The sequence below is a fragment of the Euprymna scolopes genome, chromosome 45 (genome assembly GCF_053919585.1).
Source record: "Euprymna scolopes isolate OS-2025 chromosome 45, ASM5391958v1, whole genome shotgun sequence".
Classification (NCBI taxonomy): Eukaryota; Metazoa; Mollusca; class Cephalopoda; order Sepiida; family Sepiolidae; genus Euprymna; species Euprymna scolopes.
The window spans coordinates 28,608,664-28,680,752 of record NC_136526.1 but is presented as its reverse complement, the minus strand read 5'-3'; the positions used below and the strand labels follow the sequence as shown (position 1 = coordinate 28,680,752).

The window sequence follows — 72,089 nt, the reverse complement described above, 5'->3', positions numbered from 1 at the left end:
TCTTTAACACGGTAAGTTCGAGAAAAGGTGTTATAAATAATAAACTAGACAAAGTACTGTTAGAAATTCGCTCAATATATGTTATCGTGACATAAGTTGACATACATTCGGTGTTTTTTTTTAATAGTTTATCTAGTTTATTATTTATAACACCTTTTCCCAAATTTACCGTGTTAAAGAGAGTCGGGCGCCATTTTGAATTTTCCAATACATCGGTAAACACTGCATGTTTTTCGAGCTGAATAAACATGTTACATTGAATAAAAACACAAAAAATATATCCAGTTTGGTAGAAAAGTAACTTATCATGCCTTTGATAATATTTATTTGTTATATATTTGTTTTTTGACAACTTTTTCGAATCTATGTGTACAGTAATATAAACCCAATAAAAGATATTTAAATAGATCAGGGTCTTTCTGGGTGCGTTTTTAATATATTTACAGAACTTTTTAATAACTGTTTTATTCTTTTTATCAAACAAAAATAGAACTTTTATAATGACATGGACTGTTTCGAAATTTTAAAATTAAAGTTAGTTTTATTAAAAAAAAAAGACGAGGTATTTTGTTTTCAATTAACTTATAAACTTTATTTGAACTTTAAACAAACTTTTATAGACATAAAAAATAAACTTTATAGATATTTTATAATATTTTTTTTTAAATATATTTAACAAAAAGTGTTTTTTATCATTTCATTGTTGAATAAAATTTAAAAGTGATAAATGGCGAAAAAAAAAATATCTCGAAAAACAAAACACCTCGTCTTTTTTTAAATTTTTTTTTAAATAAAACTTTAATTTTAAAATTTCGATGTTTGAAAAAACAGTCCATAATATATATTTCATTATAAAAGTTCTATTTTTGTTTGATAAAAAGAATAAAACAGTCAATAAATACAAAAATAAATTAAAAAAAAAAACCCAGTCCATTAAGTTCAAATAAAGACTGAATAAAACTTATTAAAAAAAAGGTTCATTCTATACGGGTTTGGACATTTTTTTTTTCTGTGTACGTTTTTAATACAATTCGGTAAATGTTTCGTTTAGGTCCACCTCCACAATTTTCTTTAAAATGACGACATATCTCGGTTTTCGATTATGCTGAATACGAAAATCGCATTGAAATGTTGCAGAGATAAGTAGTTATCAAGATAGAAAAAAAATGCATTATGCACGGTAATTTTGGCGGCCATTTTGGTTTTTTTCCTTCGTGTCGTCATTTTAAAGAAAATTGTGGAGGTGGGCCTAAACGAAACATTTACCTACAATTCAATATTCAATATTTATTTAAAGTGCGACGTAAAACAACCGAATATATGTCAACTTATGTTACGGTAATATATATTGAGCGAATTTCTAACAGTATTTTGTCTAGTTTATTATTTATAATACCTTTTCCCAAACTTACCCTCTCCGAGAGAGCGTCGGCCGCCATTTTGAATTTTCCAATACATCATCGGTAAACACTGCATGTTTTTCGAGCTAAATAAACATGTTACACTGAATAAAAACACAAAAAATATATCCAGTTAGGTAGAAAAGTAACTTATCTTGCTTTTGATAACATTTATTTGTCATATATTTGTTTTTTGACAACTTTTTCGAATCTATGTGTACAGTAATACAAACCCGCATTTTCTTTTTAAATGACGAATTTTTTACTGTTTATGAATATTTAAAGAAAAATAATTACTAAACATTATTGGTACTTGTGCATTTAACGAACCAGACGTAACTCAGCATTTGCTCGGATTTGTCCGGCGCATGACGTCAACAGCCGGATAAAACCGAGCGTTGCTAACGCTACAACAAAATAACTGTACAATGAAATTGTAAAATGTAGAAACATAAAAAAAAATTAAATAAGTAAAAAAAAAAAGCAAAAACCTACCGTTCATTTATGTTTTTTTTATTAATATTGTTTGAAATTGTTTTCTGTTTTCAAAATAAATACATATAAAACAAGTTTTTTTTTTGTTAAATAATAGGAAACTTTTTTTTTGTTAAATAATAGGAAACATTTTTTTTTGTCTGAACTGTTTTTTTTTTTCAATTTTTAACGCAAAAAGACATTGTCTATGTCTTAAACACGTAAAAGTTAATTTTTTTTTTTTGCAACTCTTTATGTCAAATGGAAAAAGCCTAAAAAAAGGGGCAATAAAAAGCATTTGGGGGGGGCAGGAACAAGGATTATTTGTACATTTTTTTCGCCAAAAACAAGGAATTTTTTTTTAATTATTATTTATTAGTGGAAGGAGGGTTTCAGCGTTCCTATTTGGTACATTGACCAAGAAACCCTCCTTTTCGGCGGGGGTCGTATCCACCGAAGACCCAGTACCACCAGCACCAGCACCAGCACCACCAGTGTCAAAAGTCTGCCGACGTTGTGTTTCTGCGGTTAAAAACGGACTCGCCGGTTTCTACCGTATGGCCTGGGCCTCCAATCTGCCGGGGATTCCTGAGAAAAAAATCCCTGCATATATCACGCAGGAAAAATTTCCAATCCACAATTGTGTGGCGAGAACGTAACCCACATTCGCGATGGAGATTTTTTTTGTAGATGCCATCTCGAACGCCCATAAGTATATTATTTTTATGATACATGCAATGGTTAGTCGGGATTTTGAGAAGAAGGTCCCAATCCTAATGGAGGTCCATCGACGACATGTTACACTTCTACACCTCCAACCGTAAACGTTGGAAAGGCTTGTTCTCTTTGCAAGTACACAATCCTGGTCAAAATGTAAACACCTTTTCTCTTCTGCCAACAATTTCCGTTGCTGGCAAAAGTTTAGTGCAGCCTCTGGGGTCTGGAACTGGTGGTCCGCAAGGTTTGTAATATTCATTATTTCGTCAGTTATCTTTTTAAAACAAATTTTTTTTTAACTCTCTTACAATAAGCGTCTCTTGAGTTGTGACACTCTTCCAATTGATAGTGAAATTCTCGTCTGCTTAACCGGCAACGCTCGGTGTTATCCGGCTGTTGACGTCATGCGTCGGACAAAGCCGAGCAAATGCTGAGTTACGTCTGGTTCGTTAAATGTATATACACATTTGTATATATATATATACATACATATATATATATACACATTTGTATATATATATATACACATATATATACACATTTGTATATATATATACATATATATACACATTTGTATATATATATATACACATATATATACACATTTGTATATATATATATATATATACATATATATACACATTTGTATATATATATATACATATATATACACATTTGTATATATATATATACATATATATACACATTTGTATATATATATATATACATATATATACACATTTGTATATATATATATATACATATATATACACATTTGTATATATATATATACATATATATACACATTTGTATATATATATATACATATATATACACATTTGTATATATATATATACATATATATACACATTTGTATATATATATATACATATATATACACATTTGTATATATATATACATATATAAACACATTTGTATATATATATATACACATATATATACACATTTGTATATATATATACATATATATACACATTTGTATATATATACATACACATATATATACACATTTGTATATATATATACACATATATATACACATTTGTATATATATACATATATATACACATTTGTATATATATATATACACATATATATACACATTTGTATATATATATACACATATATATACACATTTGTAATTATATATATACATATATATACACATTTGTAATTATATATATACATATATATACACATTTGTATATATATATATACATATATATACACATTTGTATATATATATATACATATATATACACATTTGTATATATATATATATACATATATATACACATTTGTATATATATATATACACATAAATACACATTTGTATATATATATATATACATATATATACACATTTGTATATATATATATATACATATATATACACATTTGTATATATATATATACATATAAATACACATTTGTATATATATATATACATATAAATACACATTTGTATATATATATACATATAAATACACATTTGTATATATATATACATATATATACACATTTGTATATATATATACATATATATACACATTTGTATATATATAACTATATATATATACACATTTGTATATATATAACTATATATATACATACACATTTGTATATATATACATATATATACACATTTGTATATATATACATACACATTTGTATATATTTACATATATATACATATTTGTATATATATACATACACATTTGTATATATATACATATATATACATATTTGTATATATATACATATATATACACATTTGTGTATATATACATATATATACACATTTGTGTATATATACATATATATACACCTTTGTGTATATATACATATATATATTCATATATATACACATTTGTATATATATATACATATATATATACACATTTGTATATATATATACACACACATTTGTATATATACATATATATACACATTTGTATATATATACATATATACACATTTGTATATATACATATATATACACATTTGTATATATACATATATATACACATTTGTATATATATACATATATATACACATTTGTATATATATATATATACACATTTGTATATATATATATACACATTTGTATATATACATATATATACACATTTGTATATATATATACATATATATACACATTTGTATATATATACATATATATACACATTTATATTATATACACATTTGTATATATACATATATATACACATTTGTATATATATATATATACATATATATATACACATTTGTATATATATATACACATTTGTATATATATATACACATTTGTATGTATATATACACATTTGTATGTATATATACACATTTGTATATATATATACACATTTGTATACATATATACACATTTGTATACATATATACACATTTGTATATATATATACACATTTGTATATATATATACACATTTGTATATATATATACACACATTTGTGTATATATATATATACACACATTTGTGTATATATATATACACATTTGTATATATATATATACACATTTGTATATATATATATACACATTTGTACATATATACACATTTGTATATAATTATACACACATTTGTATATATATATATATACACATTTGTATATATATACACATTTGTATATATATACACATTAATATATATATATATATATAAATACACAGTTGTATATATATATATACATTTGTATATATATACATACACATTTGTATATATATACAGATTTGTATATATACATACACATTTGTATATATATATATATTTACACATTTGTATATATATACACATTTGTATATATATATACAGATGTGTATATATATCTATATACACACATGTGTATATATATATACACACACATTTGTATATATATATATACACACACATTTGTATATATATATACAGACACATTTGTATATATATATATATATATATATATATATATGAAATAAAATTGAGGTGGAAGGACCTAGATACTGAACGTATATACATATATAAATATATATATATATATATATATACACTTTGTGTGTATATATATACACACATTTGTATATATATATATACACACATTTGTATATATATATACACACACATTGTGTGTATATATATATAAATATATACAAACGTGTATATATGTATAAATGTGTATATATATATATATATATATATATACAAATGTGTGTATATATATACACATTTGTATATATATATATCTACAAATGTGTATATATATATATACACATTTATATATATATACACACATCTGTATATATATACACACATTTGTATATATATACACACATTTGTATATATTTATATACACACATTTGTATATATATATATATAAACACATTTGTATATATATATATATATACAAATATGTAACTATATATATATACACACATTTGTATATATATATATATAATATACACATTTGTATATATATACATATAATATACACATTTGTATATACATATATACATATAATATACACATTTGTATATATATATATATCCATGTAATATACACATTTGTATATATATATATATATATATACATGTAATATACACATTTGTATATATATATATATATACATGTAATATACACATTTGTATATATATATACATGTAATATACACATTTGTATACATATATACATGTAATATACACATTTGTATACATATATATACATATAATATACACATTTGTATATATATACATATAATATACACATTTGTATATATATACATATAATATACACATTTGTATATATATATATATACATATAATATACACATTTGTATATATATACATATAATATACACATTTGTATATATATATACATATAATATACACATTTGTATATATATATACATATAATATACACATTTGTATATATATACATATAATATACACATTTGTATATATATATACATATAATATACACATTTGTATATATATATATGCATATAATATACACATTTGTATATATATATATACATATAATATACACATTTGTATATATATATACATATAATATACACATTTGTATATATATATATATATATATATATATACACATATAATATACATATTTGTATATATATATATACATATAATATACACATTTGTATATATATATATATATACATATAATATACACATCTGTATATATATACATATATATATACAATATACACATCTGTATATATATACATATATATATACACATTTGTATATATATACATATATATATACACATTTGTATATATATATACACATTTGCATATATATACATATATATACACATTTGAATATATATATATACATATATATACACATTTGTATATATATATACGTATATATATACACACATTTGTATATATATATACGTATATATATACACACATTTGTATATATATATACGTATATATATACACACATTTGTATATATATATACATATATATACACACATTTGTATATATATATACATATATATACACACATTTGTATATATATACATATATATACACACATTTGTATATATATACATATATATACACACATTTGTATATATATACATATATATACACACATTTGTATATATATACATATATATATACACACATTTGTATATATATACATATATATACACACATTTGTATATACATATATATACATATATACACATTTGTATATACATATATATACATATATATACACATTTGTATATACATATATATATACACATTTGTATATACATATATATATACACATTTGTATATACATATATATATACACATTTATATATACATATACATATATATATACACATTTATATATATATACATATATATTTACACATTTGTATATATATATATACATATATATATATACACATTTGTATATATATATACATATATATATATACACATTTGTATATATATATATACATATATATATACACATTTGTATATATATACATATATATATACACATTTGTATATATATATATACATATATATACACATTTGTATACATATATATACATATATATACACATTTGTATACATATATATACATATATATGTACACATTTGTATATATATACATATATATATATACACATTTGTATATATATACATATATATATACACATTTGTATATATATACATATATATATACACATTTGTATATATATATACATATATATATACACATTGGTATATATATATACATATATATATACACATTTGTATATATATATACATATATATACACATTTGTATATATACACATATATATACACATTTGTATATATATATACATATATATATACACATTTGTATATATATATACATATATATATACACATTTGTATATATATATACATATATATATACACATTTGTATATATATATACATATATATATACACATTTGTATATATATATACATATATATATACACATTTGTATATATATACATATATATATACACATTTGTATATATATACAGATATATACACATTTGTATATATATACATATATATATACACATTTGTATAAATATATATACATATATATATACACATTTGTATAAATATATATACATATATATATACACATTTGTATATATATATATATACATATATATATACACATTTGTATATATATATATACATATATATATACACATTTGTATATATATATATATACATATATATATACACATTTGTATATATATATACATATATATATACATATATACACATTTGTATATATATACATATATACACATTTGTATATATATATATACATACATATATACACATTTGTATATATATACATATATACACATTTGTATATATATACATATATACACATTTGTATATATATACATATATACACATTTGTATATATATACATATATACACATTTGTATATATATACATATATACACATTTGTATGTATATACATATATACACATTTGTATATATATATACATATATACACATTTGTATATATATATACATATATACACATTTGTATATATATATACATATATACACATTTGTATATATATACATATATACACATTTGTATATATATATACATATATACACATTTGTATATATATACATATATACACATTTGTATATATACATATATACACATTTGTATATATATACAGATATACACATTTGTATATATATACATATATACACATTTGTATATATATACATATATACACATTTGTATATATACATATATACACATTTGTATATATATACATATATACACATTTGTATATATATATACATATATACACATTTGTATATATATATATACATATATACACATTTGTATATATATATACATATATACACATTTGTATATATATATACATATATACACATTTGTATATATATACATATATACACATTTGTATATATATATATACATATATACACATTTTTATATATATATATATACATATATACACATTTGTATATATATATATATACATATATACACATTTGTATATATATATATATACATATATACACATTTGTATATATATATATATACATATATACACATTTGTATATATATATATATACATATATATATATACGCATTGATATATATATATACATATATATACATATATACACACATTTGTATATATCTACATATATATACACACATTTGTATATATATACATATATATATACACACATTTGTATATATATACATATATATATACACACATTTGTATATATATACATATATATACACACACTTGTATATATATATACACACATTTGTATATAAATACATATATATATACACATTTGTATATATATATACATATATATACACATTTGTATATATATAACTATATATATATACACATTTGTATATATATATACACATTTGTGTATATATACATATATATACACATTTGTATATATATACATATATATACACATTTGTATATATATACATATATATACACATTTGTGTATATATACATATATATACACATTTGTATATGTATATATACATATATATACACATTTGTATATGTATATATACATATATATACACATTTGTATATATATATATACACATTTGTATATATATACATATATATACACATTTGTATATATACATATATATACACATTTGTGTATATATACATATATATACACATTTGTGTATATATACATATATATACACATTTGTATATATATACATATATATACACATTTGTATTAATATATACATATATATACACATTTGTATATATATATACATATATATACACATTTGTATATATATATACATATATATACACATTTGTATATATATGTATATATATATACACATTTGTATATATATGTATATATATATACACATTTGTATATATATATACATATATATACACATTTGTATATACATATAAATATAAATACACATTTGTATATACATATACATATATATACACATTTGTATATACATATACATATATATACACATTTGTATATATATACATATATATACACATTTGTATATATATACATATATATACACATTTGTATATATATACATATATATACACATTTGTATATATACATACATATATATACACATTTGTATATATATAACTATATATATTTACACATTTGTATATATATACACATTTGTATATATATATACAGATGTGTATATATATCTATATACACACATGTGTATATATATATACACACACACATTTGTATATATATATACACACATTTGTATATATATATACACACATTTGTATATATATATACACATCATTTGTATACATATATATATATATATATATATATATATATGAAATAAAATTGAGGTGGAAGGACCTGGATACTGAACGTATATACATATATAATTATATATATATATATATACACTTTGTGTGTATATATATAAACACATTTGTATATATATATACACACATTTGTATATATATATATATACACACACATTGTGTGTATATATATATATACAAACGTGTATATATATATATACACATTTGTATATATATATATATATATCTACAAATGTGTATATATACACACATTTATATATATATATACACACATCTGTATATATATACACACATTTGTATATATATACACCCATTTGTATATATTTATATACACACATTTGTATATATATATATATATAAACACATTTGTATATATATATATATACAAATGTGTAACTAGATATATACACATTTGTATATATATATATATATATATAATATACACATTTGTATATATATATATCCATGTAATATACAAATTTGTATATATATATACATGTAATATACACATTTATATATATATATATACATGTAATATACACATTTGTATATATATATATATGTAATATACACATTTGTATACATATATACATATAATATACACATTTGTATACATATATATACATATAATATACACATTTGTATATATATACATATAATATACACATTTGTATATATATATACATATAATATACACATTTGTATATATATATATATACATATAATATACACATTTGTATATATATATATATACATATAATATACACATTTGTATATATATACATATAATATACACATTTGTATATATATATACATATAATATACACATTTGTATATATATATACATATAATATACACATTTGTATATATATACATATAATATACACATTTGTATATATATATACATATAATATACACATTTGTATATATATATATGCATATAATATACACATTTGTATATATATATATACATATAATATACACATTTGTATATATATATATATACATATAATATACACATTTGTATATATATATATATATATATACACATATAATATACATATTTTTATATATATATATACATATAATATACACATTTGTATATATATATATATACATATAATATACACATTTGTATATATATATATATATAATATACACATCTGTATATATATACATATATATATACAATATACACATCTGTATATATATACATATATATATACACATTTGTATATATATACATATATATATACACATTTGTATATATATATACACATTTGCATATATATACATATATATACACATTTGAATATATATATATACATATATATACACATTTGTATATATATATACGTATATATATACACACATTTGTATATATATATACGTATATATATACACACATTTGTATATATATATATACGTATATATATACACACATCTGTATATATATATACATATATATACACACATCTGTATATATATATACATATATATACACACATTTGTATATATATATACATATATATACACACATTTGTATATATATACATATATATACACACATTTGTATATATATATACATATATATACACACATTTGTATATATATACATATATATATACACATTTGTATATATATACATATATATACACACATTTGTATATATATACATATATACACATTTGTATATACATATATATACATATATACACATTTGTATATACATATATATACATATATACACATTTGTATATACATATATATACACATTTGTATATACATATATATATACACATTTGTATATACATATATATATACACATTTATATATACATATACATATATATATATACACATTTATATATATATACATATATATTTACACATTTGTATATATATATATACATATATATATATACACATTTGTATATATATATATACATATATATATATACACATTTGTATATATATATATACATATATATATATACACATTTGTATATATATATATACATATATATATACACATTTGTATATATATACATATATATATACACATTTGTATATATATATATACATATATATACACATTTGTATACATATATATACATATATATACACATTTGTATACATATATATACATATATATGTACACATTTGTATATATATACATATATATATACACATTTGTATATATATACATATATATATACACATTTGTATATATATACATATATATATATACACATTTGTATATATATACATATATATATACACATTTGTATATATATATACATATATATATACACATTGGTATATATATATACATATATATATACACATTTGTATATATATATACATATATATACACATTTGTATATATACACATATATATACACATTTGTATATATACACATATATATACACATTTGTATATATATATACATATATATATATACACATTTGTATATATATATACATATATATATACACATTTGTATATATATATACATATATATATACACATTTGTATATATATATACATATATATATACACATTTGTATATATATATACATATATATATACACATTTGTATATATATACATATATATATACACATTTGTATATATATACAGATATATACACATTTGTATATATATACATATATATATACACATTTGTATATATATATATACATATATATATACACATTTGTATATATATATACATATATATATACACATTTGTATATATATATATATACATATATATATACACATTTGTATATATATATATATACATATATATATACACATTTGTATATATATATATACATATATATATACACATTTGTATATATATATATACATATATATATACACATTTGTATATATATATATATACATATATATATACACATTTGTATATATATATACATATATATATACATATATACACATTTGTATATATATACATATATACACATTTGTATATATATACATATATACACATTTGTATATATATACATATATACACATTTGTATATATATATACATATATACACATTTGTATATATATATACATATATACACATTTGTATATATATATACATATATACACATTTGTATATATATATACATATATACACATTTGTATATATATATACATATATACACATTTGTATATATATACATATATACACATTTGTATATATACATATATACACATTTGTATATATATACAGATATACACATTTGTATATCTATACATATATACACATTTGTATATATACATATATACACATTTGTATATATATACATATATACACATTTGTATATATATATACATATATACACATTTGTATATATATATATACATATATACACATTTGTATATATATATACATATATACACATTTGTATATATATATACATATATACACATTTGTATATATATATACATATATACACATTTGTATATATATATACATATATACACATTTGTATATATATACATATATACACATTTGTATATATATATATACATATATACACATTTTTATATATATATATATACATATATACACATTTGTATATATATATATATATACATATATACACATTTGTATATATATATATATACATATATACACATTTGTATATATATATATATACATATATACACATTTGTATATATATATATATATACATATATACACATTTGTATATATATATATATACATATATACACATTTGTATATATATATATACATATATATATATACGCATTGATATATATATATACATATATATACATATATACACACATTTGTATATATCTACATATATATACACACATTTGTATATATATACATATATATATACACACATTTGTATATATATACATATATATATACACACATTTGTATATATATACATATATATACACACACTTGTATATATATATACACACATTTGTATATAAATACATATATATATACACATTTGTATATATATATACATATATATACACATTTGTATATATATAACTATATATATATACACATTTGTATATATATATACACATTTGTGTATATATACATATATATACACATTTGTATATATATACATATATATACACATTTGTATATATATACATATATATACACATTTGTGTATATATACATATATATACACATTTGTATATGTATATATACATATATATACACATTTGTATATATATATATACACATTTGTATATATATACATATATATACACATTTGTATATATACATATATATACACATTTGTGTATATATACATATATATACACATTTGTGTATATATACATATATATACACATTTGTATATATATATACATATATATACACATTTGTATTAATATATACATATATATACACATTTGTATTAATATATACATATATATACATTTGTATATATATATACATATATATACACATTTGTATATATATATACATATATATACACATTTGTATATATATGTATATATATATACACATTTGTATATATATGTATATATATATACACATTTGTATATATATATACATATATATACACATTTGTATATACATATAAATATAAATACACATTTGTATATACATATACATATATATACACATTTGTATATACATATACATATATATACACATTTGTATATATATACATATATATACACATTTGTATATATATACATATATATACACATTTGTATATATACATACATATATATACACATTTGTATATATATAACTATATATATTTACACATTTGTATATATATACACATTTGTATATATATATACAGATGTGTATATATATCTATATACACACATGTGTATATATATATACACACACATTTGTATATATATATATACACACACATTTGTATATATATATACACACATTTGTATATATATATACACACATTTGTATATATATATATACACACATTTGTATATATATATACACATCATTTGTATACATATATATATATATATATATATGAAATAAAATTGAGGTGGAAGGACCTGGATACTGAACGTATATACATATATAATTATATATATATATATATATACACTTTGTGTGTATATATATAAACACATTTGTATATATATATACACACATTTGTATATATATATATACACACACATTGTGTGTATATATATATATACAAACGTGTATATATATATACACATTTGTATATATATATATCTACAAATGTGTATATATACACACATTTATATATATATATACACACATCTGTATATATATACACACATTTGTATATATATACACCCATTTGTATATATTTATATACACACATTTGTATATATATATATATAAACACATTTGTATATATATATATATACAAATGTGTAACTAGATATATACACATTTGTATATATATATATATAATATACACATTTGTATATATATATATCCATGTAATATACAAATTTGTATATATATATATACATGTAATATACACATTTATATATATATATATACATGTAATATACACATTTGTATATATATATATACATGTAATATACACATTTGTATACATATATACATATAATATACACATTTGTATACATATATATACATATAATATACACATTTGTATATATATACATATAATATACACATTTGTATATATATATACATATAATATACACATTTGTATATATATATATACATATAATATACACATTTGTATATATATATATATACATATAATATACACATATGTATATATATATATATGCATATAATATACACATTTGTATATATATATATATGCATATAATATACACATTTGTATATATATATACACATATAATATACACATTTGTATATATATATACATATCTGTATATATATACACATATAATATACACATTTGTATATATATATACATATAATATACACATCTGTATATATATACATATATATATACACATTTGTATATATATACATATATATATACACATTTGTATATATATACATATATATATACACATTTGTATATATATACATATATATATACACATTTGTATATATATACATATATATATACACATTTGTATATATATACATATATATATACACATTTGTATATATATACATATATATATACACATTTGTATATATATACATATATATATACACATTTGTATATATATACATATATATATACACATTTGTAAATATATATATATATACACATTTGTATATATATACATATATATATACACATTTGTATATATATATACACATTTGCATATATATACATATATATATACACATTTGTATATATATATATATATACACACATATACACACATTTGTATATATATATATACGTATATATATACACACATTTGTATATATATATATACATATATACCCACACATTTGTATATATATACATATATATACACACATTTGTATATATATACATATATATACACACATTTGTATATATATACATATATATACACATTTGTATATATATATATACACATTTGTATATATATATATACACATTTGTATATACAAATATATATACATATATATATACACATTTTAATATACATATATATACATATTTGTATATACATATATATACATATTTGTATATACATATATATACACATTTGTATATACATATATATATACACACATTTGTATATACATATATAAATACACATTTGTATATACATATATATATATACATATATATATACACATTTATATATATATATATATACATATATATATACACATTTATATATACATATATATATACACACATTTGTATATACATATATATATACACACATTTGTATATACATATATACATATATATACACATTTGTATATATATATATACATATATATACACATTTGTATATATATATATACATATATATACACATTTGTATATATATATACATATATATACACATTTGTATATATATATATACATATATATACACATTTGTATATATATATACATATATATACACATTTGTATATATATATACATATATATACATATTTGTATATATATACATATATATAAACACATTTGTATATATATACATATATATAAACACATTTGTATATATATACATATATATACACATTTGTGTATATATATATATACATATATATACACATTTGTATATATATACACATATATATACACATTTGTATATATATACACCTTTGTATATATATAGACATATATATATACACATTTGTATATATATACATTTATATACACATGTGTATATGTATACATATATATATACACATTTGTATATATATACATCTATATATATACACATTTGTATATATACATATATATATATACACACATTTGTATATATATACATAAATATAGGTACATTTGTATATATATACATATATATATACACATTTGTATATATATATATACACATTTGTATATATACACACATATATATATACACACATTTGTATATATACACATATATATATATACACATTTGTATAGATATATATACATATATATATACACATTTGTATATATATACATATACACATTTGTATATATATACATATATATATATACACATTTGTATATATATACATATATATATATACACATTTGTATATATATACATATATATATATACACATTTGTATATATATACATATATATATACACATTTGTATATATATACATATATATATATACACATTTGTATATATATACATATATATATATACACATTTGTATATATATACATATATATATACACATTTGTGTATATATACATATATATATACACATTTGTGTATATATACATATATATATACACATTTGTGTATATATACATATATATACACATTTGTATATATACATATATATACACATTTGTATATATACATATATATACACATTTACATATATATACACATTTGTATATATACATATATATACGCATTTGTATATATACATATATACACATTTGTATATATACATATATATACACATTTGTATATATACATATATATACACATTTGTATATATACATATATATACACATTTGTATATATACATATATATACACATCTGTATATATACATATATATACACATTTGTATATATACATATATATACACATCTGTATATATACATATATATACACATCTGTATATATACATATATATACACATTTGCATATATATATACACATTTGTATATATATATATACACATTTCTATATATATACATATATATACACATTTCTATATATATACATATATATACACATTTCTATGTATATATACCTATATATACACATTTCTTTAAATATATACATATATATACACATTTCTATGTATATATACCTATATATACACATTTCTATATATATATACATATATATACACATTTCTATATATATATACATATATATACATATATCTATATATATACATATATATACATATATCTATATATATACATATATATACATATATATACACATTTGTATATACATATATATACACATTTGTATATATATACATATATATACACATTTGTATATATAGATATATATACACATTTGTATATATAGATATATATACACATTTGTATATATATACATATATACACATTTGTATATATATACATATATATACACATTTGTATATATATACATATATATACACATTTGTATATATATACATATATATACACATTTGTATATATATACATATATATACACATTTGTATATATATACACATATATACACATTTGTATATATATATATATATATACATATATATACAAATTTGTATATATATACATATATACACATTTGTATATATATATATATATACACACATTTGTATATATATACATATATATATACATGTATATATATACACATTTATATATATATACATATATATGTATATATACACATTTGTATATATATATACACATATATGTATATATGCACATTTGTATATATATATACACATATATATATACACATTTGTATATATATACATATATATACACATTTGTATATATATACATATATATACACATTTGTATATATATATACATATATATACACATTTGTATATATACATACATATATATACACATTTGTATATATACATACATATATATATACACATTTGTATATATATACATACATATATATATACACATTTGTATATATATACATATATACACATTTGTATATATATACATACATATATGTATACACATTTGTATATATATACGTATATACACATTAGTATATATATACATATATACACATTTGTATATATATACATGTATACACATTTTTATATATATACATGTATACACATTTGTATATATATACATGTATACACATTTGTATATATATACATGTATACACATTTGTATATATATATACATGTATACACATTTGTATATATATACATGTATACACATTTGTATATATATACATGTATACACATTTGTATATATATACATATATACACATTTGTATATATATATACATATATACACATTTGTATATATACATATATACACATTTGTGTATATATACATATATATACACATTTGTGTATATATACATATATATACACATTTGTGTATATATACATATATATACACATTTGTATATATATATACATATATATACACATTTGTATATATATATACATATATATACACATTTGTATATATATATACATATATATACACATTTGTATATATATATACATATATATACACATTTGTATATATATATACATATATATACACATTTGTATATATATATACATATATATACACATTTGTATATATATACATATATATACACATTTGTATATATATATATACATATATATACACATTTGTATATATATATACATATAAATACACATTTGTATATATATATACATATAAATACACATTTGTATATATATATACATATAAATACACATTTGTATATATATATACATATAAATACACATTTGTATATATATATACATATATATACACATTTGTATATATATATATATACATATATATACACATTTGTATATATATATATACATATATATACACATTTGTATATATATATATACATATATATACACATTTGTATATATATATATACATATATATACACATTTGTATATATATATATACATATATATAAACATTTGTATATATATATATACATATATATAAACATTTGTATATATATATACATATATATACACATTTGTATATATATACATATATATACACATTTGTATATATATATACATATATATACACATTTGTATATATATATACATATATATACACATTTGTATATATATATACATATATATACACATTTGTATATATATATACATATATATACACATTTGTATATATATATACATATATATACACATTTGTATATATATATACATATATATACACATTTGTATATATATATACATATATATACACATTTGTATATATATATACATATATATACACATTTGTATATATATATACGTATATATACACATTTGTATATATATATACGTATATATACACATTTGTATATATATATACGTATATATACACATTTGTATATATATATATACGTATATATACACATTTGTATATATATATACATATATATACACATTTGTATATATATACATATATATACACATTTGTATATATGTATATACATATATATACACATTTGTATATATATATACATATAAATACACATTTATATATACATATACATATATATACACATTTGTATATATATACATATATATACACATTTGTATATATATATAACTATATATATATACACATTTGTATATATATACATATATATACACATTTGTATATATATACATACACATTTGTATATATATACATATATATACACATTTGTATATATATACATATATATACACATTTGTGTATATATACATATATATACACATTTGTGTATATATACATATATATACACATTTGTGTATATATACATATATATACACATTTGTGTATGTATACATATATATACACATTTGTGTATGTATACATATATATACACCTTTGTGTATATATACATATATATATTCATATATATACACATTTGTATATATATGTATACACACATTTGTATATATACATATATATACACATTTGTATATATATACATATATACACATTTGTATATATACATATATATACACATTTGTATATATACATATATATACACATTTGTATATATACTTACATATATATACACATTTGTATATATATATATACACATTTGTATATATACATATATATACACATTTGTATATATATATACATATATACACACATTTGTATATATATATACATATATACACATTTGTATATATATATACATATATACTGATTTGTATATATATATACATATATATACACATTTGTATATATATACATATATACACATTTGTATATATATATACATATATATACACATTTGTATATATATACATATATACACATTTGTATATATACATATTTGTATATATATACATATATATACACATTTGTATATATATATACAGATTTGTGTATATACATATATATACACATTTGTATATATATATACATATATACACATTTGTATATATATATACATATATATACACATTTGTATATATATACATATATATACACATTTATATTATATACACATTTGTATATATACATATATATACACATTTGTATATATATATACATATATATATACACATTTCTATATATATATACACATTTGTATATATATACACATTTTTATATATATATACATTTGTATATATATATACATTTGTATATATATATACATTTGTATATATATACATTTGTATATATATACATTTGTATATATATACAGATTTGTATATATATACATTTGTATATATATATACATTTGTATATATATATACAGATTTGTATATATATATACATTTGTATATATATATACAGATTTGTATATATATACATTTGTATATATATACATTTGTATATATATATACATTTGTATATATATACATACACATTTGTATATATATATACACATTTGTATATATATACATTAACATTTGTATATATATACATACACATTTGTATATATATATATATATATATATACATTTGTGTATATATATACACATTTGTATATATATACACATGTGTATATATATATCTATATACACACATGTGTATATATATATACACACACAAATTTATATATATATATACACACACATTTGTATGTATATATATATATATATATATATATATATATAAATATATATATATATATGAAATAAAATTGAGGTGGAAGGACCTGGATACTGAACGTATGTATGTATATATATATATGTATATATATATACACTTTGTGTGTATATATATACACACATTTTTATATATATACACATTTGTATATATATATACATTTGTATATATATATACATTTGTATATATATACATTTGTATATATATACATTTGTATATATATACACATTTGTATATATATATACAGATTTGTATATATATACACATTTATACATATATATATACACATTTGTACATATATACATATATATATATACACATTTGTATATATATATACACATTTGTATATATACACACATATATATACACACATTTGTATATATACACATATATATACACATTTGTATATATACACATATATATATATATACACATTTGTATAGATATATATATATATACACATTTGGATATATATACATATACATATACACATTTGTATATATATACATATATATATACACATTTTTATGTATATACATATATATATATACACATTTGTATATATATACATATATATATATACACATTTGTATATATATACATATATATATATACACATTTGTATATATATACATATATATATATACACACATTTGTATATATATACATATATATATACACACATTTGTATATATATACATATATATATACACATTTGTATATATATACATATATATATACACATTTGTATATATATACATATATATATATACACATTTGTGTATATATACATATATATATATACACATTTGTGTATATATACATATATATATATACACATTTGTGGATATATACATATATATATATACACATTTGTGTATATATACATATATATATATACACATTTGTGTATATATACATATATATATACACATTTGTGTATATATACATATATATATACACATTTGTGTATATATACATATATATACACATTTGTATATATACATATATATACACATTTGTATATATACATATATATACACATTTGTATATATACATATATATACACATTTGTATATATACATATATATACACATCTGTATATATACATATATATACACATTTGTATATATACATATATATACACATCTGTATATATACATATATATACACATTTGCATATATATATACACATTTGTATATATATATACACACATTTGTATATATATATGTATATATATACACATTTGTATATATATACATATATATACACATTTCTGTATATATACATATATATACACATTTCTATATATATACATATATATACACATTTCTATATATATACATATATATATACACATTTCTATGTATATATACCTATATATACACATTTCTATATATATATACATATATATACACATTTCTATGTATATATACCTATATATACACATTTCTATATATATATACATATATATACACATATCTATATATATACACATATCTATATATATATATACATATATATACATATATCTACATATATATACACATTTGTATATACATATATATACACATTTGTATATATATACATATATATACACATTTGTATATATATACATATATATACACATTTGTATATATAGATATATATACACATTTGTATATATATACATATATATACACATTTGTATATATATACATATATATACACATTTGTATATATATACACATATATACACATTTGTATATGTATAAATATATATACACATTTGTATATGTATACATATATATACACATTTGTATATGTATACATATATATACACATTTGTATATGTATACATATATATACACATTTGTATATATATATACAAATATATACAAATTTGTATATATATACATATATACACATTTGTATATATATATATATACATATATATACTTATATATACACATTTGTATATATATATATATATATATACTTATATATACAGATTTGTATATATATATATGCATATATATACACATTTGTATATATATACATATATATATACATGTATATATATACACATTTATATATATACATATATATGTATATATACACATTTGTATATATATACACATATATGTATATATGCACATTTGTATATATATATACACATATATGTATATATGCACATTTGTATATATATATACACATATATATATACACATTTGTATATATATACATATATATATACACATTTGTATATATATACATATATATACACATTTGTATATATATATACATATATATACACATTTGTATATATATATACATATATATACACATTTGTATTTATATACATATATATACACATTTGTATTTATATACATATATATACACATTTGTATATATATACATATATATACACATTTGTATATATATACATATATATACACATTTGTATATATACATAAATATATATACACATTTGTATATATATACATATATATATACACATTTGTATATATATATATACATATATATACACATTTGTATATATACATAAATATATATACACATTTGTATATATATACATACATATATATATACACATTTGTATATATATACATACATATATATATACACATTTGTATATATATACATATATACACATTTGTATATATATACATATATACACATTTGTATATATATACATATATACACATTTGTATATATATACATATATACACATTTGTATATATATACATATATACACATTTGTATATATATACATATATACACATTTGTATATATATACATATATACACATTTGTATATATATACATATATACACATTTGTATATATATAAACATATATACACATTTGTATATATATATATACATATATATATATACGCATTGATATATATATATATACATATATATACATATATACACACATTTGTATATATCTACATATATATACACACATTTGTATATATATACATATATATATACACACATTTGTATATATATACATATATATATATACACACATTTGTATATATATACATATATATATACACACACTTGTATATATATACATATATATATAGACACACTTGTATATATATACATATATATATACACACACTTGTATATATATACATATATATATACACACACTTGTATATATATACATATATATATACACACACTTGTATATAAATATACACATTTGTATATATATATACATATATATACACATTTGTATATATATACATATATATACACATTTGTATATATATAACTATATATATATACACATTTGTATATGTATAACTATATATGTACACATTTGTATATATATATACATATATATACACATTTGTGTATATACATATATATACACATTTGTGTATATACATATATATACACATTTGTGTATATACATATATATACACATTTGTATATATATAACTATATATATATACACATTTGTATATGTATAACTATATATGTACACATTTGTATATATATATACATATATATACACATTTGTGTATATACATATATATACACATTTGTGTATATACATATATATACACATTTGTGTATATACATATATATACACATTTGTATATATATACATATATATACACATTTGTATATATATACACATTTGTATATATATATACATATATATACACATTTGTATATATATATACGTGTATATACACATTTGTATATATATACGTGTATATACACATTTGTATATATATACGTGTATATACACATTTGGATATATATACGTGGTTATACACATTTGTATATATATACATTTATATACACATTTGTATATATATATACATGTATATACACATTTGTATATATATATACATGTATATACACATTTGTATATATATATACATGTATATACACATTTCTATATATATATACATGTATATACACATTTCTATATATATATACATGTATATACACATTTCTATATATATATACATGTATATACACATTTCTATATATATATACATGTATATACACATTTCTATATATATATACATGTATATACACATTTGTATATATATATACATGTATATACACATTTGTATATATATATACATGTATATACACATTTGTATATATATATACATGTATATACACATTTGTATATATATATACATCTATATACACATTTGTATATATATATACATGTATATACACATTTGTATATATATATACATGTATATACACATTTGTATATATATATACATGTATATACACATTTGTATATATATATACATGTATATACACATTTGTATATATATATACATGTATATACACATTTGTATATATATACATGTATATACACATTTGTATATATATATACATGTATATACACATTTGTATATATATATACATGTATATACACATTTGTATATATATATACATGTATATACACATTTGTATATATATATACATGTATATACACATTTGTATATATATATACATGTATATACACATTTGTATATATATATACATGTATATACACATTTGTATATATATATACATGTATATACACATTTGTATATATATATACATGTATATACACATTTGTATATATATATACATGTATATACACATTTGTATATATATATACATGTATATACACATTTGTATATATATATACATGTATATACACATTTGTATATATATATACATGTATATACACATTTGTATATATATATACATGTATATACACATTTGTATATATATATACATGTATATACACATTTGTATATATATATACATGTATATACACATTTGTATATATATATACATGTATATACACATTTGTATATATATACATGTATATACACATTTGTATATATATATACATGTATATACACATTTGTATATATATATACATGTATATACACATTTGTATATATATATATACATGTATATACACATTTGTATATATATATATACATGTATATACACATTTGTATATATATATACATATATATACACATTTGTATATATATATACATATATATACACATTTGTATATATATATACATATATACACATTTGTATATATATATGTATACATATATATACCCATTTGTATATATATATGTATACATATATATACCCATTTGTATATATATATGTATACATATATATACCCATTTGTATATATATATGTATTCATATATATACACATTTGTATATATATGTATGCATATATATACACATTTGTATATATATATGTATACATATATATACACATTTGTATATATATGTATACATATATATACACATTTGTATATATATGTATACATATTTATACACATTTGTATATATATATGTATACATATATATACACATTTTATATATATACATATATATACACATTTGTATGTATATACATATATATACACATTTGTATGTATATACATATATATACACATTTGTATGTATATACATATATATACACATTTGTATGTATATACATATATATACACATTTGTATGTATATACATATATATACACATTTGTATGTATATACATATATATACACATTTATATGTATATACATATATATATACAGATTTATATGTATATACATATATATACACATTTATATTATATACACATTTGTATATATATACATATATATACACATTTGTATATATATACATATATATACACATTTGTATATATATACACATATATATACACATTTGTATATATACATACACATTTGTATATATATACATATTTGTATATATATATACATTTGTATATATATATACACATTTGTATATATATATATACACACATTTGTATATATATATATATACACACATTTGTATATATATATAAATATACACATTTGTATATATATATATATATACACATTTGTATATATATATATATATATATACACATTTGTATATATATATATACACATTTGTATATATATATACACATTTGTATATATATATACACAGTTGTATATATATATATATACACATTTGTATATATATACATACACATTTGTATATATATACATACACATTTGTATATATATATATACACATTTGTATATATATACATACACATTTGTATATATATATACATACACATTTGTATATATATACATACACATTTGTATATATATATATACATACACATTTGTATATATATATATATACACATTTGTATATATATATATATACATACACATTTGTATATATATATATACATACACATTTGTATATATATATATACATACACATTTGTATATATATATATACACATTTGTATATATATACATACACATTTGTATATATATACATACACATTTGTATATATATACATACACATTTGTATATATATATACACATTTGTATATATATACATTCACATTTGTATATATATACATTCACATTTGTATATATATACATACACATTTGTATATATATATATATATATACATTTGTGTATATATATACACATTTGTATATATATACACATGTGTATATATATATCTATATACACACATGTGTATATATATATACACACACAAATTTATATATATATATACACACACATATATATATATATATATATATATATATATATATATATATATGAAATAAAATTGAGGTGGAAGGACCTGGATACTGAACGTATGTATGTATATATATATATGTATATATATATACACTTTGTGTGTATATATATACACACATTTTTATATATATACACATTTGTATATATATACACATTTGTATATATATATATATATATACATTTGTATATATATATATATATACATTTGTATATATATATATACATTTGTATATATATATATATACATTTGTATATATATATATATACATTTGAATATATATATACATTTGTATATATATACATTTGTATATATATACATTTGTATATATATATGCTTGTATATATATATATGCTTGTATATATATATACACTTGTATATATATATACACTTGTATATATATACACTTGTATATATATACACTTGTATATATATATATATTTGTATATATATATTTTTATTGTATATATATATTTATATATACATATTTGTATATATATATATTTATTAATATATTTGTATATATATTTGTATATACATATATATTTGTATATACATATATATTTGTATTGTAGAAATTTATCTTGTTTCCAGATAAATTCGAAGCTAAAGTAACTAAGCTGAAAAAAGTATGAAACAAAAGAGGGGGGGTAAAGAGTAAAATATAAATGTCTTGCTTTGGAACGAAGAAGAAACTTTATTTACAATAAGTTGCAAATTTTTCCCTTTGCGGGCATTAACTTAAAAACGCCAATGTAACATATGAAAAAAAATAACATGTAAAGAAAAAATAACAACACTGCTGGTTCTTATAAAGAAGTTGTGTGTATCCATTAACGAATACAACAAGAATATACAAAATAGTAGTATCTCCTAATTACACTCGCATATGAAATAATTTTAAGAGCGTACTCACAATTGAAAGCCTGTTAGGCACGTGCCTTTTTCTTTTTTTTGCTTAAAGTTCTTTTAGAATCTTACTTGCATGAAAACCGTAGACACATGTATTACAGGAGCAAGCCCTCGTCGCTTGTCTGGATAGGAAATTCCATAATACCTTGTCACATAAAAGGCATTTTCTTTAAATACCTCTCCTTGTAAAATACGTGCAGAACCTCAGCCACGTAGTTAATTTCCAGAAGTCTGTCTCATCACAGCTGGGTATTACTTTCTTGCCAGGTGTACTTCTTTGAAGGAGGGCTCGTCAAAATTCCATTTTCAGCGCCAGGCAATGAACACGTTCACTCTCCACGACAGCAGAATTTCAAAAGAGACCGAAATACGCGCTGAGCTCGTGACGTCATTACAGAGCTAGCATTTCCCTTTTCTCCAATTAAAAGGAGTTTCGTACAAACCGAAAATATACGAAACTAAAAATCATAATGGGTACAAAACACAAAAAATCATATATAAGAACCAGATAAACAATAATAAATGTAAACAGGGGGGATACACCATTATTGGTAAAAAAAATTCCAACAGTATATACATATATATATATGCATTTGTATATATATGTATACATTTATATATATATACATTTTTGTATATATATACACATTTATATCTATATATATACATTTATATATGCATTTATATATATACATTTATATGTATATTTATATATATGCATTTATATATATATTTATATATATGCATTTATATATATATTTATATATATATGCATTTATATATATATTTATATATATGCATTTATATACATTTATATATATATGCATTTATACATATATATATGCATTTATATACATTTATATATATATGCATTTACATATATATATATGCATTTATATATATATACATTTATATATATATACATTTATATATATATATACATTTATATATATATACATTTATATATATATACATTTATATATATATATATATATACACACATATTTATATATACATTTATATATATACATTTTATTTTTTTACAATACAGAAAGATTAAAAAAGTGGTACCAACTCATATATATAACAAATATATGTTCCCATTGGCTATAAAAGTTACTTTGCAACCTACCTTAATAATTTATTGATGTTTTAAAGTAGTTTTAAACGCTGTTTATTTCATCTTCAATATAAACTTTTTAAGAGTTGTCAGAATTCAAAAAGTAGAAACATGTCTTTGACGTAGGAGCGAGGAACTTCGCTTTCAAATTTGTTTTCACACACATGAACAGAAAATAAAATACTCAACAGAATGGAAAGGTGGTTAAAAACATAACATTAAAAAAATAATAAAAGACTCCTTCTCCATAAGTTTCTTATTTTGAGTGGGGGGAGTAGTGACGGGTCTCTCTCTCCATATATGTATACATATATATTTTTTTAGGCTTACGTGTCTCATAAAAATGATACTTTTGTGGTACTAGAGTGGAACAACACAAGAAGGTGCTTATGCAGAGAAATGCTGTGCTATTTTAAAAAATAGAATTTTTAATTTTTTCAGAATATTTGCATGAATTTTCAAAGAAGGTACCGTAATGAAGAGAATGGTGTGTATTCCATAAAAAGTGAAAAACAAAAGAAAAGGAAGCAAAAATAAAATAAAATAAAAAAGTCTTGTGACTGAAATGGCCGAAACAAAAGTTGAAAATCATGCTAAAACCGAAGATACAGTTGATATTACTAATGTTGATACTGTTACTTCGGAAGTCGCCATTGACAGTGTTGATACATCAAAAAACTGTTAATGATGATGGTGATGGTGATGATGATGCAGCTGAAGTTGAAGAATTGGAAAGACAATCACTAGTCGATGCAAAAACATACACTGCAACCGATTTTACAGACGTTGGTTTATGTCCAGTTCAGATTAATTGTAAAATTCGCACTATGCTTGTTCAGGGATCTGAATATACTTTTTTTCTTTTTTAAAAGAAGGCTTTTGAAAGAAATATCTCTAAAATGAAATTGATCACCTTGTATTATTTCGCAAAGTTTTGACAGTAGTCGGTTTCTTTTGAAGTTTCAAAAAAATCGACCCCATACCTATCTCTCCAAACCTAAAGTTATTAAATAACCCCTTCGTTAATTTAAGGGTAATTAATTCAATTCAGTCAAGGTTTTTTTTAATTTCATTGAAATAAAATCCATTATTTATTTATATTTTTTCTCCAGAAAGATAAAACCCTGAATTTGATTATATTAAAAGCAGAATATAATCTTTTTTCTAGAATTTTAAATTGAAAATTAAAAGTGTTTTGCGCAGTTTTTTGCCAAACGAAAAAGAAATTAATATATATATTTTTAAAAGGTTTTGTAATCAATTAATTTTTATGTCTGAATAATATTTACGATTAATTAAATAATTTCATTTTAAAAAGTATTTATAAATAGAATTTTACTTAAGACTTATAGTTTAGCAATATTGAACCGCATCAACCATGTGTGAATTGAACACAGTCAACCAAAAAAAAAAAATTCAAAAGAAAATGCATATTTGCATTTCATTATGTAAACTTTTATACATTGGTTTCAAAAATTAAATTCTATACGTTTTTTTTGTTAACTAACGGTTGGTACAATTTACCGCCCCATCCCTTTATATTTTTTTCTTTTTGTCTTTTTTAGCGGATTATTTTCAATTAATTATCCAAATAAGTGACTAGCTTTAAAACAAAATTTAATAGTAAATTATTTGTTTACAGATAAACTGAATTTTCTAATACGGCCCAAAGTCCAAAAAAAGTCTTGCATGGAAACTTTTTGAAGTTGATGAAGATGATGAGTTGAAAGCCATTTGCAAAGTCTGTCAAATTAAAATATCGCGAGGAATAAAATCATCTAACATGACCACAACCAACATATTAAAACATTTAACTATGAAGCATCCAAATAAATTGGAGGAGCAAAATAAAAAAGAAAAGGAACAAAATTACCAACTAGTCACTCAGAGCAGTTTTATCAGTGAGGGTCGAAATCGCAGTGTCTTTTTTTTTTTTTGCCTACGTCACCATCTAGGTGTCACCAATTTTTTTAACCCTCCTTAACTTCAAAGAGTAAATACAATATATACAACTAAAAAAATAATTTTTAAAAATGCTGATTCTATTCATGAAAAATTCTTTTAATTAGAAATTAAAACTTAGGTAAAGATAGCTGACTGACAGCAACAGGAGCACTGGTTAACTACTGAACCACGTGGAAAGGTGTGGGGGGAGGAAAAAAAAAGGAAATTAAATGATGATAATAAATTATTATAACCGTCTTTGAAAGGCACTAAACTCCTAAAATTTACTTCTTTAAAATTTCAGGTGGCATTCCCCGGCGATTTTAAAGCATTCTGTCTCTCCAAAAAAAAAAAAAAAAAAAAAAAAAGATTTAATTTTTAAGTTTGGGAAAGATATATTTATTATAACCGAATTCCTGTATGAAGACTGGATCTACTTTATTGGACGTTAATTTGTGAGATAAGTAATTTTTCAATGTTTAATATGTTTTTAAAGTTTCAATTATCAATTAAATTTTTTTAATTGCGTTTATTTTTCAATTTATTTAAAAAAAACAGGGTTTTAAATGTATTTTTCAAGGTAACAAGCTTTGAAAGAAGTCTAATAAAAAAAAAATCACTTAATTTTTAATTTCGACAACCCTGAGAATTTAATTATTAAAAAAATATTGAAATGTGACATTTTTTTATTTAACATTTCTATTAGTTCAATTAATTTTCTTTCAATAATTCATTTCACTCAACAAACTTCACCATTTTTTTTTAATGTTTTTCTGTAATTTTGGTAATTATTTTTGCTCAATTTTATCTAGTATTTCATTTGTTTTTTATAGTGATATCATTTTATATGTGTTCCTTTGATATACCCTATTTCAAAATTAGTTTGGCTAAACTTATTCTTCACGTTAGAAACAGCGTGTAAAAGCAATGAAAAAGTAAGAAAAAATAATAGGGGTTAACTACTCCTTGTGAATTATGGAGGTCTGAAGAACTGCCGTCACACATACAACTACAAAAAATCGTTTTTGAAATTTCTTTAATTGTAACGTTTCGCTATACCTACCTTTTGGTATAAAACACAAAAACTTTCGATTAATGGTATTTCTCATATATGGTCGTTAACTTTGGAAAGGTTATTTTGTATCTACGACGCCATGTCACATGGTATATTGTTTTTTTTCATTACGCACGTTCATTTATAAATTATTAAATTAAATATTTATCTTTTTTTATATTTAATTAGTATATATTTTCTTTCTCTTCCGCTATATTTTTTTTTATTTAATTTATTAAATCTGTTAATTATGAGGACCAAAATAATGAATCGTGTGTATTTATTCTCTAATTTTCTTGTTTTTGTTCTGTTATATAAATTCTATTTTATTTGTTTTGCTCTGAAGGATGAATTCTATTTTCTTTGAGTTTTTTTCTGTATTCCAATTAAGTAAAATAACTTTTCTCTAAAATAAATCTTGCTAATTTTTCCGTTTAGTTTACTATATAATAATTTTATTTAAACCAAAACATGACGGTGTAGACATAAAATATCTCTTCCAAAGTAAAGGAACATATTTGGGAACTACCGATCATAAGTATAAAACTACCTGGTATATTTCAAAACAATAATTCCCTAGGAATCGAAATCGTACTTGGTATCGGAATCGTTAATCAATATTTTCCTGGAATCGGAATCGTATAAAAATTAGGAATCATCCCAACACTAAAATTTAGTAAAGGTTTAACACACAGCATTTGTGCCAAGGTGAGAAAATTTGTATTCTGGGCGATGGTCTGCACGTGTTCATTCTTGATTACTTATATTTTAATAATTCATTATTGTCTATGGTAGTAATTAGTTATTTAAAATAGTTATTACTTAGTAATTAGTTATTTAAAATAGTTATTAATTAGTAATTAGTTATTTAAAATAGTTATTAATTAGTAATTAGTTATTTAAAATAGTTATTACTTAGTAATTAGTTATTTAAAATAGTTATTACTTAGTAATTAGTTATTTAAAATAGTTATTACTTGGTAATTAGTTATTTAAAATAGTTATTAATTAGTAATTAGTTATTTAAAATAGTTATTACTTAGTAATTAGTTATTTAAAATAGTTATTACTTAGTAATTAGTTATTTAAAATAGTTATTACTTGGTAATTAGTTATTTAAAATAGTTATTAATTAGTAATTAGTTATTTAAAATAGTTATTACTTAGTAATTAGTTATTTAAAAGTTATTAATTAGTAATTAGTTATTTAAAATAGTTATTACTTAGTTATTTAAAATATAAACGTAAGAGTGACAGATCTGTTACACTTTTAATCGAGCATTCCATAACATAACTAAAGCGTTTAAATCTTTATTCCAATGTTCATATCATTTTGTTCTTTTACTTCCTCCCTCTTGTTCAATATAACTATATCAGGTTTGACAACATCATTTTGCTGTAAGAATTACAGTCATTGTGGATAGTGTATTGCTCATTTCCAACTGCACTTTCAGGTATGTTGTTCCAAACTGGGTGTTACATGTGTATATGTTAGTATAAAATAAAAGCTCAGCCATAATTGAAATATATATTAGCCTGAAGTAATGTCATCCAGTGTTTTTGAAAATGTCTTTGTCATTGAGCATTTTGCCAGGTACTTTTTGAAATTCTTTTTTATAAGTGCAGTTGCTTCTATAACTAATGAAATTGTAATGTTGTCCAAGAACTAACATGCATTGTATACGGTTTCAGTCACAAACGCGACCAAGACAAGGAAATAACTCCAACTCGTTTGTTCTATGTAGCAAAATTATTAATTTACTTGTTTCTGTTGCAACCATTTAAGTGTAGTTGCTCCAATAATTAATGAAATTGTAATGTTGTTCAAGAACTAACACGTCTTGCGGTTTCAGACACAAACGAGACCAATACCAGAAAATAATTCCAACTGGCAGGTTCTGTGCTGCAAAAACATTAATTTACTTATTTTCACAGCTATGATGTCCCTTATATGATCTTCTCACACCTTGCCTGTGATTGCAAACGTTTTTATCAACATTTTCACATTCTTTCGCTTTCTTTTTTCTTTCATTATTTTGCATGTTCCTATGATTACAAAAATGATCTTTTCATGTTGTATATAAGATATATAAGTAAAACTGTTTTCATGTTGTTTATAAGATATAAGTAAAACTGTTACAAAATTGAGATCAACAAGAATTACGTTCGTCCACAGAATGTTTTTGAAAATGTCTTTTTAAATGAACATTTTGTGTGAATGCTGACTGGCATATTTGACAAATAAATGGTTTTTCACCAGAATGTGTCCGCATGTGTTTTCTTAATGAAGAACTTTCAGTAAATGAAGATGAACAAACTTTACAAGAATATGGTTTTTCACCAGTGTGAATTCTTATGTGTTTTGTTAAGCTAGAATTCGTTGAAAAAGCCGATCCACATATTTTGCAAGAATAAGGTTTTTCTCCGCTATGTTTACGCATATGTACTCTTAAAATAGAACTTTTTGCAAAGGAAGATTCACATTTTGTACAACAATAAGGTTTCTCACCTGTATGTGTTCGCATGTGTTCTTTTAAGGAAGAACTCTGTGAAAAAGCTGAGCCACACACTTCACAAGAATATGGTTTTTGTCCAGTGTGTGTTCGCATATGAATTTTCAAACCAGAGCTTCCTGAAAATGATGAGCCACACACTTTACAAGAATATGGTTTCTCTCCAGTATGCGTTCGCATGTGCTCTTTTAAATTTGAACTATTTACAAACGAAAATCCACATACATCACAAGAATAAGGTCTTTCTCCAGTATGAGTTCTCATGTGTGATTTTAAACCAGAATTTCTTGAAAATGAAGAATTACAAACTTGGCAAGAATAAGGTTTTTCCCCAGTATGTGTTCGCATGTGCAGTTTTAAGGAAGAACGACAGGAAAATTCTGAACAGCAGACATCACAAGAATATGGTTTTTCTCCAGTGTGAGTTCGCATATGTAGTTTTAAGCCAGAATTTCTTGCAAATGCTGACCCACACACTTGACAAGAGTAAGGCTTTTCACCAGAATGTATTTGCAAATGTCTTTTTAAATTATGACTCCATGAAAATACTTTTGCGCATAATTTACAGGGAAATTTTTTTTTTAAGCTTGAATGATGCGACAAAGGTTTCTCTCCAGTATGCATTCTTACATGTTTCTTTAAATTCGAACTAGCTGAACAGGAAAATCCACATATTATACAAGAAAATGGTTTTTCTCCAGTATGTGTCCGTGTGTGGCGTTTTAAATCTGCATTCGTTAAAAATGCTGATCCACATATTTGACAAGAATAACGTTTATCTCTAGAGTGTGTTAGTTTGTGTCTTTTTAAAGAATGATTTTCAGAAAATGAAGTTGCACATATGTCACAAGTAAAAGGTTTTTCTCCAGTGTGTGTTCGCAGATGACGTTTTAAGCTGGACTTTTGAGAAAAAACACAACCACATATATTGCACGAATGAGTTGAATTTTTTGTACGAGTTTCCATATTTTGAAACTTTATGTATCTAGAAATACTCAACTAGAAACTTTACAAGAGTATTTTTTACTGGTTGTTTTTGTATTCTTTTATAGTGGAATTGTTTGAAAATTCAGTTTAACATATATAATCAATATAAGATTTGTATATTATTTTTTTACTTTTATAATATGCATTTTTTTTCTGAATTTTCAGTTTATTAATCGTCAGTTAATGTTTCATTTTTGATCGTTTTTATAGTCTCTTAAATGATAACATGCTGATCAAGTTCAGTTTTCACAGGAGTTGATCTTTTGCAGTCAATAAGCAATATACATTCTTCCACCTTTACTGTAACACTGTTAGCTGTAAATAAAAACAAATGTTATTAAATTATTATTTACAAGAACATTATTTTATGTAAACGTTAAGAATCTATTATAAATATATGTTATATATAAATATATATAAATATATGTTACTATAAATATATATAAATATATTATTATAAATATGTTATTAAATTATTATTGACAAGAACATGCCCAGTATAATTTTACATAAACGTTGAGAATCTGTTTTTTAATAATTTTTATAATCAGATAAAAGTTAATGTTTCATTTTTAGATCGTTTTTCCACATGACAGGAATTTCTGCAGAAGAGTCAATTTATGATTTCTACAAATAAACAATATAAGTTTTTCTTCCATTATTAAATACTGTTTGCTGTGAATGGAAACATGTTATTAAATATATCACAAAACATGCAGATATTTTTATATAAATGTGGAGAATCTATTTTTTTTCAATTTATAATCGGATTAGAAAAATACATTCACCTTCATCTTGCATAATGTACAATCAATTCAGAGCAGATATGTATATTCATGCATAATGCCGTCATCAGCATATTGATCGCCTACTAGCAATAGTCTGCAAATATCTAGGTTCAATTCTTTCAAATTATTAATTTAAAATAATTATATTTCTGTAATATAGATAAAAAGTTATTCCAAAGTAGAATCTGAATCTAATTCCATCAATGCTGTATATGTGTTAATGAGGGATTATATCTAATGTTGGGACATGTAAATAAAGCTATACTAATTCATTCAATTTATTCCCCTTACATTATATTATAACTCCTATATTGATATGATCTTGTATCTGCCGTATTCAGAGTAACTAGTGTGAAATTCATATAGGCCACCATTCTTGATAACTGCTAGCTATAAGTATATAACGTTTTTGTCATTCTATGGCTTTGATTTCAAACTACTTAATGTTTCATTTTTGATCGTTTTTATAGTCTCTTAAATGATAACATGCTGATCAGATATAAATATATATATATGTATACAAAGGCATATATACACTCGTGGGTACATATATATACACTCATATATATATATATATATATATATACACTCACAGGTATATATATATATATATATACACTCACAGGTATATATATATACACTCACTCACAGGTATATATATATATATATATACACTCACTCACAGGTATATATATATATATACACTCACTCACAGGTATATATATATATATATACACTCACTCACAGGTATATATATATATATATATATACACTCACTCACAGGTATATATATATATATATATATACACTCACTCACAGGTATGTATATATATATATACACTCACTCACAGGTATATATATATATATATATATACACTCACTCACAGGTATATATATATATATATATATACACTCTCTCACAGGTATATATATATATATATACACTCTCTCACAGGTATATATATATATATATACACTCTCTCACAGGTATATATATATATATACTCACTCACAGGTATATATATATATACACTCACAGGTATATATATATATACACTCACAGGTATATATATATACACTCACAGGTATATATATATATATATATACACTCACAGGTATATATATATATATATACACTCGCAGGTATATATATATATACACTCACAGGTATATATATATATATATATATATATATACACTCACAGGTATATATATATATACACTCACAGGTATATATATATATATATATATATATACACTCACTCACAGGTATATATATATATACACTCACAGGTATATATATATATATATACACTCACTCACAGGTATATATATATATATATACACTCACTCACAGGTATATATATATATACACTCACAGGTATATATATATATATATATATACACTCACTCACAGGTATATATATATATACACTCACAGGTATATATATATATATATATATACACTCACTCACAGGTATATATATATATACACTCACAGGTATATATATATATATATATACACTCACAGGTATATATATATATATATACACTCACTCACAGGTATATATATATACACTCACAGGTATATATATATATATATACACTCACAGGTATATATATATACACTCACAGGTATATATATATATACACACATACAGGTATATATATATACACACACTCACAGGTATATATATATATATACACACACTCACAGGTATATATATATATACACACACTCACAGGTATATATATATATACACACACACTCACAGGTATATATATATATACACACACACTCACAGGTATATATATATACACACACTCACAGGTATATATATATACACACACTCACAGGTATATATATATATACACACACTCACAGGTATATATATATATACACACACTCACAGGTATATATATATATATACACACACACTCACAGGTATATATATATTTACACACTCACAGGTATATATATATTTACACACTCACAGGTATATATATATTTACACACTCACAGGTATATATATATATATATATATATATTTACACACTCACAGGTATATATATATACATTCACTCACAGGTATATATATACACTCACAGGTATATATATACATATATATATATATATATATATATATATATATATATACATACACTCACAGGTATATATATATACACTCACAGGTAATCAGCCAGAAACAAGAAAATAAGAAAACTGGAAAGGATCAGAATCAAAATATATAGCCAGAACTTATATTATTGAATGAAACATGCATTGAACTTGGCATCAATGAGACCTTTTTACAAAGGAGTCACCACTTATCAAGACCCATAGGCCACTCGAGGATAAGAGTAAAAGAAGGAACAGTAGTCAATGAGACATCATAATAATCATTAGTAGCGGAAATTTGGTAAATTGGATTTCTTAAGGGGACGATTCATCAAGAACTTGTTTACATTGGACTTGAAGACTACCAAATTGCAGTCAGCTGGAAAGCAGGCAAACGGAAGAGAGCTCCACAGGCATGCAGTTCTAAGAAGTTTTGTTCATGTAATCTATATTTAGGTTTAGGCACAGATAAAGAAAGTTTGGTGGGGGGGGACCGTAGATTGGGGCTCAGATGAGCACTTGCCATGAAAATAACGATAAAGCAGAGACAGACTTGTAACGTCTCTTCTGTGAAAAAGATGTTGCAGGGAAGAGAAAATGGAATCTCCCACTAGGCTACAAAGTCTATTTTGAATTCTGTCAATGGCAGGATAAGGTCTGGTCTTTCTAGCAGCTCCTGCCCAGATGTGACAACAGTACTCCGTCTTTGGATGTACCTGACTTTTATATAGATAAAGAATTGCATCAGCAGTGAGATATTTAACGGAACGATAGAAGGATCCTACCATTTTTTCAGCACCCTTCGCAACAGATTTGATATATGTGTTCCATCTCAGATCAAGAGTAAAGATCAAGCGCACCAGCATAGCGCCTCCCCAAGTTATTGTACCATGTGCTCAAGATCAGAAGAGAGAGAATCAGAGAGAACTGTGTCATTTGCAGCCTTTGATGTGTTGCCATAGATTGTAGCATCATCAGCATAAATATCTACAAATGATCTTAGGATGCGATTTGGAAGATCATTGATGTAGATCAGGAAGAGAGTAAGGCTCAGGATGGACCCTTGAGTGACTCCGGCATTAATACTGTGAGGCTTCTGTTTTTGCCCATCCACCACTATTTTTATGAACCTATTAGAAAGAAATGATTTAATAATTGAGAACACATTTTCAGCTATACCATAGTTGGAGATTTTGCGAAGTGGATCTTTATGCCATAACCTACCAAAGGCCTTTGATATGTAAAGAACAATTCCCCTAGAAAGGAAGCCTCTGTCGAGAGATTTACCATTTAAATCATACTGCATGTAACTAAGAAGGTTACATTTGCTGAGGTGGTTGACTAATTCTTTATTTAACACAGATTCCAGCAACTTACTCATGATGTACAGACGACTTATTGGTCTGTACTGAGAGGGATATGACCGATTATCTGAACTATTAAATACAAAGCATATTTATGAGGTTTTCTAGGGTGTTGGGAAGCAATTATCTTCAAGACAACGCTTAAACAGATTTGTAAATATGGGAGTTAGTTCTAGTTGAAGCCTTTTCAACAATATACTTGGAATGCTGTCAGGGCTAATTGCTTTACTGGAATCAAAGTTTTTGATTAGCTTGGCGACATCACACACAGATATTTGTATGTTGCATAGCGGGTTTTCTTTTACAGGAGGAAATGCGGATAATTGCCTTGGTCACATGAGGAAGAATTAGTGGCAAAGAGTTAGCTTTGTCTGACGCTGACCAGATTACCTTAGGTCCTTTGATGATGGTTGAGATAGAGTATGCACTTCTTTCAGAAGCCTGTTTGCTATTTGTAAAAACTGGTATTAACCGAGCTGCGGCTCAGCTATTTTGCACTTAAAGATTGAGCATACATTATTATTACTCATTTACAGTGTTTGCTAGCAGTCCTGAAAGCGGTTTAAATCTAAGTACATTTATTATGCTATTATATAAATATATATATATATATGTATACAAAGGCATATATCTTTGGGTATATATATATATAGGTATATATATGGGTATATATAGGCATATATATAGGTATATATATGCGTACATATATGGCTATATATATATAGGTACATATATAAGTCGTATATATAATATATATATATGGTTAGATATATATACAATATATATATGGGTATATATATATGGGTACATAAAGGTATATATATATATATATGTATATATGTATATATATATATAGGTATACATATGGGTATATATACATGGGTATATATAACATATATATAAGGGTATATGTATAATATATAGGTTAAATATATAATATAGATATGGGTATATATACAGTTATATAAAGATATATATATATATATACATAAACAGGCATATGAATATACATATATGGGTATACATATATGCGTATAGATAAATATATATATATATATATATGAGTATATACACACGTATCTGTAAATATATATATGGGTATATACCAATATACATTGTTATATATAAATATATAGAGTATACATCAATATATATGAGTATATGTATACGTATATATAAATATATATATGTGGGTATATACCAATACATATTAGTATATATATGGGTATATATATATGCATATATATAGGTACATATAAATACATATACAGATATATATGGGTGTATATAAATATACATATGGGTATATATAAAGGTATATACAAATATACATATGGGTATATATAAAGGTATATACAAATATATATGGGTATATATAAAGGCATATACAAATATATATATGGGTATATATAAAGGTATATACAAATATATATATGGGTATATATAAAGGTATATACAAATATATATATGGGTATATATAAAGGTATATACAAATATATATATGGGTATATATAAAGGTATATACAAATATATATATGGGTATATATAAAGGTATATACAAATATATATATAAGTATATATAAAGGTATATACAAATATATATATATGGGTATATATAAAGGTATATACAAATATATATATGGGTATATATAAAGGTATATACAAATATATATATATGGGTATATATAAAGGTATATACAAATATATATATATGGGTATATATAAAGGTATATACAAATATATATATATGGGTATATATAAAGGTATATACAAATATATATATAGGTATATATAAAGGTAGATACAAATATATATATGGGTATATATAAAGGTATATACAAATATATATATGGGTATATATAAAGGTATATACAAATATATATATGGGTATATATAGGTATATATAAATATATATATATGGGATATATGAGGTATATATAAATATATATATATGGGATATATGAGGTATATATATAGGTATATATACATAAAAATATAGGTAAATATATATATAGGCAGATAAAATATATATGAGTATATATATATAAATACATACATATATATGGGTATATATGCATATATAAATATATATACAAATATATACATATATAGGTAAACGTACACATATATAAATCTATATGTAACTATATACATATATAGGTATACATGTATGGGTATATATTTATACATATACTGGTATACATAGGTATATATACATGTATAGGTATATATATACAGACACAAATAGGTATATGTATATATATACACACATATTAGTGTATATATATACACTAATAGGTACATATATATACTCACAGGTACATATATATACACTCATATATATATGCACTCATATATATATATGCACCCATATATATATGCACCCATATATATGCACCCATATATATATACACACTCATATATATACACACTCATATATATAGACTCATATATATATATATATACACTCATATATATATACACTCATATTGTTATATATATATATATATATATATATTTTGTAAAAAATATTTATTACCATTATCAAGGCCCATAGGCCACTCGAGGATTAGAGTTGAAAAGTGCACAGTAGTCAAATTCGGGAAAGAGGATGGAACCGCTTTAACGGGAGGATGAGTAACTCAGAGACTCCAACCTATTTTGTTATATATATATGTATATATTTTGTAAAAAATATATATTACCACTTATCAAGGCCCATAGGCCACTGGAGGATGAGAGTTGAAAAGTGCACAGTAGTCAAATTCGGGAAAGAGTATGGAACTGCTTTAAAAGGAGGATGAGTTATTCAGCGACTCCAACCTATTTTGTTATATATATATATATATTTTGTAGAAAAAATATATTATCACTTATCAAGGCCAATAGGCCACTCGAGGATGAGAGTGGAAAAGTGCACAGTAGTCAAATTCGGGAAAGAGGATGGAACCACTTTAACGGGAGGATGAGTTATTCAGCGACTCCAACCTATTTTGTTATATATATATATATATATATATATTGTAAAAAATATATATTACCACTTATCAAGGCCCATAGGCCACTCGAGGATAAGAGTTGAAAAGTGCACAGTAGTTAAAATCCGGGAAAGAGGATGGAACCGCTTTAACGGGAGGATGAGTTATTCAGCGACTCCAACCTTTTTTTTATATATATATATATATATATATATTTTGTACAAGATATATATTACCACTTATCCAGGCCCATAGGCCACTCGAGGATAAGAGTTGAAAAGTGCACAGTAGTCAAATTCGGGAAAGAGGATTGAACCGCTTTAACGGGAGGATGAGTTATTCAGTGACTCCAACCTATTTTGTTATATATATATATATATATATATATATTATGTAAAAAATATATATTACCACTTATCAAGGCCCAGAGGCCACTCGAGGATAAGAGTTGAAAAGTGCACAGTAGTCAAATATGGGAAATTTGTTATATACCTATCGTTTTGTTACTTAGGCATTTCCACTTATCAATGCCCAGAAGCCACTCGAGGATAAGAGTTGAAAAATGCACAGTAGTCAATTGGACAATAAGGCCCAGAGGCCACCCGAGGATAAGGGTTGAAAAGTGCAGTAGTCAATTGGACAATATAGTAATCGTTAGTAATGGAAATTCGGGAAATTTGTTATATATATATTTATATTTTGTTACATAGGCATTACAACTTATCAAGGCCCAGAGGCCACTAGAGGATAAGGGTTGAAAAGTGCAGTAGTCAATTGGACACAATATAGTAATCGTTAGTAATCGAAATTCAGTAAATTTGTTATATATATATTAATATTTTGTTACATACGCATTACCACTTATCGAGGATAAGGATTGAAATGTGCACAGTAGTAATCGTTAGTAAAGGCCACTATATATGTTATAAATTCCAAATTTACACAACCTGGCAAATACTGGTACCCGCTAGCAAATTTAGATTTGCAATTACAGAATATGATTCTAATTTTTTCCTTTGCTCTTTATTTTAACACTACACTAAGTTTACTGTTTTATTTCGCTACAGTTGATATTGTGTAGAACAATAAGAAAATCATAGTGAACAATGCATTCAACAAAATTTCACACACATTTCTAGATACCTGTATCTAATAAGTTCAAAAGAAAGGACACACTTAGGGAGGTATTTTGGTAGTCAAGTCACTAAATAGAGATTAGCTGGTTTCCCGGCATAGCCCAAGATGTAATATAGATTGACTGAAATACATGTTCTAGCTGGTTTCTAGGCGTTGCCAGGGATGTAATATAGACACATTATGTTGTATATTACCTGTTCTCTTCTCCCTAAGGTAAAACAATTTCATATACATGCTGTAAATTACCTATGCTAGGTATAAAACATGAACAATACCAATCCTAGGGTAGATAAAACAAATAATACATAGAGATGAAAGATTCCTCGCCCCTAAGAATAAAACATATGTTCAATATCTGCTTTTGTTTTTTCATTGTTTATACGGTCCCGAGCAACGCCGGGTAGCCCTGCTAGTCTATATATATATAAATCTCAAAAATCTGTGTCTATGTATGTATGTATGTTTGTATGTAACGCTAAAACTTTTGAAAGACGGAACAAAACTTGACAAATTTGGTATCATATTGAAGCCCCGTCACCCGGATGACAAATATCGAAATTTCACGCCAAACGGACCACTAGAAGTGGGTCAACTGATCAGTTTTCTGCAAGGGGGGCCCCCAAAAAACCTGTCATTTTAACGTTATTATTACGTATTTCTTGAATGATCCAATGATATTTATACGTAACAAAAAAAACGCTTAGTCATGTCACGTGACGTGACGTCAACATCCAGTAATGGTTACTTCTGTAAATAACTTTTCTTACCGCTAGTTTTGCAAGAATAACTCTCCTTCACTATATGTAATATTAAACGTCATGACAATGTTTCCAACGTGATTAACTGGTTAAAAATAGTAATTCTACGAGCGTATAACAAAAAATATCAAGAAAAAAATGATAAGAGATAAAAAAATTCAACTTAAAAATATTCATCGATAAAAAAATAAACATCGTTATATTTAAGCTAAAAACCAAACAGTCATTACCTTTTTTGTATTATTACCACGTGACCACTTACCTCTGTTTAACTGTGGGGGGGGGGGGGAAGAGGCCGCTTGAAAACCAAAAAAAAAATTAATTTTCCATCCCTCTTTCTTTTCTCTCTCTCTCCATCCCACTTTCTCTTCTCTCTCTCTCTCCATCCCTCTTCCTCTTCCCTCTCTCTCTCCATCCACCTTTCTCTTCTCTCTCTCTCCATCTCTCCTCCTCTTTCTCTCTCAATCCCTCTTTCTCTTATCTCTCTCTCTATCTCTCCTCCTCCTCTTCTCTCTCTCTCAATCCCTCTTTCTCTTATCTCTCTCTCCATCCCTCTTTCTCTTCTCTCTCTCTCCATCCCTTTTTCTCTCCTCTGTCTCTCCATCCCTCTTTCTCTTCTCTCTCCCTCACCCTCTTTCACTTCTCTCTCCCACCCTCTTTCTCTTCTCTTCTCTCTAACCCTCTTTCTCTTCTCTTCTCTCTCACCCTCTTTCACTTCTCTCTCTCTCTCACCCTCTTTGTATTCTCTCTCCCTCACCCTCTTTCTCTTCTCTCACACTCTTTCTCTTCTCTCTCTCACCCTCTTTCTCTTCTCTCTCTCTAACCCTCTTTCTCTTCTCTTTCTCACCCTCTTCCTCTTCTCTCTATATTACCACTTATCAAGGCCAATAGGCCACTCGAGGATGAGAGTTGAAAAGTGCACAGTAGTCAAATTCGGGAAAGAGGATGGAACCGCTTTAACGGGAGGATGAGTTATTCAGCGACTCCAACCTATTTTATTATATATATATATATATATATACATAAATTTTGTATAAAATATATATTACCACTTATCAAGGCCCAAAGGCCACTCGAGGATAAGAGTTGAAAAGTGCACAGTAGTCAAATTCGGGAAAGAGGATGGAACCGCTTTAACGGGAGGATGAGTTATTCAGCGACTCCAACCTATTTTGTTATATATATATATATATATATATATTTTGTAAAAAATATATATTACCACTTATCAAGGCCCATAGGCAACTCGAGGACGAGAGTTTAAAAGTGCACAGTAGTCAAATTCGGGAAAGAGGATGGAACTGCTTTAACGGGAGGATGAGTTATTCAGCGACTCCAACATATTTTGTTATATATATATGTCACTACCTTCAGCCGGTCGGTTGAGACGACTGTCGACCTCAGAACTCTTCCACTCCAATTACGGCAGCCTGAAAACGACCCGACTCTGGCGGTTTGCAGCTCACTATTTTCGTCCTTCCAGTGACCACTGCCGGTGATAATTCTTAGCCGTTTTAATGTTGCTGGTATGGGTTAGTTACAGAATTATCAGTTGATCATCTAAATTTATACTCTGGACCTGTCGTTGTGTAGCCGCTTACCAGCGAACATCGCCGATAAGAGAGCCGTGGATTTTAGTTTGGTGAAAAAGGAAATAAAAACGATTCCACACACGAATAAACAATTAATCTGGGTTTATTCACAATAATAATGGTCTAATAATATTTCAGAGTTTGAAGGAAGTTGGCTGTAGCTATTTTAAAACGGTTGCTTGTGACTCGAGTTCAGATAAGTTGTTCGGCCATTGGAGATACGTGTTTTAAGTCAAAAGCCCTCTCTGCCCGACTTTAACACCATCTGAATTCGCCAAAATCGAATTCTCTCTTTTTCTCTCTTCTACTTCTCTTCTCTGTGTTCGAGGAATATATACATATCCATCAATGCCCTTTGAACATCACGAGTTTGTATTTGTTTACAACAAGAAAAATTGCCTGTCATCAGCTTTAAAACCTTGTTTTCTAAAATACACAACCGCCTGTCATTTCATCTCGAATTCTGTGTTTCAAATTAAACAGCCAGATCACTCCAAACTCTGACCGTTACAACAATAATATCTCTTGACATACTTTTTCCTTTGTTTGTTCTAACCACAGAGTCATTTGATCGTCCTATTTTCATTCTTTTTGCTCTTTCTCTACAATGGCATATCAACCCCATAACTTGGTTACATACCTCCCCCACTTAAAAGAAACAATATTGGACGCAATATTTTTTCTAACCTACTTCTTCTTTCTGGGCCTTAATACCATGGCTCTTTGTGGTTTTACAATTTATAATAGTTCATCAATTGGATTCGTTCTTAAAGAAAAAAAAACTTTATCATTCATGCACATGCAAAAAGTTCTCTTTTAGAGTTTAGCGTTTTTCAAATCTGCTTTCAGTTCATACGATTGTCCATAAACCTCATTAATTTTTTTTTTATATATACACATATATGCACACACACACACACATACATACATACACATATACACATTTCAATGCATGCAACTATTTAGTCAATAGTCCATTTTTCCTCGGATTTCATTCCATGGCTCTTTCTCGGTTATCTGACTTCTTCACATATGTATCTCCAACGTTGGTAGGGTATTAGATGCGGGGTTCACTGGTAGTCTTGATTCTGTACCAGATTGATCAGGTCTGGTGTTTTTATCAGAAACCACGGTAGCGTCCCTCACGTCATGCTCATCCCTATTCATTTCAAACAACGAATGGACTTTTCCTTTTAAGCGCTCTAATTGAGGGTTACTCTCGTCCTTATCTATTTTATTAGCATCCTTTCCAGCCCTTAGGAGGCTATTGATGTAGCTAACTCTCCTTTTCCCATACACTAGAAAAGCTATTATCATTATCATGACCAAGATGATTATTGTAGGATTTAACCATTTACTTACTTTTTCCCATCGCCATTTTTCTGGTTCATTACCATCCTTCACTGCTCGTAACTCATCTAATAACTGGCTCATATTGATCTTTCTGTCTAGTTTCAAAAGAGGTGGAATTTCGCGAGCTTCTATCTTCGGAAATTTCTTAGTGATAGGTGTCCATACCTTTGACCAATTTACACGCGGTATTCTAGTTAATGACAGAAAGTCATTTCTGAGTTCAAACTTCTCTTTAAATCTGTAGGACGGCAAGATCTCTAGAGTTGGGCCAAACGCTGTGCAACTCATAGGTAGATCTATAATGGTCATAGGTGGATGAATAAGTATTTCCCCTTGTTTCCTCCTGTGTCAATCGACATTTTTACTGTATGCGTCTTACCTAATTCCTTATCTGAATTAGCTAACACTCGCTTATTAGCTTTAAATAGTCTTTCTAATCTCTCTCGGTATTGGTCAGGGCAGTCTAATTTTACCTTGTCACTAACCGCTTCACTCTCTACAGGCATTCCTTTGCGCCTCACTCTAGTTTTTAATGTTAACACTGAAGCTCTGCCCAACTTAGTTCCTGATTTAATGTTAACCGTCTTCAGACTCGTATTGGCTACCACTACCGGAAAATTTTTCGCCTGACCTTCCTGCACTAATGCTGGTAACACGGTCACGTCCTCGTCCTCTTCTATGTAGGGAAGGGGTAAAACCTGATAAATGGCTTCGCTATCCTTTATAGCCCCTTCTATCTCACCCCAGCTCGTCACCGCTGTTCTAAGTGGAATCTTTAAATCTTCACGAGACACAAGATCCACTTGAGTGAGCCTTGTGCTACCTAACATAATCTCTTCCTCCCGAAGGATTAACTTTGGAGGGTCGAATTTTAATACAGCTTTCCTCTCTCTCAGCCAGTCTCCTCCAAGTATCACGTCGTGGGTCATTTTTGGTGCTACATACAATGTGTGGGATATCTCAGTCTAGCCCACCTTTATCTTTACTTCCAGCATCCAATCTAATCTAAATCTGCCCCCATCTGCCTGAAACACGTTCACTTTAGTCGACATAAATCGGTCGGCGGGGAGTCTTAGCCTTTGCAACTCTAAAGAACTAATGACTGAGACTTCCGATCCGGTGTCTATCAACGCTCTGAACGTTCTGCCCTCTATTTCAATGTTGCAGGTGAGTTCGTCATCTTCGGACCATATTTGACATAACCTAATCCCATCTCTATCCTTATTCGAAGGATTCTTAACCTTACTTTTCCTCTTTCTACAACTGTCCCACAAATGCCTGCTCTTCCCAAACCCCTGGCATGTCTCCTTCTTCCTTAGTGGACAGCTAGTTGCTGTGTGCCCTCTTTCCTTACACTCGTCACACCGTATGAACTCTTTCGCCTTGCAACTTTGAATTAAGTGTTCTTCACTGCCGCACTTAAAACACTTAGACCTCAGCATGCAGGCCCTCTTTGGATGTCCCGGGCAGCCACAGTTAGAACAGTGCACCCCGTCTCTGCACTGGTAACTATAGTGCCCCTCTTTTCCGCAATTGTAGCATTTTGATTTTAAAGCCCCATCTATGCTTTTCCGGACATTCTTATCTCTCCTAGGGGTCACCTGCCCTTTCGCTATTGGGGCAACCCTAACTAGTTTAAAGATTTCCTTGTTGGAATCTTCTAAGGGGACGTGAGTTTTAATTTGGGTCCGGGTGGATTCTTTCTATCCCTATTCCTACATTCATGTGCCCTGTGCCCTTCTTTCTGGCAAACAAAGCACACTAGACCCCTCTTAAAGTTGGGATGGGGTATGTGTCTCCCCCCTCCCCTTAAGTCCCAGTGTTCTCGATTCGAGGCTCCTTCTTCCCCACTCTGGTGAAGCTCAGGGCACTTTGCTCGGATGTGTCCTCGTCGACCACATCCGTAGCAGACCTTCAACCAGGCTGTCTGGTTCTCCTCTAATTTTCCTAATCTCAGGAGGAGGGCTTCAGCTCTGCGAGCCTGTGCAAAGGCCTCCTCCAACGTGTTAGGCTGTGCCCTTGCCACGTCCTCACGCAACAGGGAATTGCTCAAAGCGTCCGTGAAGAACTCTGCCAGCTGGGACTTTCTCCGATCTTGATCTGGGTAAGCTACCTTAGCGACAACGCTCATGCATCCCTCTAGGTGAGCGATGGATTCGCCACCCCTCTGCCTCACACCTACCAGCGCTCGAGCTGCCTCCGTTCGGCTCGAATGACTGCCGAAGTGCCGCTGGATGTCATTTTCAAACATCTTCCAGTTGGTTTGGGATTTGTATTTATCCAAATACTCTCCAATCCATTCTGAAGCAGCATCCTTGGTATAGTCGTATGCCAGTGAAATCATATCGGCATCCGACAGGTTATAGATGCGCCCTTTCATCTCTATTGCTTTGAGCCAGGGTCCCAACTCCACAGCCCAACCTGTGAACAGTGGGACTCTGGATCCCGTTACGTTAAGTTTTGGGGTTAGCCGTCCCCCTTCTTCAATCCTACGCCCTCACTCCTCTACAGACCTACCGTTTTCATTGGTCATGGTAGTAGTCCTAGCGGATTACGTATTAAATAACAATAGACAAAACAAAAAAAAATATAAGCGCTCTTTGAAAAAGCCCACAAGAAGTCCGAAAACGAATACCGACAAGCAAAAGAAAGTGATAAGAACGAAAATAAGGTGGTTTCCTACCTGATCGCTGAGATGTTGTTGGTTCTGCGCTGCTTTTGTTGACTCGCTTGTTGGAAGGTCTCACCTGTTGTAAACAGTAAACCTCCTGTTTTTTTTGTTTGGTTTTGAATCCGTCTGCCTGGTTAGCTAACACACATTCTTCCTGATTTCGATAATCCTTGGTCAATGGCGACCAAATGTCACCCCCTTCAGCCGGTCGGTTGAGATGATCGTCGACCTCAGAACTCTTCCACTCCAATTACGGCAGCCTGAAAACGACCCGACTCTGGCGGTTTGCAGCTCACTATTTTCGTCCTTCCAGTGACCACTGCCGGTGATAATTCTTAGCCGTTTTAATGTTGCTGGTATGGGGTAGTGACAGAATTATCAGTTGATCGTCTAAATTTATACCCCGGACCTGCCGTTGTGCACCCGCTTACCGGCGAACATCGCCGATAAGAGAGCCGTGGATTTTAGTGTGGTGAAAAAGGAAATAAAAACGATTCCACACATGAATAAACAATTAATCTGGGTTTATTCACAATAATAATGGTCTAATAATATTTCAGAGTTTGAAGGAAGTTGGCTGTAGCTATTTTAAAACGGTAGCTTGTGACTCGAGTTCAGATAAGTTGTTCGGCCATTGGAGATACGTGTTTTAAGTCAAAAGCCCTCTCTGCCCGACTTTAACACCATCTGAATTCGCCAAAATCGAATTCTCTCTTTTTCTCTCTTCTCTTCTTTTCTCTGTGTTCGAGGAATATATACATATCCATCAATACCCTTTAAACATCACGAGTTTTTATTTGTTTACAACAAGAAAACTTGCCTGTCATCAGCTTTAAAACCTTGTTTTCTAAAATACACAACCGCCTGTCATTTCATCTCGAATTCTGTGTTTCAAAATAAACAGCCAGCTCACTCCAAACTCTGACCGTTACAACAATAAGTATCTCTTGACATACTTTTTCCTTTGTTTGTTCTAACCACAGAGTCATTTGATCGTCCTATTTTCGTTCTTTTTGCTCTTTCTCTACAACGGCATATCAACCCCATAACTTGGTTACATATATATATGTATATTTTGTAAAAAATATATATTACCACTTATCAAGGCCCATAGGCCACTCGAGGACGAGAGTTGAAAAGTGCACAGTAGTCAAATTTGGGAAAGAGGATGGAACCACTTTAACGGGAGGATGAGTTATTCAGCGACTCCAACCTATTTTGTTATATATATATATATATACATTTTGTAAAAAATATATATTACCACTTATTCCAAATTTACACAACCTGCCAAATACTGGTACACGCTAGCAAATTTAGATTTGCAATTACAGAATATGATTCTAATTTTTTCCTTTGCTCTTTATTCTAACACTACACTAAGTTTACTGTTTCATTTCGCTACAGTTGATATTGTGTAGAACAATAAGAAAATCATAGTGAACAATGCATTCAACAAAATTTCACACACATTTCTAGATACCTATATCTAATAAGTTCAAAAGAAAGGACACACTTAGGCAGGTATTTTGGTGGTCTAGTAACTAAATAGAGATTAGCTGGTTTCCCGGCATAGCCCAGGATGTAATATAGATTGACTGAAATACATGTTCTAGCTGGTTTCTAGGCGTTGCCAGGGATGTAATATAGACACATTATGTTGTATATTACCTGTTCTCTTCTCCCTAAGGTAAAACAATTGCATATACATGCTGTAAATTACCTATGCTAGGGATAAAACATGAACAATACCAGTCCTAGGGTAGATAAAACAAATAATACATAGAGATGAAAGATTCCTCTCCCCTAAGAATAAAACATATGTTCAATATCTGCTTTTGTTTTTTCATTGTTTATACAGTCCCGAGCAACGCCGGGTAGCCCTGCTAGTATATATATATAAATCTCAAACGTCTGTGGGTTTGTATGTATGTTTGTATGTAACGCTAAAACTTTTGACAAACGGAACCAAACTTGACAAATTTGGTATCATATTGAACCCCCATCGATGACAAATATCGAAATTTCACGTCAAACGGACCATTAGAAGTGGGTCAACTGATCAGTTTTCTGCAAGGGGAGCCCCCAAAAAACCTGTCATTTTAACGTTATTCATTACGTATTTCTTGCTGGATCCAATGATATTTATACGTAATAAAAAAAATACTTAGTCATGTCACGTGACGTCAACATCCAGTAATGGCGATGTCTGTAAATAACAACTTTTCTTATCGATAGTTTTGAAAGAATAACTCTCCTTCATTATATATAATATTAAACGTCATGACAATGTTTCCAACGTGATTAACTGGTTAAAAATAGTAATTATACGAGCGTATAACGAAAAATATCAAGACAAAATGATAAGAGATACAAAAAATTCAGCTTAAAAATATTCATCGATAAAAATATAAACATTGTTATATTTAAGCTACAAAACAAACAGCCATTACCTTTTTTGTATTATTATCACGTGACCTCCTACCACTGTTAAACTATGGGGGGGGGGAAGAGGCCACTTGAAAAGTTGAAGAGTGCAGTAGTCAATTGGACACAATATAGTAATCGTTAGTAATGGAAATTCAGTAAATTTGTTATATATATATACTAGCAGGGTTACCCGGCGTTGTTCGGGACCGTATAAACAATGAAAAAACAAAAGCAGATATTGAACATATGTTTTATTCTTAGGGGAGAGGAATCTTTCATCTCTATGTATTATTTGTTTTATCTACCCTAGGACTGGTATTGTTCATGTTTTATCCCTAGCATAGGTAATTTACAGCATGTATATGAAATTGTTTTACCTTAGGGAGAAGAGAACAGGTAATATAAAACATAATGCGTCTATATTACATCCCTGGCAACGCCTAGAAACCAGCTAGAACATGTATTTCAGTCAATCTATATTACATCCTGCGCTATGCCGGGAAACCAGCTAATCTCTATTTAGTGACTTGACCACAAAATACCTCCCTAAGTGTGTCCTTTCTTTTGAACTTATTAGATATAGGTATCTAGAAATGTGTGTGCACTTTTCAACTCTATTCTTCGAATGGCTTATGGGCCTTGATAAGCTAATATATTTTTTTTACAAAATATATATATATATATATATCAAAATAGGTTGGAGTCGCTGAATAACTCATCCTCCCGTTAAAGCGGTTCCATCCTCTTTCCCGAATTTGACTACTGTGCACTTTTAAACTCTCATCCTCGAGTGGCCTATGGGCCTTGATAAGTTGTAATATATATTTTTTTACCAAATATATATATATATATAACAAAATAGGTTGTAGTCGCTGAATATCTCATCCTCCCGTTAAAGCGGTTCCATCCTATTTCCCGAATTTGACTACTGTGCACTTTTAAACTCTTATCCTCGAGTGGCCTTTGGGCCTTGATCAGTGGTATTATATATTTTATGCAAAATATCTATCTATATATATATATATATATATATATATATATATAAAAAATAGGTTAGAGTCGCTGAATAAATCATCCTCCCGTTAAAGCGGTTCCATCTTCTTTCCCGAATTTGACTACTGTGCACTTTTCAACTCTTATCCTCGAGTGGCCTATGGCCCTTGATAGGTGGTAATATATATGTTTTACAAAATATATATATATATACATATATATATGTATATATATGTATATATATATATATATAACAAAATAGGTTGGAGTCGCTGAATAACTCATCCTCCAGTTAAAGCGGTTCCATACTCTTTCCCGAATTTGACTACTGTGCACTTTTCAAGTCTACTCCTCGAGTGGCCTATGGGCCTTGATAAGTGGTAATATATATTTTCTACAAAATATATGTATATATATATATAACAAAATAGGTTGGAGTTGCTGATTAACTCATCCTCCCGTGAAAGCGGTTCCATCCTCTTTCCCGAATGGGACTACTGTGCACTATTCAACTCTCATCCTCGAGCGGCCTAAAGGCCTTAATAAGTTGTAATATATATTTTTTACAAAATATATCTATGTGTATATATAACAAAATAGGTGGGAGTCGCTGAATATCTCATCCTCCCGTTAAAGCGGTTCCATCCTCTTTCCAGAATTTGACTACTGTGCACTTTTTAACTCTCATCCTCGAGTGGCCTATGGGCCTTGATAAGTGGGAACATATATTTTTTACAAAATATATATATATATATATATATATAACAAAATAGGTTGGAGTTGCGTAATAACTCATCCTCCCGTTAAAGCGGTTCCATCCTCTTTCCCGAATTTTACTACTGTGCACTTTTCAACTCTTATCCTGGAATGGCCTATGGGCCTTGATAAGTGGTAATATATATTTTTTACAAAATATATATATATATATATATATATATAACAAAATAAGTTGGAGTCGCTGAATAACTCATCCTCCAGTTAAAGCGGTTCCATCCTCTTTCCCGAATTTGACTACTGTGCACTTTTTAACTCTCATCCTCGAGTGGCCTATGGGCCTTGATAAGTGGTAATATATATTTTTAAAAAATATATGTATATATATATATAACAAAATAGGTTGGAGTCGCTGAATAACTCATCCTCCCGTTAAAACGGTTCCATCCTCTTTCCCGAATTTGACTACTGTGCACTATTCAACTCTCATCCTCGAGTGGCCTAAAGGCCTTGATAAGTTGTAATATATATATTTTACAAAATATATATATGTGTATGTATAACAAAATAGGTGGGAGTCGCTGAATAAATCATCCTCCCGTTAAAGCGGTTCCATTCTCTTTCCCGAATTTGACTACTGTGCACTTTTCAAATCTTATCCTCGAGTGACCTATGGGCCTTTATAAGTGGTAATATATGTTTTTTACAATATATATATATATAAGAAAATGGGTTGGAGTCGCTGAATAACTCATCCTCCTGTTAAAGCAGTTCCATCCTCTTTCATGAATTTGACTACTGTGCACTTTTCAACTCTTATCCTCGAGTGGTCTATGGGCCTTGATAAGCGGTAATATATATTTTTTACAAAATATATGTATATATATGTATAACAAAATAGGTTGGAGTCGCTTAATAACTCATCCTCCCGTTAAAGCGGTTCCATCCTCTTTCCCGAATTGGACTACTGTGCACCTTTCAACTCTCATCCTCGAGTGGCCTATGGGTGTTAATATAGAGAGAAGCGAAAGAGTGTTAGAGAGAGAGAGAAGATAAAAAGGGTTAGAGAGAGAAGAGAAAGAGGGTGAGAGAGAGAGAATAGAAAGAGGGTGAGAGAGAGAGAATAGAAAGAGGGTGAGAGAGAGAATAGAAAAAGGGTGAGAGAGAGAGAAGAGAAAGAGGGTGAGAGAGAGAAGAGAAAGAGGGTGTGAGAGAGAGAGAAGAGAAAGAGGGTGTGAGAGAGAGAGAGAAGAGAAAGAGGGTGTGAGAGAGAGAGAGAGAAGAGAAAGAGGGTGTGAGAGAGAGAGAGAAGAGAAAGAGGGTGAGAGAGAGAAGTGAAAGAGGGTGAGAGAGAGAGAGAAGAGAAAGAGGGTGAGAGAGAGAGAGAAGAGAAAGAGGGTGAGAGAGAGGGAGAGAAGAGTGTAAGAGAGAGAAGAGAAAGAGGGTTAGAGAGAGAGAAGTGAAAGAGGGTGAGAGAGAGAGAAGAGAAAGAGGGTGAGAGAGAGAGAAGAGAAAGAGTGTGAGAGAGAGAGAGAGAGAAGAGAAAGAGGGTGAGAGAGAGAGAAGAGAAAGAGGGTGAGAGAGAGAGAAGAGAAAGAGGGTGAGAGAGAGAGAAGAGAAAGAGGGTGAGAGAGAGGGAGAGAAGAGTGTAAGAGAGAGAAGAGAAAGAGGGTGAGAGAGAGAGAGAGAAGAGAAAGAGGGTGAGAGAGAGAAGAGAAAGAGGGTGAGAGAGAGAGAGAAGAGAAAGAGGGTGAGAGAGAGAGAGAGAAGAGAAAGAGGGTGAGAGAGAGAAGAGAAAGAGGGTGAGAGAGAGAAGAGAAAGAGGGTGAGAGAGAGAAGAGAAAGAGGGTGAGAGAGAGAGAAGAAAAAGAGGGGTGGAGAGAGAGAAGAGAAAGAGGGGTGGAGAGAGAGAAGAGAAAGAGGGGTGGAGAGAGAGAAGAGAAAGAGGGGTGGAGAGAGAGAAGAGAAAGAGGGGTGGAGAGAGAGAAGAGAAAGAGGGGTGGAGAGAGAGAAGAGAAAGAGTGTGAGAGAGAGAGAAGAGAAAGAGTGTGAGAGAGAGAGAAGAGAAAGAGGGTGAGAGAGAGAGAAGAGAAAGAGGGGTGGAGATAGAGAGAAGAGAAAGAGGGGTGGAGATAGAGAGAAGAGAAAGAGGGATGGAGAGAGAGAGAAGAGAAAGAGGGATGGAGAGAGAGAGAAGAGAAAGAGGGATGGAGAGAGAGAAGAGAAAGAGGGATGGAGAGAGAGAGAGAAGATGAGGAGGGATTGAGAGAGAGAGAGAGAGAAGAGGAAGAGGGATGGAAAATTACTGTTTTTGTTTGTTTTGAAGCAGCCTCTTCTCCCCCCTTCCAGTTTAAGAGGTAGGAGGTCACGTGGTAATAAAGGAAATGGCTATTTATTTTCTAGCATAAATATAATGATCGTTTTTTGATCGATGAATATTTTTAAGCTGAAACTTTTTCATTCCTTTACATTTTTTCTTGACATTTTTCGTTAAAACTCTCGTATTTTTAACCAATTAATCACGTTGGAAACATTGTCATGAAGTGTAATATTATATATAACGAAGGAGAAGAATAATTGCAAAACTATCGGTAAAAAGAGTTGTTATTTACAAACGTCGCCATTACTGGATGTTGACGTCACATCACGTGACATGACTAAGCGTTTTTTTTTTTTACGTATAAATATCATTAGATCATTCAATAATTACGTAATAAATAACGTTGAAATGACAGGTTTTTTGGGGGCCCCCTATCAGAAAACTGATCAGTTGACCAACTTCTAGTGGTCCGTTTGACGTGAAATTCCGATATTTGTCATCCGGGTGATGGGGCTTCGATATGACACCAAATTTGTCAAGTTTGGTTCCGTCTGTCAAAAGTTTTAGCGTTACATACAAACATACACACAGACGTTTACTCGAGGATAAGGATTGAAAAGTGCACAGTAGTAATCGTTAGTAATGGAAATTCGGGAAATTTGTTATATACCTATTTTTTTGTTACTTAGGCATTACCACTTATCAAGGCCCAGAGGCCACTCGAGGATATTACCACTTATCAAGGCCCACAGGCCACTTGAGGATAAGGGTTGAAAAGTGCAGTAGTCAATTGGACACAATATAGTAATCGTTAGTAATGGAAATTCAGTAAATTTGTTATATATATATTAACTAGCAGGGCTACCCGGCGTTGCTCGGGACCGTATAAACAATGAAAAAACAAAAGCAGATATTGAACATATGTTTTATTCTTAGGGGAGAGGAATCTTTCATCTCAAGTTTTAGCGTTACAAACAAACATTTGTCTTTTATATATATAGATAATGACAGGTTTTTTTGGGGCCCCCCTAGAAGATAACTGATCAGTTGACCAACTTCTAGTGGTCCGTTTGACGTGAAATTTCGATATTTGTCATCTGGGTGATGGGGCTTCGATATGACACCAAATTTGTCAAGTTTGGTTCCGTCTTTCAAAAGTTTTAGCGTTACAAACAAACATACATACATACACACAGACGTTTGGCTTTTATATATATAGAAGATATTTTGTTAAATACGCATTACCACATATCAAGGCCCACAGGCCACTCGAGGATAAGGATTGAAAAGTGCACAGTAGTAATCGTTAGTAATGGAAATTCGGGAAATTTGTTATATACCTATTTTTTTGTTACTTAGGCATTACCACTTATCAAGGCCCAGAGGCCACTCGAGGATATTACAACTTATCAAGGCCCACAGGCCACTCGAGGATAAGGGTTGAAAAGTGCAGTAGTCAATTGGACACAATATAGTAATCGTTAGTAATGGAAATTCAGTAAATTTGTTATATATATATTTATATTTTGTTACATACGCATTATCACTTATCAAGGCCCACAGGCCACTCGAGGATAAGGATTGAAAAGTGCACAGTAGTAATCGTTAGTAATGGAAATTCGGGAAATTTGTTATATACCTATTTTTTTGTTACTTAGGCATTACCACTTATCAAGGCCCAGAGGCCACTTGAGGATATTACCACTTATCAAAGCCCACAGGCCACTCGAGGATAAGGGTGGAAACGTGCAGTAGTCAATTGGACACAATATAGTAATTGTTAGTAATGGAAATTCAGTAAATTTGTTATATATATATTTATATTTTGTTACATACGCATGACCACTTATCAAGGCCCACAGGCCGCTCGAGGATAAGGATTGAAAAGTGCACAGTAGTAATCGTTAGTAATGGAAATTCGGGAAATTTGTTATATATATATATATATTTATATTTTGTTAAATACACATTACCACTTATCAAGGCCCAGACGCCACTCGAGGATAAGGATTGAAAATATTCAACAAATTTTTTATCTACAGATTAGAAAATTTGTATATAGGGTATTCAGACATATGGAAATATATCTAGCATAATCTATCTATTATATCTATAAAAGTGAGAATGTTTGTGTGTGTGTGTGTGAGGTAGCGAGAGAGAGAGAACAATTCTCAACCTATATATTCAACACATTTTTGTCTACAGATTTGAAAATTTGTATATAGGGTATTCAGACATATAGAAATATATCTAGCATAATCCATCTATTATATCAATAAAAGTGAGAATGTTTGCGTGTGTGTGTGAGGTAGCGAGAGAGAGAGAGAGAGAAAGAGAACAATTCTCAACCTATATATTCAACAAATTTTTTATCTACAGATTTGAAAATTTGTATATAGGGTATTCAGACATATGGAAATATATCTAGCATCATCTATTCATTATATCTATAAAAGTGAGAATGTGTGTGTGTGAGAGAGAGTAAGAACAATTCTCAACCTATATATTCAACAAATTTTTTATCTACAGATTAGAAAATTTGTATATAGGGTATTCAGACATATGGAAATATATCTAGCATAATCTATCTATTATATCTATAAAAGGGAGAATGTGTGTGAGAGAGGGAGAGAGAGAGAACAATTCTCAACCTATATATTCAACAAATTTTTTATCTACAGATTTGAAAATTTGTATATAGAGTATTCAGACATATGTAAATATATAAAGCATAATCTATCTATTATATCTATAAAAGTGAGAATGTGTGTGATAGAGAGAGAGAACAATTCTCAACCTAGATATTCAACAAATTTTTTATCTACAGATCTGAAAATTTGTATATAGGGTATTCAGACATATGGAAATATATCTAGCATAATCTATTATATCTATAAAAGTGAGGATGTGTGTGTGTGAGGTAGAGAGAGAGAGAGAGAGAGAGAAAGAAAGAGAGAGAGAACAATTCTAAACCTATATGCTCAACAAATTTTTTATCTACAGATTTGAAATTTGGTATATAGGGTATTCAGACATATAGAAATATATCTAGCATAATCTTTCTATTATATCTATAAAAGTGAGAATGTGTGTGTGTGTGAGAGAGAGAGAGAGAACAATTCTCAACCTATATATTCAACAAATTTTTTATCTACAGATTTGAAAATTTGTACATAGGGTATTCAGACATATAGAAATATATCTAGCATAATCTATCTATTATATCTATAAAAGTGAGAATGTGTGTGAGAGAGAGAACAATTTTCAACCTATATATTCAACAAATTTTTTATCTAAAGATTTGAAAATTTGTATATAGGGTATTCAGACATATGGAAATATATCTAGCATAATCTATTATATCTATAAAAGTGAGAATGTGTGTGTGTGAGAGAGAGAGAACAATTCTGAACCTATATACTCAACAAATTTTTTATCTACAGATTTGAAATTTGGTATATAGGGTAGTCAGACTTATAGAAATATATCTAGCATAATCTATATATTATATCTATAAAAGTGAGAATGTGTGTGTGTAAGAGAGAGAGAGAGAACAATTCTCAACCTATATATTCAACACATTTTCTATCTACAGATTTGAAAATTTGTATATAGGGTATTCAGACATATAGAAATATATCTAGCATAATCTTTCTATTATATCTATAAAAGTGAGAATGTGTGTGAGAGAGAGAACAATTTTCAACCTATATATTCAATAAATTTTTTATCTAAAGATTTGAAAATTTGTATATAGGGTATTCAGACATATGGAAATATATCTAGCATAATCTATTATATCTATAAAAGTGAGAATGTGTGTGTGTGTGAGAGAGAGAGAACAATTCTGAACCTATATACTCAACAAATTTTTTATCTACAGATTTGAAATTTGGATATACCAAGGGTATTCAGACATATAGAAATATATCTAGCATAATCTTTCTATTATATCTATAAAAGTGAGAATGTGTGTGTGTGTGAGAGAAAGAGAGAGAGAGAGAGAGAGAGAGAGAGAGAACAATTCTCAACCTATATATTCAACAAATTTTTTATCTACAGATTTGAAAATAAAAGAAAGGACACTCTTTGGGGCGGATTTTGATGATAAGAAGTCACTAATTAGAAATTATAATAAACATTCAAATAATTTAAGAATTTTACCAAAATAAAATTGCATGGTAATCACCCAATTTCTGCCACAAAATTTTGATTGGCAAAACTCATAAACATAAAATATATTTTTTCTAATTTCATTTTTTTTTTTTACATAATCTGGTTTGATGTTTTCCTAAATATTCAAATCACTATATTTTGCTGCTTAATATCAAATACAGCAAATGAGTTATTTTTTATGCATCAAACAATTACATTTTCTCATTCATCCAAACTAATCACTGAACATCAATTTCATATTTTCTTCACTAAAATATTACTGTGCTTGATGCGGATCATTTTTTTTTTTTCATTTGTTCACACATTTTTCCAATTTATATATATTTTGTCTAAGATTCTTAGCCTATGTCATTGCATACCAATCTGTTTATTAAAAGTTAAGGTTCACTGTAAACACATATGTTACACCAAAATAAAAACGCTTCAGATAATGTCTTGATATTCAATTCAGTTTCTCACATGACATCTTATGAAGTCAGTAGAAATGTTACAGACTTTTGAATCTCAAACACTTTCAATACTGTGCACTGATATTTTCTTTTTTGGAATATAAGCACATTCATGATTTTTTTTTACAAACGTTAAAAAATTTCACATTGTGTAGCAATGTACTGAAACAATTATAAAAATATTTGTTTTTATTTTGGATGATGCAGGGCATCCGAAGAGAGATTTTTCTAACAAAATGAAAGTATAATTTTTAGCAATAGGTATCTAGGAAAAGGCCACTACATATGTTATAAATTCCAAATTTACACAACCTGGCAAATACTGGTACACGCTAGCAAATTTAGATTTGCAATTACAGAATATAATTCTAATTTTTTCCTTTGCTCTTTATTCTAACACTACACTAAGTTTACTGTTTTATTTCGCTACAGTTGATATTGTGTAGAACAATAAGAAAATCATAGTGAACAATGCATTCAACAAAATTTCACACACATTTCTAGTTCAAAAGAAAGGACACACTTAGGGAGGTATTTTGGTGGTCAAGTCACTAAATAGAGATTAGCTGGTTTCCCGGCATAGCCCAGGATGTAATATAGATTGACTGAAATACATGTTCTAGCTGGTTTCTAGGCGTTGCCAGGGATGTAATATAGACACATTATGTTGTATATTACCTGTTCTCTTCTCCCTAAGGTAAAACAATTTCATATACATGCTGTAAATTACCTATGCTAGGGATAAAACATGAACAATACCAGTCCTAGGGTAGATAAAACAAATAATACATAGAGATGAAAGATTCCTCTCCCCTAAGAATAAAACATATGTTCAATATCTGCTTTTGTTTTTTCATTGTTTATACGGTCCCGAGCAACGCCGGGTAGCCCTGCTAGTATGACTATAAAAGTCAACATTTCCAATGCGAACTGTGAGTGGGACTTATGAAAAAATATATATAAAAAAAAATGTTAAACCAAAATGGAATTTTTTTTTCGTTTAAAAATTAAATTATTTCGTTTTTGTTAATAAAATTTTATTTTTAGAAAAAAAAAATTTCTTTTTATAAAAAGTACGATTGTTGCATGTTATTCTATTGATTAATTCCGTTGGGGGGTGGGGTCAATTTTTACAATCGTAAAACAGCGCATTCTCTGCAAGTTTTACCCAAAAAAGTTGCTTAAGAATAATGGATTTTAATTCGTTAAAAAAAAAAAAGAAAACGTTTTTTTTTTTTTTTTTTCACTTTTTGGCTCTGCCTAGTTCATAAGTACCAAAAGGAAGGATCATTTTCCAAAAATTAGTTTATCAAAAGAAAAAAATATGGTACTTTTACAGTTTAATCAAGACATTAATAAATGAAAATATCAAAAAAAAAAGTTTATATTGTACGTATCCGTTATGGAATGAAGTTCTCCGAAAAAAAAAATTCACTTAATTTGATTGGGTAGTTTTTTTTTTTTGTTGTTTTTTACAGCAAAAAACAATTTGTTATGATATCGAGCAAAAGGTTCGATTTTTAAGAAGAAAAGCTAGAATTAAAGATGGGGAGGGAGTGTCGGCGCTTTAAATTTAATAATCTCCCCATGGTGTGTTTTAAAAATACAAACAATTTTTTTTTAAATTCGAAGATGTCTACCTTCAACGTGCTGTCATAAAAACGTGTTTTTCTGCTGTAAAAAGAAAAAAAAAAAATTACAAAAAAACAAACAAAAAAAAAACTACTCACTCAAATTAAGTGAATTTTATTTTTTTAATCTTCAGTCCAAAACGGATACGTACAATATAAACTTTTTTTCGATATTTTCATTTTTTAATGTCTTGATTAAACTGTACAAATGTATATATACCCTATATATATATATGTCTATATATACTCTATATATCGGTTATTATTTGAAATGTAGTGGAGATAACTACGGGTTGGGGGTCACACTAGATCAGGGACAGTTTTTAACTTTTTACATGTTACAAATGGAAACAAAGAACAAAGGAAATTGAAGCAATTCCTACTTACGTTTCAGCAAATCTTTGTACACATCATGTGAGTGATTTAAACAAAGAATAAAATGACGACTGTATGATTTGTAAATTAAAATGGAAATCTGATTACGAAAATGACGCTTTCATCACATGAAATCGCCGTTTGAAGTTTGATCTTTTAACTTGTTTTCTGAAATGATCAAGAAGTGTGATTTACCTCCCCTTTTCGTTCGCTCTCTCTTTAGTATTCTTTTTCTTCTTCACCAAATGCATAAACAAAGTGGTAAATGTTTACTTTAACTACAACAGAACACCGACCAATAAAATTTGTTTTTTTTTTATGTGGTTTTCGGGGTCGCTGACAACGAATCTGATATTTAAACCCGTCGCAAATTTACCGTTTGCATGGTATTAGCCCCTGAACCCTCACACTATTTTGTGCCAACTCACCGCCATTGTTTATGCTATTCTTACATGATGCGTTCGCGCATGGAAGCGCGTAGTAAGGTGACTTGCAACATCGCGGAAGAATTTTTAAGCAGACATTTGAAATAACAAGAAAGTTTTAGGTAGTTTTTGGTGCTTTTTAATTGATCTAAAAAAAATTAAGTTTTCACGAGCGGTTTATATAGCATTTTTTTTTAGGGGGGGGTTCAATGATAGAACTTGTACATTTAAGACGTGTTTCTGCAGTTTGATTTACCGTTTCCCCCCCCCACCGTATATATATATATATATATATATATATATATATATATATATATATATACATATTATGACACTATATAGACATATTTCAAGGTTGTACAATTGGTTTCGTTACGCCGAATCAACCAGATATATATATATATATATATATATATATATATATATGTGTATATATATATATATATACACACAAAAAAATTTGTATTTATATATATATATATTTGTATATATATGAATATATATATTTATATATATATATTTATATATATATGTATATTTATATATATATATGTATATATATTTATATAAATGTATATATATTTATATATATATATTTTGTGTACAGAAAGTTGTTAGTTGAGACAGGTCATTGGTACCGTCGGTTTCAAGCCCGATAATAAGGCCCGTTTAAGGTATCCTTATCGAGCTCTCTTCAGCCAATATTCGTCTCGATTCGAGACGAATATTGGCTGAAGAGAGCCTGTCTCAACTAACAACTTTCTGTACACAAAATATAAGTACGCTCTTAAAATTTGGATTTTCCTTTTAATTGAGCACTCTGCTGGAATTCTTTTTCCAAAAAAACTAATCATATTTATATATATATATATATTTATATAAATGTATATATATTTATATATATATTTGTGTATATATATATATATTTATATATACATTTATATATATATTTATTTATACATGTATTTATATATATATATATATATATATATATATAAATATATATTTATATATAGTTATCTATATATATATATATGATTATGTATATATAAATATACTTTTATATATATATAATAAATTCCACAGCCAAACAACGTCGCAGCTCACAAGAGCCATGACAGTAAACGAACCGGAAGTCCAAGACTCGAGTTTCACCCTCATTTCGGCTCATCAGTTAGACGCGTCTCAACTCAGAATTCGAAAACCCGAGCCTCTTGCATGCGCGGCAAGCACTCTACCAACTGAGCAAACGCCCCGCACACAAGAATTTCTATTAACCAACACGGATCAAGCAAACCGCGCCAAAATCCGACTGTGAAATGAACTTACTTCATCTCGACAAGGGACGCGGTACTCCAACCAGTCAATAACCCAAGCCGATGTCTCACAAGTAGGTGTTTTTAACTCAAAAGGGCGACGCCATCCAGCAATGCTAACATAAACGAGCAACTTATAATAGGATTTTAAGAATGTGAGAGATTGTATATAATAAATTCCACAGCAAAACAAAGTCACAGCTCACAAGAGCAATGACAGTCAACGAACCGGAAGTCCAAGACTCGAGTTTCGCCCTCATTTGGACTCATCAGTTAGACACATCTGAACTCAGGATTCGAAACCCGAGCCTCTTGCATTTATATATATATAAATATATATTTGTATATAAATATATGCATGTATAAATATAGATATATATATATATATAATATAGGTATATATATATAGGTATATATATAAGTATATATATATATATAAATATAAATATATATATATAAACATATAAATATGTATATATAAACATATAAATAATTATAGATATAAATATATATTTATATATAAATATAAGGTAAAATTAAAAGCCAAGAACAATGCGAGATTTTTTTTTTATATAGAGTAAAATTAAATGCAAACAAAAGAAATAAAGTTCTTTTTTTTGTTGTTTGTTTTTTCTTTTTCACACAAATTTTAACTCTAAACAACAGTAATTTTTTTTTTCTGTTGTATTCAATGGTGATATAAATCTCAATATATTTCAGACTTATTAGTCCATTTTCAAGAGAAGACAGCGGAAGAGTGTTCAAAATTGGAAAAGTAGCCGCAGAGTTTGCCACGTGATACCGCGAAATATAGAACAAAAAATGACGTTAGGAGAACGTTAAAATAAATCAGTTGATGTTTGAAATACTTGTTGCGTTTGTGAATCAAGGGAGATGACTATTCAAGCAAGGTTTTTTTTTTTTTTTAATTATTGTTTTTCTTATATTTTAAACTTATATTATAAAAGCGGAGCTAAATTCCAGTCTATTGTTTAGTGTGGGAGTATTTTTTGAAATAATTAAAGATTCGAGGATACGAAGTTGACCTACGTTTCTTGAAGAAGCAAGAATGTTGATGTGAAAATCTGGTTCTGAATTAATGCAAGTGCGAATATGTTTATAGAACGACGAAGCAGTAGTGTTTAAGTGCTCTTTAATGCGGTGATGAAGCAATCTGGTAGTGCTTCCGATGTAAGATGCACTGCATTTAGCGCATTGTAGGTCGTAAACAACGTGGTTATTAAAGCATAAACCTGTGTGTGATATTGGGCAATTAGAGAGTGAACAAGGGGAAGGTGTATGCGATGGATGTTTTCGGTTGAGCTGTTGTCTTAAAGTAGATCCAGTGTGGATGAGTTGAATGTTGAGCCCCTCGCTGCGGATGGCTTTTCGGATTGAAGATGAGATTTTGTCACTGAGGAAGGGTAGTTTTAGAAAACAATTGTTAGAGAAGGGTCGGGTGTTGCGTTTTTTTTTTTTAAGTGAGGATAGGATCGTATTAGGGTAGCCGTTTAGTGAGAGGGTCTGTAGGAAATTGTTAGTGTGTGTATGTTTGTCGGAGATGTTAGTGCATTTATCTTGTATGCGTGAGATTTCGGCATGTGCGTAGTTTAGTTTGTCCTTGAGAGGTAGCGCAGATTTGAAATGTACGAAGAGGCGTTTGCTGGCGGGTTTTCTGTAGAATTCAGTGCATATGGCACCATTTTTTTTTATTTGTATTTTAAAATCAAGTAGAGAAAGAGATTCCGAAGAGTCTGGGTGTTCTATAGTAAATTTTAAGTTTGGGTCGGCGTTATTGAATTTGTGGAAAATGTTAATAGCTTCTTCGCGGGAGTATGTGATAATTAAAATGTCATCGATATATCTAGTAAAAAGGAGATAAGAATAGCAGGTACTAAGGGTGTGTCTTTCGAGTTTGTCCATATAAGCAATGGCAAGAATACCGGATAGACTGGAGCCCATGGGTAGTCCAGATACTTGTTTGAACGTGTTTTGTAGGAAAGTAAAGTAAGTGTTGTCTACTATAATACGGAGGAGTTGTAAGAGATCTCCTGGAGTAATTCCGAAGCATTGTGGGTTTTTAGATGCTATAATGTCTGCCATGAGATTAATGGCTGGATGTGCAGGAATTCAATGGTGATATAAATCTCAATATATTTCAGACTTATTAGTCCATTTTCAAGAGAAAACAGCGGAAGAGTGTTCAAAATTGGAAAAGTAGCCGCAGAGTTTGCCACGTGATACCGCGAAATATAAAACAAAAAATGACGTTAGGAGAACGTTAAAATAAGTCAGTTGATGTTTGAAATACTTGTTGCGTTTGTGAATCAAGGGAGATGACTATTCAAGCAAGGTTTTTTTTTTTTTTTAATTATTGTTTTTCTTATGTTTTAAACTTATATTATAAAAGAGCACTTAAACACTACTGCTTCGTCGTTCTATAAACATATTCGCACTTGCATTAATTCAGAACCAGATTTTCACATCAACATTCTTGCTTCTTCAAGAAACGTAGGTCAACTTCGTATCCTCGAATCTTTAATTATTTCAAAAAATACTCCCACACTAAACAATAGACTGGAATTGAGCTCCGCTTTTATAATATAAGTTTAAAACATAAGAAAAACAATAATTTAAAAAAAAAAAAAAAAAAAAAAAACCTTGCTTTAATAGTCATCTCCCTTGATTCACAAACGCAACAAGTATTTCAAACATCAACTGATTTATTTTAACGTTCTCCTAACGTCATTTTTTGTTCTATATTTTGCGGTATCACGTGGCAAACTCTGCGGCTACTTTTCCAATTTTGAACACTCTTCCGCTGTCTTCTCTTGAAAATGGACTAATAAGTCTGAAATATATTGAGATTTATATCACCATTGAATACAACAGAAAAAAAAAATTACTGTTGTTTAGAGTTAAAATTTGTGTGAAAAAGAAAAAACAAACAACAAAAAAAAGAACTTTATTTCTTTTGTTTGCATTTAATTTTACTCTATATAAAAAAAAAAAATCTCGCATTGTTCTTGGCTTTTAATTTTACCTTATAATTTTCTTCAACAATGCTTCAAGCAAACTACAACCTACTTATATCCCTCAGTCTCAGCCAGACAGAGTTTGCACTCATGAAGAGCATCTTCAAAACTACGGAAAAACGCGCTAGAGTCAACTGCCAAATCTACTTTTTGAAAAAATGCCGTAAAAACAAAATTATTCCTAACACAATCAGGAACATAAATCTGCCAACATGTTTCCGTTTTCTACACACTTCACGACAATTTATATATGACTATTGCTTCAAAATAATCATTAAGCAACACCACCGGACTCTACATGGCCATATTAATTCAGTCAAGAACCTCCGGAATTCACTCACTTCATCTACCCCTAACGGTCATTCGCTAAACAACATCCAATCTCTGATCGACCGCGCATACCATTCCAGCTTCAACAATGAACAGAAACGTCTCATACGCAAATTTACTTGGCTTAAACAGAAAACTAATAAACCGGTCTACAACAGACACATACATAATTCACAGGATTCTTCCACTGATAAGTCCCTTAAAGATCATCTTCTCGTAACTGACCTCACTAACTCTCTTTCCACAACTGAAACGGATCTCCTTTCACTTGGCCCTAAGTTTATCACCACAATGAAACTGACGGATAAAGCTAAACTCAACATAGAAACGCAGTTCTGCAGAACTGCTTACCACCTTAAATGGCTGCACGCTTTTGCCCCGCACGATAACAAGGACACCCCCCTCAACCTCTCAGGTAATCACAACACCTCTTTTCCTGTTTTTCAGCTTGATCACCCTTTATACCCACCTCCTAATAATATTCCACTAGATCTAAAACTTTCAAGGTTAAAGCATAAAATCCTCAGAATACTTGAACGCGAACAACACCATATTACCCCCAATCTTACCAGGAACCAATACCTCGCCCTTAAATCCCTTAAAGACAAAGATTTAGTTTACTTACCCTCTGATAAGGGCAGAGAATTTTGCGTTATATCACAAGAATCTTATAACAACCTTGCTATAGAGCATCTTTCCAATACCGACCTTTACACCCCAGCACATAATATCACTGCTGCTCGTATTGAGAACAACATTAACAAGACATGGTCTCAAATTTGTTTTAAAAGAAATCTCCCAAAACAACACAGACTAAATTTTATTACTAAATACAGCAAATTACCTACCTTTTATCACCTTATTAAAACCCACAAAAATAGCACACACACACACAGATCAGACCCATTGTTTCAAGCGTTAACGGTCCCCTTTATAAAATCTCTTGGTTAATATCCCGCCTACTTAAACCTCTACTCTCTACCTTCCCAGCCC

General features: G+C 26.0%; 1 protein-coding gene across 1 annotated transcript; it reads right to left on the bottom strand.

Annotated features, from left to right (window-relative positions):
* Positions 1-35,809: 35,809 nt before the first annotated feature.
* On the bottom strand, positions 35,810-66,322 carry LOC145269319 (uncharacterized). Its single transcript, XM_080125017.1, has 2 exons — positions 66,003-66,322; positions 35,810-38,457 (listed from the first exon to the last, which is right to left on the bottom strand). The coding sequence occupies exon 2, from the start codon at positions 38,119-38,121 to the stop codon at positions 36,793-36,795; it is 1,329 nt and encodes a 442-aa protein (XP_079981143.1). The 5' UTR covers positions 38,122-38,457; positions 66,003-66,322; the 3' UTR covers positions 35,810-36,792.
* Positions 66,323-72,089: the final 5,767 nt, after the last annotated feature.

Bases quoted from the DNA above. Each gene is read 5' to 3' on its own strand.
- LOC145269319 (XM_080125017.1), bottom strand. From the start codon at position 38,121: ATGGAAACTCGTACAAAAAATTCAACTCATTCGTGCAATATATGTGGT.